Source organism: Balaenoptera borealis (assembly GCF_965194805.1).
Source record: "Balaenoptera borealis genome assembly, chromosome: 9".
Classification (NCBI taxonomy): Eukaryota; Metazoa; Chordata; class Mammalia; order Artiodactyla; family Balaenopteridae; genus Balaenoptera; species Balaenoptera borealis.
Genome location: NC_138873.1, coordinates 72,512,091 through 72,584,179, shown reverse-complemented (window position 1 = coordinate 72,584,179; position 72,089 = coordinate 72,512,091).

The following is a 72,089-nucleotide window of genomic DNA, read 5'->3' as shown; positions in this document are numbered from 1 at the left end:
GAAGAGGATCTGTACTTGAATAGACATATATAATGTACAAATGAACCAGATTGTGTACACCTAGGACAAACAATATTCTAAGCTTTACCCCAATTAAAACACTTTTAAAAACCAAGAAGAAATAATGACACATAAACTTATGGGGGTTTCTCCACGCACATTCCAATGTAATTTACAACCTAGGAACACGACTTCCAGAAAGGCTCTGCTGCCCTACTCCCCAGATTTGGGAATGGAGAAATGCTGCCTCCTTGAGGCCACTTCCCACAACAGCAGCTTTAAACCCATTGCTAAAGGTCACTAAATATTCACCAAACTTGCAGTTCGGGAAATGACACCTGCTCTCTAAAAAAACGCTGGGGTGGAAAATCGACCAAATAACTCAAAAGAGGGCAACCTTCAAAGAAGACAATTTCAAGAGTTATATCGTACTGCCAATTGTTTCCTTTTTTTAACGGAAAAGAAAACGGCGGAGAAAAATGATGAGTTTTACGAATTTTCAAAGACATGCAAACCCAAATTACAAAAACCTATCAGCTCACAGCAGCCAGAAGGGCCATTAGCATCAATGCTGTAAACAATAAATGCTGAAGCGATTGTGGAGAAATGTGTACCCTCGATTCTAAGGGGGACGTGGTAAGAGCCACTAATGAAAACACAAAGAAGGTGCTTTGAAAAGGGAAACACGGTGCTACCAGTCAATCAATCACACCCACTGCTGGGCCTATCACCTGAGAAAATGAGAATCAAAAAGTCACAGGCTGGCAATCCTGCACTCCAACAATATTTACCATAGCCAACACTTGGAAGCAATGAAAATGTCCATCAACCGAGGAATGCACAAAGAAGAAGTGGTCCACGTACACAGTGGAAAATTACTCCAATAAAAAATAAAAATTAAATTTAAAAATCCAACGAAAGTAAGGAGACATCAGCTTGTGTGGGTTTGTCCGGGCACACTCCACTCTAATTTATAACCGAGAAACACCACAGGCCGCCAGGGCTTTTCCCTAGTTCCCAGGGTGGGGAACATAGAAAGGCTGCCGCCCTCTGGCAGTTACCTGCAAAAGTAGTTTTAAAGCCTGTGCTAATGGTCATTTCATAGGAACAAGTACTGCAGAACTGTAAATGAAACCTGCCCTCAAAATGTCTTCAGGGAGGTAACGGCCAAAACATTTCAAAAGGTGACACGTATGTTAAGTGAACACTTTGAAGAACTAAGGGGTAATCACTGCTTGAAAAATAAAAAGGACATGCCTTAAAGCTCAATTTCAACGGATTATGAGGCACATGCGAATTCAACCACAAAGAGGTATCAGCTCACACTTGTCAGAATAACCATGAGCAAGAAAACTACAAACAATAACTGCTGAAGGTGTTGTGGAGAAATGCATACCCTCAACTTCAAGGGGGACGTAAGTTGGAAAGGGCCACGAATGAGAACAGAATGGAGGTGCCTTAAAAAGGTAAACATTGTGCTACCATATGATCCAGCAGGCCCACTCCTCCACCTATAATCTAAGAAGAGAGAATTGGAAAGACACAGGCAGGCAAATCTGCATTGCCCAGTATTACAATAGCCAAGATATGGAAGTAACCAAAAAGACCACCAACAGATGGGTGGGCAAAGAAGAACTCCTCCATGTACAGATGGAATATTCGCTAGTGAAAAAAATGAAACAATGCCATTTGCAGCACCATAGATGAGTCTAGACGTAATCACGCCACGTGTAGTAAGTGAGAAAGCAAAAGGCACATATCCTATCATATCACTTTCAGGAGTTACTTAAAAATTGATACCAATGAAGATATTTCCACAGAGAAAGGCAATCACAGATTCATTAAAAAACTTATGGTTCACCAAATAGAAAGGGATGAGGATTGGATACATTGCCATATTGGGGTTAACAGAGATATACAAACCATGTGAAATATATAACCCCCAAAGACGTACGGAAGACCAGGAGAAGACTACTCAACATTGTGTCATAACCTACATTGGCAAAGGATGCGAGGAAGAATAGATACATGTATATGTGTGAAAGAACCACATCTTGCACACCTAGAACAAACAAACCATTGTAATCAAATTTGCTGGGATAAAAAATAAAAAGTAAATTACAAATACGAACAAGAAGTAATGAGACATAAAGTTAAAGGGCTTTTTCCTGGCACATTCCATTCTAATATACAACCTCGAACACCACTTCCATTAAGGCTCTGTTTCCCTAGGAACCAAATTTGGTAAAGGAGAAATGCTGCCACCTAGTGGCCGTTTCCTGCAAGAGCAGCTTTAAAGTCACAGCTAATGGTCACTTAACATTCACAAGGACTCAGGGCTGTAAAGGACACTTGCCCTAAATATTTGTGCTGAAGTAGGGAATGGACAAAAAATTCAAAACAGGCAAATGTTTCAAGAAGAGATTAGGAAGAGTTAAGTTTTACTCACACTCTTTGTAAAAAAAAAGGAAAATGGATAAAAGCTCAACCTCAGGGAGTGTTAGACACATGCAATCTAATCTACAAAAAGTTTCAACTTACACCAGTCGGCTGACCATCAGCAAAAAGTCTACAAACAATAAATGCTGAAGGGGTTTTAGAGAACTGTGTACCCTCTGCCTGCTGGTGAGACGTAAAGGGGTAACAGCCAATAATGAGAACAGAAAGGAGCTGCGTTTAAAAGTAAAAATGGAGGTACTATTCAATCCAGCAGGCGCACCATTGGACCTCTCACCTGAGAAGACAATCGAGAAGACACAGGCCGCAAAAGCTGCAGTGCAGCCTTATTCACAATAGCCAAGACAGTGAAGCAATCAAAATGTCCAACAACAGGTAAATGGATAAAGAAGAAGTGGTCCGTGTACACAATGGAATATTAGCCATGGAAGACAATGAACCATTGCTCTTTGAGGCACCACAAATGAGTCTGGAGATAATCACGAAAGATGAGGTAAGTTGGAAAGCAAAAGACCTGTGTTCTATGATAGCACTTATAGGCGTTATCTAATAACTGACACAAATGAACATATTTCCACAGAGAAAGACACTCACGGATTTAGAAAACAAACTATGCTCATCTAAAACGACAGGTGGGGGGAATGGATAAATTAAGATTAGTGTTACTATACGTATACAAACACATATGATATACATATCTCCAAACGGCCAACCATATAGCAAGGGAACTCTGCGGAACCCTCTGTAACATTTTACATGGGAAGAGGATCTGTACTTGAATAGACATATATAATGTACAAATGAACCAGATTGTGTACACCTAGGACAAACAATATTCTAAGCTTTACCCCAATTAAAACACTTTTAAAAACCAAGAAGAAATAATGACAGATAAACTTATGGGGGTTTCTCCACGCACATTCCAATGTAATTTACAACCTAGGAACACGACTTCCAGAAAGGCTCTGCTGCCCTACTCCCCAGATTTGGGAATGGAGAAATGCTGCCTCCTTGAGGCCACTTCCCACAACAGCAGCTTTAAACCCATTGCTAAAGGTCACTAAATATTCACCAAACTTGCAGTTTCGGAAATGACACCTGCTCTCTAAAAAAACGCTGGGGTGGAAAATCGACCAAATAACTGAAAAGAGGGCAACCTTCCAAGAAGACAATTTCAAGAGTTATATCGTACTGCCAATTGTTTCCTTTTTTTAACGGAAAAGAAAACGGCGGAGAAAAATGATGAGTTTTACGAATTTTCAAAGACATGCAAACCCAAATTACAAAAACCTATCAGCTCACAGCAGCCAGAAGGGCCATTAGCATCAATGCTGTAAACAATAAATGCTGAAGCGATTGTGGAGAAATGCGTACCCTCGATTCTAAGGGGGACGTGGTAAGAGCCACTAATGAAAACACAAAGAAGGTGCTTTGAAAAGGGAAACACGGTGCTACCAGTCAATCAATCACACCCACTGCTGGGCCTATCACCTGAGAAAATGAGAATCAAAAAGTCACAGGCTGGCAATCCTGCACTCCAACAATATTTACCATAGCCAACACTTGGAAGCAATGAAAATGTCCATCAACCGAGGAATGCACAAAGAAGAAGTGGTCCACGTACACAGTGGAAAATTACTCCAATAAAAAATAAAAATTAAATTTAAAAATCCAACGAAAGTAAGGAGACATCAGCTTGTGTGGGTTTGTCCGGGCACACTCCACTCTAATTTATAACCGAGAAACACCACAGGCCGCCAGGGCTTTTCCCTAGTTCCCAGGGTGGGGAACATAGAAAGGCTGCCGCCCTCTGGCAGTTACCTGCAAAAGCAGTTTTAAAGCCTGTGCTAATGGTCATTTCATAGGAACAAGTACTGCAGAACTGTAAATGAAACCTGCCCTCAAAATGTCTTCAGGGAGGTAACGGCCAAAACATTTCAAAAGGTGACACGTACGTTAAGAGAACACTTTGAAGAACTAAGGGGTAATCACTGCTTGAAAAATAAAAAGGACATGCCTTAAAGCTCAATTTCAACGGATTATGAGGCACATGCGAATTCAACCACAAAGAGGTATCAGCTCACACTTGTCAGAATAACCATGAGCAAGAAAACTACAAACAATAAATGCTGAAGGTGTTGTGGAGAAATGCATACCCTCAACTTCAAGGGGGACGTAAGTTGGAAAGGGCCACGAATGAGAACAGAATGGAGGTGCCTTAAAAAGGTAAACATTGTGCTACCATATGATCCAGCAGGCCCACTCCTCCACCTATAATCTAAGAAGAGAGAATTGGAAAGACACAGGCAGGCAAATCTGCATTGCCCAGTATTACAATAGCCAAGATATGGAAGTAACCAAAAAGACCACCAACAGATGGGTGGGCAAAGAAGAACTCCTCCATGTACAGATGGAATATTCGCTAGTGAAAAAAATGAAACAATGCCATTTGCAGCACCATAGATGAGTCTAGACGTAATCACGCCACGTGTAGTAAGTGAGAAAGCAAAAGGCACATATCCTATCATATCACTTTCAGGAGTTACTTAAAAATTGATACCAATGAAGATATTTCCACAGAGAAAGGCAATCACAGATTCATTAAAAAACTTATGGTTCACCAAATAGAAAGGGATGAGGATTGGATACATTGCCATATTGGGGTTAACAGAGATATACAAACCATGTGAAATATATAACCCCCAAAGACGTACGGAAGACCAGGAGAAGACTACTCAACATTGTGTCATAACCTACATTGGCAAAGGATGCGAGGAAGAATAGATACATGTATATGTGTGAAAGAACCACATCTTGCACACCTAGAACAAACAAACCATTGTAATCAAATTTGCTGGGATAAAAAATAAAAAGTAAATTACAAATACGAACAAGAAGTAATGAGACATAAAGTTAAAGGGCTTTTTCCTGGCACATTCCATTCTAATATACAACCTCGAACACCACTTCCATTAAGGCTCTGTTTCCCTAGGAACCAAATTTGGTAAAGGAGAAATGCTGCCACCTAGTGGCCGTTTCCTGCAAGAGCAGCTTTAAAGTCACAGCTAATGGTCACTTAACATTCACAAGGACTCAGGGCTGTAAAGGACACTTGCCCTAAATATTTGTGCTGAAGTAGGGAATGGACAAAAAATTCAAAACAGGCAAATGTTTCAAGAAGAGATTAGGAAGAGTTAAGTTTTACTCACACTCTTTGTAAAAAAAAAGGAAAATGGATAAAAGCTCAACCTCAGGGAGTGTTAGACGCATGCAATCTAATCTACAAAAAGTTTCAACTTACACCAGTCGGCTGACCATCAGCAAAAAGTCTACAAACAATAAATGCTGAAGGGGTTTTAGAGAACTGTGTACCCTCTGCCTGCTGGTGAGACGTAAAGGGGTAACAGCCAATAATGAGAACAGAAAGGAGCTGCGTTTAAAAGTAAAAATGGAGGTACTATTCAATCCAGCAGGCGCACCATTGGACCTCTCACCTGAGAAGACAATCGAGAAGACACAGGCCGCAAAAGCTGCAGTGCAGCCTTATTCACAATAGCCAAGACAGTGAAGCAATCAAAATGTCCAACAACAGGTAAATGGATAAAGAAGAAGTGGTCCGTGTACACAATGGAATATTAGCCATGGAAGACAATGAACCATTGCTCTTTGAGGCACCACAAATGAGTCTGGAGATAATCACGAAAGATGAGGTAAGTTGGAAAGCAAAAGACCTGTGTTCTATGATAGCACTTATAGGCGTTATCTAATAACTGACACAAATGAACATATTTCCACAGAGAAAGACACTCACGGATTTAGAAAACAAACTATGCTCATCTAAAACGACAGGTGGGGGGAATGGATAAATTAAGATTAGTGTTACTATACGTATACAAACACATATGGTATACATATCTCAAAAAGACCAACCATATAGCAAGGGAAGTCTGCGGAACCCTCTGTAACATTTTACATGGGAAGAGGATCTGTACTTGAATAGACATATATAATGTACAAATGAACCAGATTGTGTACACCTAGGACAAACAATATTCTAAGCTTTACCCCAATTAAAACACTTTTAAAAACCAAGAAGAAATAATGACACATAAACTTATGGGGGTTTCTCCACGCACATTCCAATGTAATTTACAACCTAGGAACACGACTTCCAGAAAGGCTCTGCTGCCCTACTCCCCAGATTTGGGAATGGAGAAATGCTGCCTCCTTGAGGCCACTTCCCACAACAGCAGCTTTAAACCCATTGCTAAAGGTCACTAAATATTCACCAAACTTGCAGTTCGGGAAATGACACCTGCTCTCTAAAAAAACGCTGGGGTGGAAAATCGACCAAATAACTCAAAAGAGGGCAACCTTCCAAGAAGACAATTTCAAGAGTTATATCGTACTGCCAATTGTTTCCTTTTTTTAACGGAAAAGAAAACGGCGGAGAAAAATGATGAGTTTTACGAATTTTCAAAGACATGCAAACCCAAATTACAAAAACCTATCAGCTCACAGCAGCCAGAAGGGCCATTAGCATCAATGCTGTAAACAATAAATGCTGAAGCGATTGTGGAGAAATGCGTACCCTCGATTCTAAGGGGGACGTGGTAAGAGCCACTAATGAAAACACAAAGAAGGTGCTTTGAAAAGGGAAACACGGTGCTACCAGTCAATCAATCACACCCACTGCTGGGCCTATCACCTGAGAAAATGAGAATCAAAAAGTCACAGGCTGGCAATCCTGCACTCCAACAATATTTACCATAGCCAACACTTGGAAGCAATGAAAATGTCCATCAACCGAGGAATGCACAAAGAAGAAGTGGTCCACGTACACAGTGGAAAATTACTCCAATAAAAAATAAAAATTAAATTTAAAAATCCAACGAAAGTAAGGAGACATCAGCTTGTGTGGGTTTGTCCGGGCACACTCCACTCTAATTTATAACCGAGAAACACCACAGGCCGCCAGGGCTTTTCCCTAGTTCCCAGGGTGGGGAACATAGAAAGGCTGCCGCCCTCTGGCAGTTACCTGCAAAAGCAGTTTTAAAGCCTGTGCTAATGGTCATTTCATAGGAACAAGTACTGCAGAACTGTAAATGAAACCTGCCCTCAAAATGTCTTCAGGGAGGTAACGGCCAAAACATTTCAAAAGGTGACACGTACGTTAAGAGAACACTTTGAAGAACTAAGGGGTAATCACTGCTTGAAAAATAAAAAGGACATGCCTTAAAGCTCAATTTCAACGGATTATGAGGCACATGCGAATTCAACCACAAAGAGGTATCAGCTCACACTTGTCAGAATAACCATGAGCAAGAAAACTACAAACAATAAATGCTGAAGGTGTTGTGGAGAAATGCATACCCTCAACTTCAAGGGGGACGTAAGTTGGAAAGGGCCACGAATGAGAACAGAATGGAGGTGCCTTAAAAAGGTAAACATTGTGCTACCATATGATCCAGCAGGCCCACTCCTCCACCTATAATCTAAGAAGAGAGAATTGGAAAGACACAGGCAGGCAAATCTGCATTGCCCAGTATTACAATAGCCAAGATATGGAAGTAACCAAAAAGACCACCAACAGATGGGTGGGCAAAGAAGAACTCCTCCATGTACAGATGGAATATTCGCTAGTGAAAAAAATGAAACAATGCCATTTGCAGCACCATAGATGAGTCTAGACGTAATCACGCCACGTGTACTAAGTGAGAAAGCAAAAGGCACATATCCTATCATATCACTTTCAGGAGTTACTTAAAAATTGATACCAATGAAGATATTTCCACAGAGAAAGGCAATCACAGATTCATTAAAAAACTTATGGTTCACCAAATAGAAAGGGATGAGGATTGGATACATTGCCATATTGGGGTTAACAGAGATATACAAACCATGTGAAATATATAACCCCCAAAGACGTACGGAAGACCAGGAGAAGACTACTCAACATTGTGTCATAACCTACATTGGCAAAGGATGCGAGGAAGAATAGATACATGTATATGTGTGAAAGAACCACATCTTGCACACCTAGAACAAACAAACCATTGTAATCAAATTTGCTGGGATAAAAAATAAAAAGTAAATTACAAATACGAACAAGAAGTAATGAGACATAAAGTTAAAGGGCTTTTTCCTGGCACATTCCATTCTAATATACAACCTCGAACACCACTTCCATTAAGGCTCTGTTTCCCTAGGAACCAAATTTGGTAAAGGAGAAATGCTGCCACCTAGTGGCCGTTTCCTGCAAGAGCAGCTTTAAAGTCACAGCTAATGGTCACTTAACATTCACAAGGACTCAGGGCTGTAAAGGACACTTGCCCTAAATATTTGTGCTGAAGTAGGGAATGGACAAAAAATTCAAAACAGGCAAATGTTTCAAGAAGAGATTAGGAAGAGTTAAGTTTTACTCACACTCTTTGTAAAAAAAAAGGAAAATGGATAAAAGCTCAACCTCAGGGAGTGTTAGACGCATGCAATCTAATCTACAAAAAGTTTCAACTTACACCAGTCGGCTGACCATCAGCAAAAAGTCTACAAACAATAAATGCTGAAGGGGTTTTAGAGAACTGTGTACCCTCTGCCTGCTGGTGAGACGTAAAGGGGTAACAGCCAATAATGAGAACAGAAAGGAGCTGCGTTTAAAAGTAAAAATGGAGGTACTATTCAATCCAGCAGGCGCACCATTGGACCTCTCACCTGAGAAGACAATCGAGAAGACACAGGCCGCAAAAGCTGCAGTGCAGCCTTATTCACAATAGCCAAGACAGTGAAGCAATCAAAATGTCCAACAACAGGTAAATGGATAAAGAAGAAGTGGTCCGTGTACACAATGGAATATTAGCCATGGAAGACAATGAACCATTGCTCTTTGAGGCACCACAAATGAGTCTGGAGATAATCACGAAAGATGAGGTAAGTTGGAAAGCAAAAGACCTGTGTTCTATGATAGCACTTATAGGCGTTATCTAATAACTGACACAAATGAACATATTTCCACAGAGAAAGACACTCACGGATTTAGAAAACAAACTATGCTCATCTAAAACGACAGGTGGGGGGAATGGATAAATTAAGATTAGTGTTACTATACGTATACAAACACATATGGTATACATATCTCAAAAAGACCAACCATATAGCAAGGGAAGTCTGCGGAACTCTCTGTAACATTTTACATGGGAAGAGGATCTGTACTTGAATAGACATATATAATGTACAAATGAACCAGATTGTGTACACCTAGGACAAACAATATTCTAAGCTTTACCCCAATTAAAACACTTTTAAAAACCAAGAAGAAATAATGACACATAAACTTATGGGGGTTTCTCCACGCACATTCCAATGTAATTTACAACCTAGGAACACGACTTCCAGAAAGGCTCTGCTGCCCTACACCCCAGATTTGGGAATGGAGAAATGCTGCCTCCTTGAGGCCACTTCCCACAACAGCAGCTTTAAACCCATTGCTAAAGGTCACTAAATATTCACCAAACTTGCAGTTCGGGAAATGACACCTGCTCTCTAAAAAAACGCTGGGGTGGAAAATCGACCAAATAACTCAAAAGAGGGCAACCTTCCAAGAAGACAATTTCAAGAGTTATATCGTACTGCCAATTGTTTCCTTTTTTTAACGGAAAAGAAAACGGCGGAGAAAAATGATGAGTTTTACGAATTTTCAAAGACATGCAAACCCAAATTACAAAAACCTATCAGCTCACAGCAGCCAGAAGGGCCATTAGCATCAATGCTGTAAACAATAAATGCTGAAGCGATTGTGGAGAAATGCGTACCCTCGATTCTAAGGGGGACGTGGTAAGAGCCACTAATGAAAACACAAAGAAGGTGCTTTGAAAAGGGAAACACGGTGCTACCAGTCAATCAATCACACCCACTGCTGGGCCTATCACCTGAGAAAATGAGAATCAAAAAGTCACAGGCTGGCAATCCTGCACTCCAACAATATTTACCATAGCCAACACTTGGAAGCAATGAAAATGTCCATCAACCGAGGAATGCACAAAGAAGAAGTGGTCCACGTACACAGTGGAAAATTACTCCAATAAAAAATAAAAATTAAATTTAAAAATCCAACGAAAGTAAGGAGACATCAGCTTGTGTGGGTTTGTCCGGGCACACTCCACTCTAATTTATAACCGAGAAACACCACAGGCCGCCAGGGCTTTTCCCTAGTTCCCAGGGTGGGGAACATAGAAAGGCTGCCGCCCTCTGGCAGTTACCTGCAAAAGCAGTTTTAAAGCCTGTGCTAATGGTCATTTCATAGGAACAAGTACTGCAGAACTGTAAATGAAACCTGCCCTCAAAATGTCTTCAGGGAGGTAACGGCCAAAACATTTCAAAAGGTGACACGTACGTTAAGAGAACACTTTGAAGAACTAAGGGGTAATCACTGCTTGAAAAATAAAAAGGACATGCCTTAAAGCTCAATTTCAACGGATTATGAGGCACATGCGAATTCAACCACAAAGAGGTATCAGCTCACACTTGTCCGAATAACCATGAGCAAGAAAACTACAAACAATAAATGCTGAAGGTGTTGTGGAGAAATGCATACCCTCAACTTCAAGGGGGACGTAAGTTGGAAAGGGCCACGAATGAGAACAGAATGGAGGTGCCTTAAAAAGGTAAACATTGTGCTACCATATGATCCAGCAGGCCCACTCCTCCACCTATAATCTAAGAAGAGAGAATTGGAAAGACACAGGCAGGCAAATCTGCATTGCCCAGTATTACAATAGCCAAGATATGGAAGTAACCAAAAAGACCACCAACAGATGGGTGGGCAAAGAAGAACTCCTCCATGTACAGATGGAATATTCGCTAGTGAAAAAAATGAAACAATGCCATTTGCAGCACCATAGATGAGTCTAGACGTAATCACGCCACGTGTACTAAGTGAGAAAGCAAAAGGCACATATCCTATCATATCACTTTCAGGAGTTACTTAAAAATTGATACCAATGAAGATATTTCCACAGAGAAAGGCAATCACAGATTCATTAAAAAACTTATGGTTCACCAAATAGAAAGGGATGAGGATTGGATACATTGCCATATTGGGGTTAACAGAGATATACAAACCATGTGAAATATATAACCCCCAAAGACGTACGGAAGACCAGGAGAAGACTACTCAACATTGTGTCATAACCTACATTGGCAAAGGATGCGAGGAAGAATAGATACATGTATATGTGTGAAAGAACCACATCTTGCACACCTAGAACAAACAAACCATTGTAATCAAATTTGCTGGGATAAAAAATAAAAAGTAAATTACAAATACGAACAAGAAGTAATGAGACATAAAGTTAAAGGGCTTTTTCCTGGCACATTCCATTCTAATATACAACCTCGAACACCACTTCCATTAAGGCTCTGTTTCCCTAGGAACCAAATTTGGTAAAGGAGAAATGCTGCCACCTAGTGGCCGTTTCCTGCAAGAGCAGCTTTAAAGTCACAGCTAATGGTCACTTAACATTCACAAGGACTCAGGGCTGTAAAGGACACTTGCCCTAAATATTTGTGCTGAAGTAGGGAATGGACAAAAAATTCAAAACAGGCAAATGTTTCAAGAAGAGATTATGAAGAGTTAAGTTTTACTCACACTCTTTGTAAAAAAAAGGAAAATGGATAAAAGCTCAACCTCAGGGAGTGTTAGACGCATGCAATCTAATCTACAAAAAGTTTCAACTTACACCAGTCGGCTGACCATCAGCAAAAAGTCTACAAACAATAAATGCTGAAGGGGTTTTAGAGAACTGTGTACCCTCTGCCTGCTGGTGAGACGTAAAGGGGTAACAGCCAGTAATGAGAACAGAAAGGAGCTGCGTTTAAAAGTAAAAATGGAGGTACTATTCAATCCAGCAGGCGCACCATTGGACCTCTCACCTGAGAAGACAATCGAGAAGACACAGGCCGCAAAAGCTGCAGTGCAGCCTTATTCACAATAGCCAAGACAGTGAAGCAATCAAAATGTCCAACAACAGGTAAATGGATAAAGAAGAAGTGGTCCGTGTACACAATGGAATATTAGCCATGGAAGACAATGAACCATTGCTCTTTGAGGCACCACAAATGAGTCTGGAGATAATCACGAAAGATGAGGTAAGTTGGAAAGCAAAAGACCTGTGTTCTATGATAGCACTTATAGGCGTTATCTAATAACTGACACAAATGAACATATTTCCACGGAGAAAGAGACTCACAGATTTAGAAAACAAACTATGCTCATCTAAAACGACAGGTGGGGGGAATGGATAAATTAAGATTAGTGTTACTATACGTATACAAACACATATGATATACATATCTCAAAACGACCAACCATATAGCAAGGGAAGTCTGCGGAATCCTCTGTAACATTTTACATGGGAAGAGGATCTGTACTTGAATAGACATATATAATGTGCAAATGAACCAGATTGTGTACACCTAGGACAAACAATATTCTAAGCTTTACCCCAATTAAAACACTTTTAAAAACCAAGAAGAAATAATGACACATAAACTTATGGGGGTTTCTCCACGCACATTCCAATGTAATTTACAACCTAGGAACACGACTTCCAGAAAGGCTCTGCTGCCCTACACCCCAGATTTGGGAATGGAGAAATGCTGCCTCCTTGAGGCCACTTCCCACAACAGCAGCTTTAAACCCATTGCTAAAGGTCACTAAATATTCACCAAACTTGCAGTTTGGGAAATGACACCTGCTCTCTAAAAAAACGCTGGGGTGGAAAATCGACCAAATAACTCAAAAGAGGGCAACCTTCAAAGAAGACAATTTCAAGAGTTATATCGTACTGCCAATTGTTTCCTTTTTTTAACGGAAAAGAAAACGGCGGAGAAAAATGATGAGTTTTACGAATTTTCAAAGACATGCAAACCCAAATTACAAAAACCTATCAGCTCACAGCAGCCAGAAGGGCCATTAGCATCAATGCTGTAAACAATAAATGCTGAAGCGATTGTGGAGAAATGCGTACCCTCGATTCTAAGGGGGACGTGGTAAGAGCCACTAATGAAAACACAAAGAAGGTGCTTTGAAAAGGGAAACACGGTGCTACCAGTCAATCAATCACACCCACTGCTGGGCCTATCACCTGAGAAAATGAGAATCAAAAAGTCACAGGCTGGCAATCCTGCACTCCAACAATATTTACCATAGCCAACACTTGGAAGCAATGAAAATGTCCATCAACCGAGGAATGCACAAAGAAGAAGTGGTCCACGTACACAGTGGAAAATTACTCCAATAAAAAATAAAAATTAAATTTAAAAATCCAACGAAAGTAAGGAGACATCAGCTTGTGTGGGTTTGTCCGGGCACACTCCACTCTAATTTATAACCGAGAAACACCACAGGCCGCCAGGGCTTTTCCCTAGTTCCCAGGGTGGGGAACATAGAAAGGCTGCCGCCCTCTGGCAGTTACCTGCAAAAGCAGTTTTAAAGCCTGTGCTAATGGTCATTTCATAGGAACAAGTACTGCAGAACTGTAAATGAAACCTGCCCTCAAAATGTCTTCAGGGAGGTAACGGCCAAAACATTTCAAAAGGTGACACGTACGTTAAGAGAACACTTTGAAGAACTAAGGGGTAATCACTGCTTGAAAAATAAAAAGGACATGCCTTAAAGCTCAATTTCAACGGATTATGAGGCACATGCGAATTCAACCACAAAGAGGTATCAGCTCACACTTGTCAGAATAACCATGAGCAAGAAAACTACAAACAATAAATGCTGAAGGTGTTGTGGAGAAATGCATACCCTCAACTTCAAGGGGGACGTAAGTTGGAAAGGGCCACGAATGAGAACAGAATGGAGGTGCCTTAAAAAGGTAAACATTGTGCTACCATATGATCCAGCAGGCCCACTCCTCCACCTATAATCTAAGAAGAGAGAATTGGAAAGACACAGGCAGGCAAATCTGCATTGCCCAGTATTACAATAGCCAAGATATGGAAGTAACCAAAAAGACCACCAACAGATGGGTGGGCAAAGAAGAACTCCTCCATGTACAGATGGAATATTCGCTAGTGAAAAAAATGAAACAATGCCATTTGCAGCACCATAGATGAGTCTAGACGTAATCACGCCACGTGTACTAAGTGAGAAAGCAAAAGGCACATATCCTATCATATCACTTTCAGGAGTTACTTAAAAATTGATACCAATGAAGATATTTCCACAGAGAAAGGCAATCACAGATTCATTAAAAAACTTATGGTTCACCAAATAGAAAGGGATGAGGATTGGATACATTGCCATATTGGGGTTAACAGAGATATACAAACCATGTGAAATATATAACCCCCAAAGACGTACGGAAGACCAGGAGAAGACTACTCAACATTGTGTCATAACCTACATTGGCAAAGGATGCGAGGAAGAATAGATACATGTATATGTGTGAAAGAACCACATCTTGCACACCTAGAACAAACAAACCATTGTAATCAAATTTGCTGGGATAAAAAATAAAAAGTAAATTACAAATACGAACAAGAAGTAATGAGACATAAAGTTAAAGGGCTTTTTCCTGGCACATTCCATTCTAATATACAACCTCGAACACCACTTCCATTAAGGCTCTGTTTCCCTAGGAACCAAATTTGGTAAAGGAGAAATGCTGCCACCTAGTGGCCGTTTCCTGCAAGAGCAGCTTTAAAGTCACAGCTAATGGTCACTTAACATTCACAAGGACTCAGGGCTGTAAAGGACACTTGCCCTAAATATTTGTGCTGAAGTAGGGAATGGACAAAAAATTCAAAACAGGCAAATGTTTCAAGAAGAGATTATGAAGAGTTAAGTTTTACTCACACTCTTTGTAAAAAAAAGGAAAATGGATAAAAGCTCAACCTCAGGGAGTGTTAGACGCATGCAATCTAATCTACAAAAAGTTTCAACTTACACCAGTCGGCTGACCATCAGCAAAAAGTCTACAAACAATAAATGCTGAAGGGGTTTTAGAGAACTGTGTACCCTCTGCCTGCTGGTGAGACGTAAAGGGGTAACAGCCAGTAATGAGAACAGAAAGGAGCTGCGTTTAAAAGTAAAAATGGAGGTACTATTCAATCCAGCAGGCGCACCATTGGACCTCTCACCTGAGAAGACAATCGAGAAGACACAGGCCGCAAAAGCTGCAGTGCAGCCTTATTCACAATAGCCAAGACAGTGAAGCAATCAAAATGTCCAACAACAGGTAAATGGATAAAGAAGAAGTGGTCCGTGTACACAATGGAATATTAGCCATGGAAGACAATGAACCATTGCTCTTTGAGGCACCACAAATGAGTCTGGAGATAATCACGAAAGATGAGGTAAGTTGGAAAGCAAAAGACCTGTGTTCTATGATAGCACTTATAGGCGTTATCTAATAACTGACACAAATGAACATATTTCCACGGAGAAAGAGACTCACAGATTTAGAAAACAAACTATGCTCATCTAAAACGACAGGTGGGGGGAATGGATAAATTAAGATTAGTGTTACTATACGTATACAAACACATATGATATACATATCTCAAAACGACCAACCATATAGCAAGGGAAGTCTGCGGAATCCTCTGTAACATTTTACATGGGAAGAGGATCTGTACTTGAATAGACATATATAATGTGCAAATGAACCAGATTGTGTACACCTAGGACAAACAATATTCTAAGCTTTACCCCAATTAAAACACTTTTAAAAACCAAGAAGAAATAATGACACATAAACTTATGGGGGTTTCTCCACGCACATTCCAATGTAATTTACAACCTAGGAACACGACTTCCAGAAAGGCTCTGCTGCCCTACACCCCAGATTTGGGAATGGAGAAATGCTGCCTCCTTGAGGCCACTTCCCACAACAGCAGCTTTAAACCCATTGCTAAAGGTCACTAAATATTCACCAAACTTGCAGTTTGGGAAATGACACCTGCTCTCTAAAAAAACGCTGGGGTGGAAAATCGACCAAATAACTCAAAAGAGGGCAACCTTCAAAGAAGACAATTTCAAGAGTTATATCGTACTGCCAATTGTTTCCTTTTTTTAACGGAAAAGAAAACGGCGGAGAAAAATGATGAGTTTTACGAATTTTCAAAGACATGCAAACCCAAATTACAAAAACCTATCAGCTCACAGCAGCCAGAAGGGCCATTAGCATCAATGCTGTAAACAATAAATGCTGAAGCGATTGTGGAGAAATGCGTACCCTCGATTCTAAGGGGGACGTGGTAAGAGCCACTAATGAAAACACAAAGAAGGTGCTTTGAAAAGGGAAACACGGTGCTACCAGTCAATCAATCACACCCACTGCTGGGCCTATCACCTGAGAAAATGAGAATCAAAAAGTCACAGGCTGGCAATCCTGCACTCCAACAATATTTACCATAGCCAACACTTGGAAGCAATGAAAATGTCCATCAACCGAGGAATGCACAAAGAAGAAGTGGTCCACGTACACAGTGGAAAATTACTCCAATAAAAAATAAAAATTAAATTTAAAAATCCAACGAAAGTAAGGAGACATCAGCTTGTGTGGGTTTGTCCGGGCACACTCCACTCTAATTTATAACCGAGAAACACCACAGGCCGCCAGGGCTTTTCCCTAGTTCCCAGGGTGGGGAACATAGAAAGGCTGCCGCCCTCTGGCAGTTACCTGCAAAAGCAGTTTTAAAGCCTGTGCTAATGGTCATTTCATAGGAACAAGTACTGCAGAACTGTAAATGAAACCTGCCCTCAAAATGTCTTCAGGGAGGTAACGGCCAAAACATTTCAAAAGGTGACACGTACGTTAAGAGAACACTTTGAAGAACTAAGGGGTAATCACTGCTTGAAAAATAAAAAGGACATGCCTTAAAGCTCAATTTCAACGGATTATGAGGCACATGCGAATTCAACCACAAAGAGGTATCAGCTCACACTTGTCAGAATAACCATGAGCAAGAAAACTACAAACAATAAATGCTGAAGGTGTTGTGGAGAAATGCATACCCTCAACTTCAAGGGGGACGTAAGTTGGAAAGGGCCACGAATGAGAACAGAATGGAGGTGCCTTAAAAAGGTAAACATTGTGCTACCATATGATCCAGCAGGCCCACTCCTCCACCTATAATCTAAGAAGAGAGAATTGGAAAGACACAGGCAGGCAAATCTGCATTGCCCAGTATTACAATAGCCAAGATATGGAAGTAACCAAAAAGACCACCAACAGATGGGTGGGCAAAGAAGAACTCCTCCATGTACAGATGGAATATTCGCTAGTGAAAAAAATGAAACAATGCCATTTGCAGCACCATAGATGAGTCTAGACGTAATCACGCCACGTGTACTAAGTGAGAAAGCAAAAGGCACATATCCTATCATATCACTTTCAGGAGTTACTTAAAAATTGATACCAATGAAGATATTTCCACAGAGAAAGGCAATCACAGATTCATTAAAAAACTTATGGTTCACCAAATAGAAAGGGATGAGGATTGGATACATTGCCATATTGGGGTTAACAGAGATATACAAACCATGTGAAATATATAACCCCCAAAGACGTACGGAAGACCAGGAGAAGACTACTCAACATTGTGTCATAACCTACATTGGCAAAGGATGCGAGGAAGAATAGATACATGTATATGTGTGAAAGAACCACATCTTGCACACCTAGAACAAACAAACCATTGTAATCAAATTTGCTGGGATAAAAAATAAAAAGTAAATTACAAATACGAACAAGAAGTAATGAGACATAAAGTTAAAGGGCTTTTTCCTGGCACATTCCATTCTAATATACAACCTCGAACACCACTTCCATTAAGGCTCTGTTTCCCTAGGAACCAAATTTGGTAAAGGAGAAATGCTGCCACCTAGTGGCCGTTTCCTGCAAGAGCAGCTTTAAAGTCACAGCTAATGGTCACTTAACATTCACAAGGACTCAGGGCTGTAAAGGACACTTGCCCTAAATATTTGTGCTGAAGTAGGGAATGGACAAAAAATTCAAAACAGGCAAATGTTTCAAGAAGAGATTATGAAGAGTTAAGTTTTACTCACACTCTTTGTAAAAAAAAGGAAAATGGATAAAAGCTCAACCTCAGGGAGTGTTAGACGCATGCAATCTAATCTACAAAAAGTTTCAACTTACACCAGTCGGCTGACCATCAGCAAAAAGTCTACAAACAATAAATGCTGAAGGGGTTTTAGAGAACTGTGTACCCTCTGCCTGCTGGTGAGACGTAAAGGGGTAACAGCCAGTAATGAGAACAGAAAGGAGCTGCGTTTAAAAGTAAAAATGGAGGTACTATTCAATCCAGCAGGCGCACCATTGGACCTCTCACCTGAGAAGACAATCGAGAAGACACAGGCCGCAAAAGCTGCAGTGCAGCCTTATTCACAATAGCCAAGACAGTGAAGCAATCAAAATGTCCAACAACAGGTAAATGGATAAAGAAGAAGTGGTCCGTGTACACAATGGAATATTAGCCATGGAAGACAATGAACCATTGCTCTTTGAGGCACCACAAATGAGTCTGGAGATAATCACGAAAGATGAGGTAAGTTGGAAAGCAAAAGACCTGTGTTCTATGATAGCACTTATAGGCGTTATCTAATAACTGACACAAATGAACATATTTCCACGGAGAAAGACACTCACATATTTAGAAAACAAACTATGCTCATCTAAAACGACAGGTGGGGGGAATGGATAAATTAAGATTAGTGTTACTATACGTATACAAACACATATGATATACATATCTCAAAACGACCAACCATATAGCAAGGGAAGTCTGCGGAACCCTCTGTAACATTTTACATGGGAAGAGGATCTGTACTTGAATAGACATATATAATGTACAAATGAACCAGATTGTGTACACCTAGGACAAACAATATTCTAAGCTTTACCCCAATTAAAACACTTTTAAAAACCAAGAAGAAATAATGACACATAAACTTATGGGGGTTTCTCCACGCACATTCCAATGGAATTTACAACCTAGGAACACGACTTCCAGAAAGGCTCTGCTGCCCTACTCCCCAGATTTGGGAATGGAGAAATGCTGCCTCCTTGAGGCCACTTCCCACAACAGCAGCTTTAAACCCATTGCTAAAGGTCACTAAATATTCACCAAACTTGCAGTTCGGGAAATGACACCTGCTCTCTAAAAAAACGCTGGGGTGGAAAATCGACCAAATAACTCAAAAGAGGGCAACCTTCAAAGAAGACAATTTCAAGAGTTATATCGTACTGCCAATTGTTTCCTTTTTTTAACGGAAAAGAAAACGGCGGAGAAAAATGATGAGTTTTACGAATTTTCAAAGACATGCAAACCCAAATTACAAAAACCTATCAGCTCACAGCAGCCAGAAGGGCCATTAGCATCAATGCTGTAAACAATAAATGCTGAAGCGATTGTGGAGAAATGCGTACCCTCGATTCTAAGGGGGACGTGGTAAGAGCCACTAATGAAAACACAAAGAAGGTGCTTTGAAAAGGGAAACACGGTGCTACCAGTCAATCAATCACACCCACTGCTGGGCCTATCACCTGAGAAAATGAGAATCAAAAAGTCACAGGCTGGCAATCCTGCACTCCAACAATATTTACCATAGCCAACACTTGGAAGCAATGAAAATGTCCATCAACCGAGGAATGCACAAAGAAGAAGTGGTCCACGTACACAGTGGAAAATTACTCCAATAAAAAATAAAAATTAAATTTAAAAATCCAACGAAAGTAAGGAGACATCAGCTTGTGTGGGTTTGTCCGGGCACACTCCACTCTAATTTATAACCGAGAAACACCACAGGCCGCCAGGGCTTTTCCCTAGTTCCCAGGGTGGGGAACATAGAAAGGCTGCCGCCCTCTGGCAGTTACCTGCAAAAGCAGTTTTAAAGCCTGTGCTAATGGTCATTTCATAGGAACAAGTACTGCAGAACTGTAAATGAAACCTGCCCTCAAAATGTCTTCAGGGAGGTAACGGCCAAAACATTTCAAAAGGTGACACGTACGTTAAGAGAACACTTTGAAGAACTAAGGGGTAATCACTGCTTGAAAAATAAAAAGGACATGCCTTAAAGCTCAATTTCAACGGATTATGAGGCACATGCGAATTCAACCACAAAGAGGTATCAGCTCACACTTGTCAGAATAACCATGAGCAAGAAAACTACAAACAATAACTGCTGAAGGTGTTGTGGAGAAATGCATACCCTCAACTTCAAGGGGGACGTAAGTTGGAAAGGGCCACGAATGAGAACAGAATGGAGGTGCCTTAAAAAGGTAAACATTGTGCTACCATATGATCCAGCAGGCCCACTCCTCCACCTATAATCTAAGAAGAGAGAATTGGAAAGACACAGGCAGGCAAATCTGCATTGCCCAGTATTACAATAGCCAAGATATGGAAGTAACCAAAAAGACCACCAACAGATGGGTGGGCAAAGAAGAACTCCTCCATGTACAGATGGAATATTCGCTAGTGAAAAAAATGAAACAATGCCATTTGCAGCACCATAGATGAGTCTAGACGTAATCACGCCACGTGTACTAAGTGAGAAAGCAAAAGGCACATATCCTATCATATCACTTTCAGGAGTTACTTAAAAATTGATACCAATGAAGATATTTCCACAGAGAAAGGCAATCACAGATTCATTAAAAAACTTATGGTTCACCAAATAGAAAGGGATGAGGATTGGATACATTGCCATATTGGGGTTAACAGAGATATACAAACCATGTGAAATATATAACCCCCAAAGACGTACGGAAGACCAGGAGAAGACTACTCAACATTGTGTCATAACCTACATTGGCAAAGGATGCGAGGAAGAATAGATACATGTATATGTGTGAAAGAACCACATCTTGCACACCTAGAACAAACAAACCATTGTAATCAAATTTGCTGGGATAAAAAATAAAAAGTAAATTACAAATACGAACAAGAAGTAATGAGACATAAAGTTAAAGGGCTTTTTCCTGGCACATTCCATTCTAATATACAACCTCGAACACCACTTCCATTAAGGCTCTGTTTCCCTAGGAACCAAATTTGGTAAAGGAGAAATGCTGCCACCTAGTGGCCGTTTCCTGCAAGAGCAGCTTTAAAGTCACAGCTAATGGTCACTTAACATTCACAAGGACTCAGGGCTGTAAAGGACACTTGCCCTAAATATTTGTGCTGAAGTAGGGAATGGACAAAAAATTCAAAACAGGCAAATGTTTCAAGAAGAGATTAGGAAGAGTTAAGTTTTACTCACACTCTTTGTAAAAAAAAAGGAAAATGGATAAAAGCTCAACCTCAGGGAGTGTTAGACACATGCAATCTAATCTACAAAAAGTTTCAACTTACACCAGTCGGCTGACCATCAGCAAAAAGTCTACAAACAATAAATGCTGAAGGGGTTTTAGAGAACTGTGTACCCTCTGCCTGCTGGTGAGACGTAAAGGGGTAACAGCCAATAATGAGAACAGAAAGGAGCTGCGTTTAAAAGTAAAAATGGAGGTACTATTCAATCCAGCAGGCGCACCATTGGACCTCTCACCTGAGAAGACAATCGAGAAGACACAGGCCGCAAAAGCTGCAGTGCAGCCTTATTCACAATAGCCAAGACAGTGAAGCAATCAAAATGTCCAACAACAGGTAAATGGATAAAGAAGAAGTGGTCCGTGTACACAATGGAATATTAGCGATGGAAGACAATGAACCATTGCTCTTTGAGGCACCACAAATGAGTCTGGAGATAATCACGAAAGATGAGGTAAGTTGGAAAGCAAAAGACCTGTGTTCTATGATAGCACTTATAGGCGTTATCTAATAACTGACACAAATGAACATATTTCCACAGAGAAAGACACTCACGGATTTAGAAAACAAACTATGCTCATCTAAAACGACAGGTGGGGGGAATGGATAAATTAAGATTAGTGTTACTATACGTATACAAACACATATGGTATACATATCTGAAAAAGACCAACCATATAGCAAGGGAAGTCTGCGGAACCCTCTGTAACATTTTACATGGGAAGAGGATCTGTACTTGAATAGACATATATAATGTACAAATGAACCAGATTGTGTACACCTAGGACAAACAATATTCTATGCTTTACCCCAATTAAAACACTTTTAAAAACCAAGAAGAAATAATGACACATAAACTTATGGGGGTTTCTCCACGCACATTCCAATGGAATTTACAACCTAGGAACACGACTTCCAGAAAGGCTCTGCTGCCCTACTCCCCAGATTTGGGAATGGAGAAATGCTGCCTCCTTGAGGCCACTTCCCACAACAGCAGCTTTAAACCCATTGCTAAAGGTCACTAAATATTCACCAAACTTGCAGTTCGGGAAATGACACCTGCTCTCTAAAAAAACGCTGGGGTGGAAAATCGACCAAATAACTCAAAAGAGGGCAACCTTCCAAGAAGACAATTTCAAGAGTTATATCGTACTGCCAATTGTTTCCTTTTTTTAACGGAAAAGAAAACGGCGGAGAAAAATGATGAGTTTTACGAATTTTCAAAGACATGCAAACCCAAATTACAAAAACCTATCAGCTCACAGCAGCCAGAAGGGCCATTAGCATCAATGCTGTAAACAATAAATGCTGAAGCGATTGTGGAGAAATGCGTACCCTCGATTCTAAGGGGGACGTGGTAAGAGCCACTAATGAAAACACAAAGAAGGTGCTTTGAAAAGGGAAACACGGTGCTACCAGTCAATCAATCACACCCACTGCTGGGCCTATCACCTGAGAAAATGAGAATCAAAAAGTCACAGGCTGGCAATCCTGCACTCCAACAATATTTACCATAGCCAACACTTGGAAGCAATGAAAATGTCCATCAACCGAGGAATGCACAAAGAAGAAGTGGTCCACGTACACAGTGGAAAATTACTCCAATAAAAAATAAAAATTAAATTTAAAAATCCAACGAAAGTAAGGAGACATCAGCTTGTGTGGGTTTGTCCGGGCACACTCCACTCTAATTTATAACCGAGAAACACCACAGGCCGCCAGGGCTTTTCCCTAGTTCCCAGGGTGGGGAACATAGAAAGGCTGCCGCCCTCTGGCAGTTACCTGCAAAAGCAGTTTTAAAGCCTGTGCTAATGGTCATTTCATAGGAACAAGTACTGCAGAACTGTAAATGAAACCTGCCCTCAAAATGTCTTCAGGGAGGTAACGGCCAAAACATTTCAAAAGGTGACACGTACGTTAAGAGAACACTTTGAAGAACTAAGGGGTAATCACTGCTTGAAAAATAAAAAGGACATGCCTTAAAGCTCAATTTCAACGGATTATGAGGCACATGCGAATTCAACCACAAAGAGGTATCAGCTCACACTTGTCAGAATAACCATGAGCAAGAAAACTACAAACAATAAATGCTGAAGGTGTTGTGGAGAAATGCATACCCTCAACTTCAAGGGGGACGTAAGTTGGAAAGGGCCACGAATGAGAACAGAATGGAGGTGCCTTAAAAAGGTAAACATTGTGCTACCATATGATCCAGCAGGCCCACTCCTCCACCTATAATCTAAGAAGAGAGAATTGGAAAGACACAGGCAGGCAAATCTGCATTGCCCAGTATTACAATAGCCAAGATATGGAAGTAACCAAAAAGACCACCAACAGATGGGTGGGCAAAGAAGAACTCCTCCATGTACAGATGGAATATTCGCTAGTGAAAAAAATGAAACAATGCCATTTGCAGCACCATAGATGAGTCTAGACGTAATCACGCCACGTGTAGTAAGTGAGAAAGCAAAAGGCACATATCCTATCATATCACTTTCAGGAGTTACTTAAAAATTGATACCAATGAAGATATTTCCACAGAGAAAGGCAATCACAGATTCATTAAAAAACTTATGGTTCACCAAATAGAAAGGGATGAGGATTGGATACATTGCCATATTGGGGTTAACAGAGATATACAAACCATGTGAAATATATAACCCCCAAAGACGTACGGAAGACCAGGAGAAGACTACTCAACATTGTGTCATAACCTACATTGGCAAAGGATGCGAGGAAGAATAGATACATGTATATGTGTGAAAGAACCACATCTTGCACACCTAGAACAAACAAACCATTGTAATCAAATTTGCTGGGATAAAAAATAAAAAGTAAATTACAAATACGAACAAGAAGTAATGAGACATAAAGTTAAAGGGCTTTTTCCTGGCACATTCCATTCTAATATACAACCTCGAACACCACTTCCATTAAGGCTCTGTTTCCCTAGGAACCAAATTTGGTAAAGGAGAAATGCTGCCACCTAGTGGCCGTTTCCTGCAAGAGCAGCTTTAAAGTCACAGCTAATGGTCACTTAACATTCACAAGGACTCAGGGCTGTAAAGGACACTTGCCCTAAATATTTGTGCTGAAGTAGGGAATGGACAAAAAATTCAAAACAGGCAAATGTTTCAAGAAGAGATTAGGAAGAGTTAAGTTTTACTCACACTCTTTGTAAAAAAAAAGGAAAATGGATAAAAGCTCAACCTCAGGGAGTGTTAGACGCATGCAATCTAATCTACAAAAAGTTTCAACTTACACCAGTCGGCTGACCATCAGCAAAAAGTCTACAAACAATAAATGCTGAAGGGGTTTTAGAGAACTGTGTACCCTCTGCCTGCTGGTGAGACGTAAAGGGGTAACAGCCAATAATGAGAACAGAAAGGAGCTGCGTTTAAAAGTAAAAATGGAGGTACTATTCAATCCAGCAGGCGCACCATTGGACCTCTCACCTGAGAAGACAATCGAGAAGACACAGGCCGCAAAAGCTGCAGTGCAGCCTTATTCACAATAGCCAAGACAGTGAAGCAATCAAAATGTCCAACAACAGGTAAATGGATAAAGAAGAAGTGGTCCGTGTACACAATGGAATATTAGCCATGGAAGACAATGAACCATTGCTCTTTGAGGCACCACAAATGAGTCTGGAGATAATCACGAAAGATGAGGTAAGTTGGAAAGCAAAAGACCTGTGTTCTATGATAGCACTTATAGGCGTTATCTAATAACTGACACAAATGAACATATTTCCACAGAGAAAGACACTCACGGATTTAGAAAACAAACTATGCTCATCTAAAACGACAGGTGGGGGGAATGGATAAATTAAGATTAGTGTTACTATACGTATACAAACACATATGGTATACATATCTCAAAAAGACCAACCATATAGCAAGGGAAGTCTGCGGAACCCTCTGTAACATTTTACATGGGAAGAGGATCTGTACTTGAATAGACATATATAATGTACAAATGAACCAGATTGTGTACACCTAGGACAAACAATATTCTAAGCTTTACCCCAATTAAAACACTTTTAAAAACCAAGAAGAAATAATGACACATAAACTTATGGGGGTTTCTCCACGCACATTCCAATGTAATTTACAACCTAGGAACACGACTTCCAGAAAGGCTCTGCTGCCCTACTCCCCAGATTTGGGAATGGAGAAATGCTGCCTCCTTGAGGCCACTTCCCACAACAGCAGCTTTAAACCCATTGCTAAAGGTCACTAAATATTCACCAAACTTGCAGTTCGGGAAATGACACCTGCTCTCTAAAAAAACGCTGGGGTGGAAAATCGACCAAATAACTCAAAAGAGGGCAACCTTCAAAGAAGACAATTTCAAGAGTTATATCGTACTGCCAATTGTTTCCTTTTTTTAACGGAAAAGAAAACGGCGGAGAAAAATGATGAGTTTTACGAATTTTCAAAGACATGCAAACCCAAATTACAAAAACCTATCAGCTCACAGCAGCCAGAAGGGCCATTAGCATCAATGCTGTAAACAATAAATGCTGAAGCGATTGTGGAGAAATGCGTACCCTCGATTCTAAGGGGGACGTGGTAAGAGCCACTAATGAAAACACAAAGAAGGTGCTTTGAAAAGGGAAACACGGTGCTACCAGTCAATCAATCACACCCACTGCTGGGCCTATCACCTGAGAAAATGAGAATCAAAAAGTCACAGGCTGGCAATCCTGCACTCCAACAATATTTACCATAGCCAACACTTGGAAGCAATGAAAATGTCCATCAACCGAGGAATGCACAAAGAAGAAGTGGTCCACGTACACAGTGGAAAATTACTCCAATAAAAAATAAAAATTAAATTTAAAAATCCAACGAAAGTAAGGAGACATCAGCTTGTGTGGGTTTGTCCGGGCACACTCCACTCTAATTTATAACCGAGAAACACCACAGGCCGCCAGGGCTTTTCCCTAGTTCCCAGGGTGGGGAACATAGAAAGGCTGCCGCCCTCTGGCAGTTACCTGCAAAAGCAGTTTTAAAGCCTGTGCTAATGGTCATTTCATAGGAACAAGTACTGCAGAACTGTAAATGAAACCTGCCCTCAAAATGTCTTCAGGGAGGTAACGGCCAAAACATTTCAAAAGGTGACACGTACGTTAAGAGAACACTTTGAAGAACTAAGGGGTAATCACTGCTTGAAAAATAAAAAGGACATGCCTTAAAGCTCAATTTCAACGGATTATGAGGCACATGCGAATTCAACCACAAAGAGGTATCAGCTCACACTTGTCAGAATAACCATGAGCAAGAAAACTACAAACAATAAATGCTGAAGGTGTTGTGGAGAAATGCATACCCTCAACTTCAAGGGGGACGTAAGTTGGAAAGGGCCACGAATGAGAACAGAATGGAGGTGCCTTAAAAAGGTAAACATTGTGCTACCATATGATCCAGCAGGCCCACTCCTCCACCTATAATCTAAGAAGAGAGAATTGGAAAGACACAGGCAGGCAAATCTGCATTGCCCAGTATTACAATAGCCAAGATATGGAAGTAACCAAAAAGACCACCAACAGATGGGTGGGCAAAGAAGAACTCCTCCATGTACAGATGGAATATTCGCTAGTGAAAAAAATGAAACAATGCCATTTGCAGCACCATAGATGAGTCTAGACGTAATCACGCCACGTGTACTAAGTGAGAAAGCAAAAGGCACATATCCTATCATATCACTTTCAGGAGTTACTTAAAAATTGATACCAATGAAGATATTTCCACAGAGAAAGGCAATCACAGATTCATTAAAAAACTTATGGTTCACCAAATAGAAAGGGATGAGGATTGGATACATTGCCATATTGGGGTTAACAGAGATATACAAACCATGTGAAATATATAACCCCCAAAGACGTACGGAAGACCAGGAGAAGACTACTCAACATTGTGTCATAACCTACATTGGCAAAGGATGCGAGGAAGAATAGATACATGTATATGTGTGAAAGAACCACATCTTGCACACCTAGAACAAACAAACCATTGTAATCAAATTTGCTGGGATAAAAAATAAAAAGTAAATTACAAATACGAACAAGAAGTAATGAGACATAAAGTTAAAGGGCTTTTTCCTGGCACATTCCATTCTAATATACAACCTCGAACACCACTTCCATTAAGGCTCTGTTTCCCTAGGAACCAAATTTGGTAAAGGAGAAATGCTGCCACCTAGTGGCCGTTTCCTGCAAGAGCAGCTTTAAAGTCACAGCTAATGGTCACTTAACATTCACAAGGACTCAGGGCTGTAAAGGACACTTGCCCTAAATATTTGTGCTGAAGTAGGGAATGGACAAAAAATTCAAAACAGGCAAATGTTTCAAGAAGAGATTAGGAAGAGTTAAGTTTTACTCACACTCTTTGTAAAAAAAAAGGAAAATGGATAAAAGCTCAACCTCAGGGAGTGTTAGACGCATGCAATCTAATCTACAAAAAGTTTCAACTTACACCAGTCGGCTGACCATCAGCAAAAAGTCTACAAACAATAAATGCTGAAGGGGTTTTAGAGAACTGTGTACCCTCTGCCTGCTGGTGAGACGTAAAGGGGTAACAGCCAATAATGAGAACAGAAAGGAGCTGCGTTTAAAAGTAAAAATGGAGGTACTATTCAATCCAGCAGGCGCACCATTGGACCTCTCACCTGAGAAGACAATCGAGAAGACACAGGCCGCAAAAGCTGCAGTGCAGCCTTATTCACAATAGCCAAGACAGTGAAGCAATCAAAATGTCCAACAACAGGTAAATGGATAAAGAAGAAGTGGTCCGTGTACACAATGGAATATTAGCCATGGAAGACAATGAACCATTGCTCTTTGAGGCACCACAAATGAGTCTGGAGATAATCAAGAAAGATGAGGTAAGTTGGAAAGCAAAAGACCTGTGTTCTATGATAGCACTTATAGGCGTTATCTAATAACTGACACAAATGAACATATTTCCACAGAGAAAGACACTCACGGATTTAGAAAACAAACTATGCTCATCTAAAACGACAGGTGGGGGGAATGGATAAATTAAGATTAGTGTTACTATACGTATACAAACACATATGGTATACATATCTCAAAAAGACCAACCATATAGCAAGGGAAGTCTGCGGAACTCTCTGTAACATTTTACATGGGAAGAGGATCTGTACTTGAATAGACATATATAATGTACAAATGAACCAGATTGTGTACACCTAGGACAAACAATATTCTAAGCTTTACCCCAATTAAAACACTTTTAAAAACCAAGAAGAAATAATGACACATAAACTTATGGGGGTTTCTCCACGCACATTCCAATGTAATTTACAACCTAGGAACACGACTTCCAGAAAGGCTCTGCTGCCCTACACCCCAGATTTGGGAATGGAGAAATGCTGCCTCCTTGAGGCCACTTCCCACAACAGCAGCTTTAAACCCATTGCTAAAGGTCACTAAATATTCACCAAACTTGCAGTTCGGGAAATGACACCTGCTCTCTAAAAAAACGCTGGGGTGGAAAATCGACCAAATAACTCAAAAGAGGGCAACCTTCCAAGAAGACAATTTCAAGAGTTATATCGTACTGCCAATTGTTTCCTTTTTTTAACGGAAAAGAAAACGGCGGAGAAAAATGATGAGTTTTACGAATTTTCAAAGACATGCAAACCCAAATTACAAAAACCTATCAGCTCACAGCAGCCAGAAGGGCCATTAGCATCAATGCTGTAAACAATAAATGCTGAAGCGATTGTGGAGAAATGCGTACCCTCGATTCTAAGGGGGACGTGGTAAGAGCCACTAATGAAAACACAAAGAAGGTGCTTTGAAAAGGGAAACACGGTGCTACCAGTCAATCAATCACACCCACTGCTGGGCCTATCACCTGAGAAAATGAGAATCAAAAAGTCACAGGCTGGCAATCCTGCACTCCAACAATATTTACCATAGCCAACACTTGGAAGCAATGAAAATGTCCATCAACCGAGGAATGCACAAAGAAGAAGTGGTCCACGTACACAGTGGAAAATTACTCCAATAAAAAATAAAAATTAAATTTAAAAATCCAACGAAAGTAAGGAGACATCAGCTTGTGTGGGTTTGTCCGGGCACACTCCACTCTAATTTATAACCGAGAAACACCACAGGCCGCCAGGGCTTTTCCCTAGTTCCCAGGGTGGGGAACATAGAAAGGCTGCCGCCCTCTGGCAGTTACCTGCAAAAGCAGTTTTAAAGCCTGTGCTAATGGTCATTTCATAGGAACAAGTACTGCAGAACTGTAAATGAAACCTGCCCTCAAAATGTCTTCAGGGAGGTAACGGCCAAAACATTTCAAAAGGTGACACGTACGTTAAGAGAACACTTTGAAGAACTAAGGGGTAATCACTGCTTGAAAAATAAAAAGGACATGCCTTAAAGCTCAATTTCAACGGATTATGAGGCACATGCGAATTCAACCACAAAGAGGTATCAGCTCACACTTGTCAGAATAACCATGAGCAAGAAAACTACAAACAATAAATGCTGAAGGTGTTGTGGAGAAATGCATACCCTCAACTTCAAGGGGGACGTAAGTTGGAAAGGGCCACGAATGAGAACAGAATGGAGGTGCCTTAAAAAGGTAAACATTGTGCTACCATATGATCCAGCAGGCCCACTCCTCCACCTATAATCTAAGAAGAGAGAATTGGAAAGACACAGGCAGGCAAATCTGCATTGCCCAGTATTACAATAGCCAAGATATGGAAGTAACCAAAAAGACCACCAACAGATGGGTGGGCAAAGAAGAACTCCTCCATGTACAGATGGAATATTCGCTAGTGAAAAAAATGAAACAATGCCATTTGCAGCACCATAGATGAGTCTAGACGTAATCACGCCACGTGTACTAAGTGAGAAAGCAAAAGGCACATATCCTATCATATCACTTTCAGGAGTTACTTAAAAATTGATACCAATGAAGATATTTCCACAGAGAAAGGCAATCACAGATTCATTAAAAAACTTATGGTTCACCAAATAGAAAGGGATGAGGATTGGATACATTGCCATATTGGGGTTAACAGAGATATACAAACCATGTGAAATATATAACCCCCAAAGACGTACGGAAGACCAGGAGAAGACTACTCAACATTGTGTCATAACCTACATTGGCAAAGGATGCGAGGAAGAATAGATACATGTATATGTGTGAAAGAACCACATCTTGCACACCTAGAACAAACAAACCATTGTAATCAAATTTGCTGGGATAAAAAATAAAAAGTAAATTACAAATACGAACAAGAAGTAATGAGACATAAAGTTAAAGGGCTTTTTCCTGGCACATTCCATTCTAATATACAACCTCGAACACCACTTCCATTAAGGCTCTGTTTCCCTAGTAACCAAATTTGGTAAAGGAGAAATGCTGCCACCTAGTGGCCGTTTCCTGCAAGAGCAGCTTTAAAGTCACAGCTAATGGTCACTTAACATTCACAAGGACTCAGGGCTGTAAAGGACACTTGCCCTAAATATTTGTGCTGAAGTAGGGAATGGACAAAAAATTCAAAACAGGCAAATGTTTCAAGAAGAGATTATGAAGAGTTAAGTTTTACTCACACTCTTTGTAAAAAAAAGGAAAATGGATAAAAGCTCAACCTCAGGGAGTGTTAGACGCATGCAATCTAATCTACAAAAAGTTTCAACTTACACCAGTCGGCTGACCATCAGCAAAAAGTCTACAAACAATAAATGCTGAAGGGGTTTTAGAGAACTGTGTACCCTCTGCCTGCTGGTGAGACGTAAAGGGGTAACAGCCAGTAATGAGAACAGAAAGGAGCTGCGTTTAAAAGTAAAAATGGAGGTACTATTCAATCCAGCAGGCGCACCATTGGACCTCTCACCTGAGAAGACAATCGAGAAGACACAGGCCGCAAAAGCTGCAGTGCAGCCTTATTCACAATAGCCAAGACAGTGAAGCAATCAAAATGTCCAACAACAGGTAAATGGATAAAGAAGAAGTGGTCCGTGTACACAATGGAATATTAGCCATGGAAGACAATGAACCATTGCTCTTTGAGGCACCACAAATGAGTCTGGAGATAATCACGAAAGATGAGGTAAGTTGGAAAGCAAAAGACCTGTGTTCTATGATAGCACTTATAGGCGTTATCTAATAACTGACACAAATGAACATATTTCCACGGAGAAAGAGACTCACAGATTTAGAAAACAAACTATGCTCATCTAAAACGACAGGTGGGGGGAATGGATAAATTAAGATTAGTGTTACTATACGTATACAAACACATATGATATACATATCTCAAAACGACCAACCATATAGCAAGGGAAGTCTGCGGAATCCTCTGTAACATTTTACATGGGAAGAGGATCTGTACTTGAATAGACATATATAATGTGCAAATGAACCAGATTGTGTACACCTAGGACAAACAATATTCTAAGCTTTACCCCAATTAAAACACTTTTAAAAACCAAGAAGAAATAATGACACATAAACTTATGGGGGTTTCTCCACGCACATTCCAATGTAATTTACAACCTAGGAACACGACTTCCAGAAAGGCTCTGCTGCCCTACACCCCAGATTTGGGAATGGAGAAATGCTGCCTCCTTGAGGCCACTTCCCACAACAGCAGCTTTAAACCCATTGCTAAAGGTCACTAAATATTCACCAAACTTGCAGTTTGGGAAATGACACCTGCTCTCTAAAAAAACGCTGGGGTGGAAAATCGACCAAATAACTCAAAAGAGGGCAACCTTCAAAGAAGACAATTTCAAGAGTTATATCGTACTGCCAATTGTTTCCTTTTTTTAACGGAAAAGAAAACGGCGGAGAAAAATGATGAGTTTTACGAATTTTCAAAGACATGCAAACCCAAATTACAAAAACCTATCAGCTCACAGCAGCCAGAAGGGCCATTAGCATCAATGCTGTAAACAATAAATGCTGAAGCGATTGTGGAGAAATGCGTACCCTCGATTCTAAGGGGGACGTGGTAAGAGCCACTAATGAAAACACAAAGAAGGTGCTTTGAAAAGGGAAACACGGTGCTACCAGTCAATCAATCACACCCACTGCTGGGCCTATCACCTGAGAAAATGAGAATCAAAAAGTCACAGGCTGGCAATCCTGCACTCCAACAATATTTACCATAGCCAACACTTGGAAGCAATGAAAATGTCCATCAACCGAGGAATGCACAAAGAAGAAGTGGTCCACGTACACAGTGGAAAATTACTCCAATAAAAAATAAAAATTAAATTTAAAAATCCAACGAAAGTAAGGAGACATCAGCTTGTGTGGGTTTGTCCGGGCACACTCCACTCTAATTTATAACCGAGAAACACCACAGGCCGCCAGGGCTTTTCCCTAGTTCCCAGGGTGGGGAACATAGAAAGGCTGCCGCCCTCTGGCAGTTACCTGCAAAAGCAGTTTTAAAGCCTGTGCTAATGGTCATTTCATAGGAACAAGTACTGCAGAACTGTAAATGAAACCTGCCCTCAAAATGTCTTCAGGGAGGTAACGGCCAAAACATTTCAAAAGGTGACACGTACGTTAAGAGAACACTTTGAAGAACTAAGGGGTAATCACTGCTTGAAAAATAAAAAGGACATGCCTTAAAGCTCAATTTCAACGGATTATGAGGCACATGCGAATTCAACCACAAAGAGGTATCAGCTCACACTTGTCAGAATAACCATGAGCAAGAAAACTACAAACAATAAATGCTGAAGGTGTTGTGGAGAAATGCATACCCTCAACTTCAAGGGGGACGTAAGTTGGAAAGGGCCACGAATGAGAACAGAATGGAGGTGCCTTAAAAAGGTAAACATTGTGCTACCATATGATCCAGCAGGCCCACTCCTCCACCTATAATCTAAGAAGAGAGAATTGGAAAGACACAGGCAGGCAAATCTGCATTGCCCAGTATTACAATAGCCAAGATATGGAAGTAACCAAAAAGACCACCAACAGATGGGTGGGCAAAGAAGAACTCCTCCATGTACAGATGGAATATTCGCTAGTGAAAAAAATGAAACAATGCCATTTGCAGCACCATAGATGAGTCTAGACGTAATCACGCCACGTGTACTAAGTGAGAAAGCAAAAGGCACATATCCTATCATATCACTTTCAGGAGTTACTTAAAAATTGATACCAATGAAGATATTTCCACAGAGAAAGGCAATCACAGATTCATTAAAAAACTTATGGTTCACCAAATAGAAAGGGATGAGGATTGGATACATTGCCATATTGGGGTTAACAGAGATATACAAACCATGTGAAATATATAACCCCCAAAGACGTACGGAAGACCAGGAGAAGACTACTCAACATTGTGTCATAACCTACATTGGCAAAGGATGCGAGGAAGAATAGATACATGTATATGTGTGAAAGAACCACATCTTGCACACCTAGAACAAACAAACCATTGTAATCAAATTTGCTGGGATAAAAAATAAAAAGTAAATTACAAATACGAACAAGAAGTAATGAGACATAAAGTTAAAGGGCTTTTTCCTGGCACATTCCATTCTAATATACAACCTCGAACACCACTTCCATTAAGGCTCTGTTTCCCTAGTAACCAAATTTGGTAAAGGAGAAATGCTGCCACCTAGTGGCCGTTTCCTGCAAGAGCAGCTTTAAAGTCACAGCTAATGGTCACTTAACATTCACAAGGACTCAGGGCTGTAAAGGACACTTGCCCTAAATATTTGTGCTGAAGTAGGGAATGGACAAAAAATTCAAAACAGGCAAATGTTTCAAGAAGAGATTATGAAGAGTTAAGTTTTACTCACACTCTTTGTAAAAAAAAGGAAAATGGATAAAAGCTCAACCTCAGGGAGTGTTAGACGCATGCAATCTAATCTACAAAAAGTTTCAACTTACACCAGTCGGCTGACCATCAGCAAAAAGTCTACAAACAATAAATGCTGAAGGGGTTTTAGAGAACTGTGTACCCTCTGCCTGCTGGTGAGACGTAAAGGGGTAACAGCCAGTAATGAGAACAGAAAGGAGCTGCGTTTAAAAGTAAAAATGGAGGTACTATTCAATCCAGCAGGCGCACCATTGGACCTCTCACCTGAGAAGACAATCGAGAAGACACAGGCCGCAAAAGCTGCAGTGCAGCCTTATTCACAATAGCCAAGACAGTGAAGCAATCAAAATGTCCAACAACAGGTAAATGGATAAAGAAGAAGTGGTCCGTGTACACAATGGAATATTAGCCATGGAAGACAATGAACCATTGCTCTTTGAGGCACCACAAATGAGTCTGGAGATAATCATGAAAGATGAGGTAAGTTGGAAAGCAAAAGACCTGTGTTCTATGATAGCACTTATAGGCGTTATCTAATAACTGACACAAATGAACATATTTCCACGGAGAAAGACACTCACAGATTTAGAAAACAAACTATGCTCATCTAAAACGACAGGTGGGGGGAATGGATAAATTAAGATTAGTGTTACTATACGTATACAAACACATATGATATACATATCTCAAAACGACCAACCATATAGCAAGGGAAGTCTGCGGAACCCTCTGTAACATTTTACATGGGAAGAGGATCTGTACTTGAATAGACATATATAATGTACAAATGAACCAGATTGTGTACACCTAGGACAAACAATATTCTAAGCTTTACCCCAATTAAAACACTTTTAAAAACCAAGAAGAAATAATGACACATAAACTTATGGGGGTTTCTCCACGCACATTCCAATGGAATTTACAACCTAGGAACACGACTTCCAGAAAGGCTCTGCTGCCCTACTCCCCAGATTTGGGAATGGAGAAATGCTGCCTCCTTGAGGCCACTTCCCACAACAGCAGCTTTAAACCCATTGCTAAAGGTCACTAAATATTCACCAAACTTGCAGTTCGGGAAATGACACCTGCTCTCTAAAAAAACGCTGGGGTGGAAAATCGACCAAATAACTCAAAAGAGGGCAACCTTCAAAGAAGACAATTTCAAGAGTTATATCGTACTGCCAATTGTTTCCTTTTTTTAACGGAAAAGAAAACGGCAGAGAAAAATGATGAGTTTTACGAATTTTCAAAGACATGCAAACCCAAATTACAAAAACCTATCAGCTCACAGCAGCCAGAAGGGCCATTAGCATCAATGCTGTAAACAATAAATGCTGAAGCGATTGTGGAGAAATGCGTACCCTCGATTCTAAGGGGGACGTGGTAAGAGCCACTAATGAAAACACAAAGAAGGTGCTTTGAAAAGGGAAACACGGTGCTACCAGTCAATCAATCACACCCACTGCTGGGCCTATCACCTGAGAAAATGAGAATCTAAAAGTCACAGGCTGGCAATCCTGCACTCCAACAATATTTACCATAGCCAACACTTGGAAGCAATGAAAATGTCCATCAACCGAGGAATGCACAAAGAAGAAGTGGTCCACGTACACAGTGGAAAATTACTCCAATAAAAAATAAAAATTAAATTTAAAAATCCAACGAAAGTAAGGAGACATCAGCTTGTGTGGGTTTGTCCGGGCACACTCCACTCTAATTTATAACCGAGAAACACCACAGGCCGCCAGGGCTTTTCCCTAGTTCCCAGGGTGGGGAACATAGAAAGGCTGCCGCCCTCTGGCAGTTACCTGCAAAAGCAGTTTTAAAGCCTGTGCTAATGGTCATTTCATAGGAACAAGTACTGCAGAACTGTAAATGAAACCTGCCCTCAAAATGTCTTCAGGGAGGTAACGGCCAAAACATTTCAAAAGGTGACACGTACGTTAAGAGAACACTTTGAAGAACTAAGGGGTAATCACTGCTTGAAAAATAAAAAGGACATGCCTTAAAGCTCAATTTCAACGGATTATGAGGCACATGCGAATTCAACCACAAAGAGGTATCAGCTCACACTTGTCAGAATAACCATGAGCAAGAAAACTACAAACAATAACTGCTGAAGGTGTTGTGGAGAAATGCATACCCTCAACTTCAAGGGGGACGTAAGTTGGAAAGGGCCACGAATGAGAACAGAATGCAGGTGCCTTAAAAAGGTAAACATTGTGCTACCATATGATCCAGCAGGCCCACTCCTCCACCTATAATCTAAGAAGAGAGAATTGGAAAGACACAGGCAGGCAAATCTGCATTGCCCAGTATTACAATAGCCAAGATATGGAAGTAACCAAAAAGACCACCAACAGATGGGTGGGCAAAGAAGAACTCCTCCATGTACAGATGGAATATTCGCTAGTGAAAAAAATGAAACAATGCCATTTGCAGCACCATAGATGAGTCTAGACGTAATCACGCCACGTGTACTAAGTGAGAAAGCAAAAGGCACATATCCTATCATATCACTTTCAGGAGTTACTTAAAAATTGATACCAATGAAGATATTTCCACAGAGAAAGGCAATCACAGATTCATTAAAAACCTTATGGTTCACCAAATAGAAAGGGATGAGGATTGGATACATTGCCATATTGGGGTTAACAGAGATATACAAACCATGTGAAATATATAACCCCCAAAGACGTACGGAAGACCAGGAGAAGACTACTCAACATTGTGTCATAACCTACATTGGCAAAGGATGCGAGGAAGAATAGATACATGTATATGTGTGAAAGAACCACATCTTGCACACCTAGAACAAACAAATCATTGTAATCAAATTTGCTGGGATAAAAAATAAAAAGTAAATTACAAATACGAACAAGAAGTAATGAGACATAAAGTTAAAGGGCTTTTTCCTGGCACATTCCATTCTAATATACAACCTCGAACACCACTTCCATTAAGGCTCTGTTTCCCTAGTAACCAAATTTGGTAAAGGAGAAATGCTGCCACCTAGTGGCCGTTTCCTGCAAGAGCAGCTTTAAAGTCACAGCTAATGGTCACTTAACATTCACAAGGACTCAGGGCTGTAAAGGACACTTGCCCTAAATATTTGTGCTGAAGTAGGGAATGGACAAAAAATTCAAAACAGGCAAATGTTTCAAGAAGAGATTATGAAGAGTTAGGTTTTACTCACACTCTTTTTAAAAAAAAGGAAAATGAATAAAAGCTCAACCTCAGGGAGTGTTAGACGCATGCAATCTAATCTACAAAAAGTTTCAACTTACACCAGTCGGCTGACCATCAGCAAAAAGTCTACAAACAATAAATGCTGAAGGGGTTTTAGAGAACTGTGTACCCTCTGCCTGCTGGTGAGACGTAAAGGGGTAACAGCCAATAATGAGAACAGAAAGGAGCTGCGTTTAAAAGTAAAAATGGAGGTACTATTCAATCCAGCAGGCGCACCATTGGACCTCTCACCTGAGAAGACAATCGAGAAGACACAGGCCGCAAAAGCTGCAGTGCAGCCTTATTCACAATAGCCAAGACAGTGAAGCAATCAAAATATCCAACAACAGGTAAATGGATAAAGAAGAAGTGGTCCGTGTACACAATGGAATATTAGCCATGGAAGACAATGAACCATTGCTCTTTGAGGCACCACAAATGAGTCTGGAGATAATCACGAAAGATGAGGTAAGTTGGAAAGCAAAAGACCTGTGTTCTATGATAGCACTTATAGGCGTTATCTAATAACTGACACAAATGAACATATTTCCACGGAGAAAGACACTCACAGATTTAGAAAACAAACTATGCTCATCTAAAACGACAGGTGGGGGGAATGGATAAATTAAGATTAGTGTTACTATACGTATACAAACACATATGATATACATATCTCAAAACGACCAACCATATAGCAAGGGAAGTCTGCGGAACCCTCTGTAACATTTTACATGGGAAGAGGATCTGTACTTGAATAGACATATATAATGTACAAATGAACCAGATTGTGTACACCTAGGACAAACAATATTCTAAGCTTTACCCCAATTAAAACACTTTTAAAAACCAAGAAGAAATAATAACACATAAACTTATGGGGGTTTCTCCACGCACATTCCAATGTAATTTACAACCTAGGAACACGACTTCCAGAAAGGCTCTGCTGCCCTACTCCCCAGATTTGGGAATGGAGAAATGCTGCCTCCTTGAGGCCACTTCCCACAACAGCAGCTTTAAACCCATTGCTAAAGGTCACTAAATATTCACCAAACTTGCAGTTCGGGAAATGACACCTGCTCTCTAAAAAAACGCTGGGGTGGAAAATCGACCAAATAACTCAAAAGAGGGCAACCTTCAAAGAAGACAATTTCAAGAGTTATATCGTACTGCCAATTGTTTCCTTTTTTTAACGGAAAAGAAAACGGCAGAGAAAAATGATGAGTTTTACGAATTTTCAAAGACATGCAAACCCAAATTACAAAAACCTATCAGCTCACAGCAGCCAGAAGGGCCATTAGCATCAATGCTGTAAACAATAAATGCTGAAGCGATTGTGGAGAAATGCGTACCCTCGATTCTAAGGGGGACGTGGTAAGAGCCACTAATGAAAACACAAAGAAGGTGCTTTGAAAAGGGAAACACGGTGCTACCAGTCAATCAATCACACCCACTGCTGGGCCTATCACCTGAGAAAATGAGAATCAAAAAGTCACAGGCTGGCAATCCTGCACTCCAACAATATTTACCATAGCCAACACTTGGAAGCAATGAAAATGTCCATCAACCGAGGAATGCACAAAGAAGAAGTGGTCCACGTACACAGTGGAAAATTACTCCAATAAAAAATAAAAATTAAATTTAAAAATCCAACGAAAGTAAGGAGACATCAGCTTGTGTGGGTTTGTCCGGGCACACTCCACTCTAATTTATAACCGAGAAACACCACAGGCCGCCAGGGCTTTTCCCTAGTTCCCAGGGTGGGGAACATAGAAAGGCTGCCGCCCTCTGGCAGTTACCTGCAAAAGCAGTTTTAAAGCCTGTGCTAATGGTCATTTCATAGGAACAAGTACTGCAGAACTGTAAATGAAACCTGCCCTCAAAATGTCTTCAGGGAAGTAACGGCCAAAACATTTCAAAAGGTGACACGTATGTTAAGAGAACACTTTGAAGAACTAAGGGGTAATCACTGCTTGAAAAATAAAAAGGACATGCCTTAAAGCTCAATTTCAACGGATTATGAGGCACATGCGAATTCAACCACAAAGAGGTATCAGCTCACACTTGTCAGAATAACCATGAGCAAGAAAACTACAAACAATAACTGCTGAAGGTGTTGTGGAGAAATGCATACCCTCAACTTCAAGGGGGACGTAAGTTGGAAAGGGCCACGAATGAGAACAGAATGGAGGTGCCTTAAAAAGGTAAACATTGTGCTACCATATGATCCAGCAGGCCCACTCCTCCACCTATAATCTAAGAAGAGAGAATTGGAAAGACACAGGCAGGCAAATCTGCATTGCCCAGTATTACAATAGCCAAGATATGGAAGTAACCAAAAAGACCACCAACAGATGGGTGGGCAAAGAAGAACTCCTCCATGTACAGATGGAATATTCGCTAGTGAAAAAAATGAAACAATGCCATTTGCAGCACCATAGATGAGTCTAGACGTAATCACGCCACGTGTAGTAAGTGAGAAAGCAAAAGGCACATATCCTATCATATCACTTTCAGGAGTTACTTAAAAATTGATACCAATGAAGATATTTCCACAGAGAAAGGCAATCACAGATTCATTAAAAAACTTATGGTTCACCAAATAGAAAGGGATGAGGATTGGATACATTGCCATATTGGGGTTAACAGAGATATACAAACCATGTGAAATATATAACCCCCAAAGACGTACGGAAGACCAGGAGAAGACTACTCAACATTGTGTCATAACCTACATTGGCAAAGGATGCGAGGAAGAATAGATACATGTATATGTGTGAAAGAACCACATCTTGCACACCTAGAACAAACAAACCATTGTAATCAAATTTGCTGGGATAAAAAATAAAAAGTAAATTACAAATACGAACAAGAAGTAATGAGACATAAAGTTAAAGGGCTTTTTCCTGGCACATTCCATTCTAATATACAACCTCGAACACCACTTCCATTAAGGCTCTGTTTCCCTAGGAACCAAATTTGGTAAAGGAGAAATGCTGCCACCTAGTGGCCGTTTCCTGCAAGAGCAGCTTTAAAGTCACAGCTAATGGTCACTTAACATTCACAAGGACTCAGGGCTGTAAAGGACACTTGCCCTAAATATTTGTGCTGAAGTAGGGAATGGACAAAAAATTCAAAACAGGCAAATGTTTCAAGAAGAGATTAGGAAGAGTTAAGTTTTACTCACACTCTTTGTAAAAAAAAAGGAAAATGGATAAAAGCTCAACCTCAGGGAGTGTTAGACGCATGCAATCTAATCTACAAAAAGTTTCAACTTACACCAGTCGGCTGACCATCAGCAAAAAGTCTACAAACAATAAATGCTGAAGGGGTTTTAGAGAACTGTGTACCCTCTGCCTGCTGGTGAGACGTAAAGGGGTAACAGCCAATAATGAGAACAGAAAGGAGCTGCGTTTAAAAGTAAAAATGGAGGTACTATTCAATCCAGCAGGCGCACCATTGGACCTCTCACCTGAGAAGACAATCGAGAAGACACAGGCCGCAAAAGCTGCAGTGCAGCCTTATTCACAATAGCCAAGACAGTGAAGCAATCAAAATATCCAACAACAGGTAAATGGATAAAGAAGAAGTGGTCCGTGTACACAATGGAATATTAGCCATGGAAGACAATGAACCATTGCTCTTTGAGGCACCACAAATGAGTCTGGAGATAATCACGAAAGATGAGGTAAGTTGGAAAGCAAAAGACCTGTGTTCTATGATAGCACTTATAGGCGTTATCTAATAACTGACACAAATGAACATATTTCCACAGAGAAAGACACTCACGGATTTAGAAAACAAACTATGCTCATCTAAAACGACAGGTGGGGGGAATGGATAAATTAAGATTAGTGTTACTATACGTATACAAACACATATGGTATACATATCTGAAAAAGACCAACCATATAGCAAGGGAAGTCTGCGGAACCCTCTGTAACATTTTACATGGGAAGAGGATCTGTACTTGAATAGACATATATAATGTACAAATGAACCAGATTGTGTACACCTAGGACAAACAATATTCTATGCTTTACCCCAATTAAAACACTTTTAAAAACCAAGAAGAAATAATGACACATAAACTTATGGGGGTTTCTCCACGCACATTCCAATGTAATTTACAACCTAGGAACACGACTTCCAGAAAGGCTCTGCTGCCCTACTCCCCAGATTTGGGAATGGAGAAATGCTGCCTCCTTGAGGCCACTTCCCACAACAGCAGCTTTAAACCCATTGCTAAAGGTCACTAAATATTCACCAAACTTGCAGTTCGGGAAATGACACCTGCTCTCTAAAAAAACGCTGGGGTGGAAAATCGACCAAATAACTCAAAAGAGGGCAACCTTCCAAGAAGACAATTTCAACAGTTATATCGTACTGCCAATTGTTTCCTTTTTTTAACGGAAAAGAAAACGGCGGAGAAAAATGATGAGTTTTACGAATTTTCAAAGACATGCAAACCCAAATTACAAAAACCTATCAGCTCACAGCAGCCAGAAGGGCCATTAGCATCAATGCTGTAAACAATAAATGCTGAAGCGATTGTGGAGAAATGCGTACCCTCGATTCTAAGGGGGACGTGGTAAGAGCCACTAATGAAAACACAAAGAAGGTGCTTTGAAAAGGGAAACACGGTGCTACCAGTCAATCAATCACACCCACTGCTGGGCCTATCACCTGAGAAAATGAGAATCAAAAAGTCACAGGCTGGCAATCCTGCACTCCAACAATATTTACCATAGCCAACACTTGGAAGCAATGAAAATGTCCATCAACCGAGGAATGCACAAAGAAGAAGTGGTCCACGTACACAGTGGAAAATTACTCCAATAAAAAATAAAAATTAAATTTAAAAATCCAACGAAAGTAAGGAGACATCAGCTTGTGTGGGTTTGTCCGGGCACACTCCACTCTAATTTATAACCGAGAAACACCACAGGCCGCCAGGGCTTTTCCCTAGTTCCCAGGGTGGGGAACATAGAAAGGCTGCCGCCCTCTGGCAGTTACCTGCAAAAGCAGTTTTAAAGCCTGTGCTAATGGTCATTTCATAGGAACAAGTACTGCAGAACTGTAAATGAAACCTGCCCTCAAAATGTCTTCAGGGAGGTAACGGCCAAAACATTTCAAAAGGTGACACGTACGTTAAGAGAACACTTTGAAGAACTAAGGGGTAATCACTGCTTGAAAAATAAAAAGGACATGCCTTAAAGCTCAATTTCAACGGATTATGAGGCACATGCGAATTCAACCACAAAGAGGTATCAGCTCACACTTGTCAGAATAACCATGAGCAAGAAAACTACAAACAATAAATGCTGAAGGTGTTGTGGAGAAATGCATACCCTCAACTTCAAGGGGGACGTAAGTTGGAAAGGGCCACGAATGAGAACAGAATGGAGGTGCCTTAAAAAGGTAAACATTGTGCTACCATATGATCCAGCAGGCCCACTCCTCCACCTATAATCTAAGAAGAGAGAATTGGAAAGACACAGGCAGGCAAATCTGCATTGCCCAGTATTACAATAGCCAAGATATGGAAGTAACCAAAAAGACCACCAACAGATGGGTGGGCAAAGAAGAACTCCTCCATGTACAGATGGAATATTCGCTAGTGAAAAAAATGAAACAATGCCATTTGCAGCACCATAGATGAGTCTAGACGTAATCACGCCACGTGTAGTAAGTGAGAAAGCAAAAGGCACATATCCTATCATATCACTTTCAGGAGTTACTTAAAAATTGATACCAATGAAGATATTTCCACAGAGAAAGGCAATCACAGATTCATTAAAAAACTTATGGTTCACCAAATAGAAAGGGATGAGGATTGGATACATTGCCATATTGGGGTTAACAGAGATATACAAACCATGTGAAATATATAACCCCCAAAGACGTACGGAAGACCAGGAGAAGACTACTCAACATTGTGTCATAACCTACATTGGCAAAGGATGCGAGGAAGAATAGATACATGTATATGTGTGAAAGAACCACATCTTGCACACTTAGAACAAACAAACCATTGTAATCAAATTTGCTGGGATAAAAAATAAAAAGTAAATTACAAATACGAACAAGAAGTAATGAGACATAAAGTTAAAGGGCTTTTTCCTGGCACATTCCATTCTAATATAAAACCTCGAACACCACTTCCATTAAGGCTCTGTTTCCCTAGGAACCAAATTTGGTAAAGGAGAAATGCTGCCACCTAGTGGCCGTTTCCTGCAAGAGCAGCTTTAAAGTCACAGCTAATGGTCACTTAACATTCACAAGGACTCAGGGCTGTAAAGGACACTTGCCCTAAATATTTGTGCTGAAGTAGGGAATGGACAAAAAATTCAAAACAGGCAAATGTTTCAAGAAGAGATTATGAAGAGTTAAGTTTTACTCACACTCTTTGTAAAAAAAAAGGAAAATGGATAAAAGCTCAACCTCAGGGAGTGTTAGACGCATGCAATCTAATCTACAAAAAGTTTCAACTTACACCAGTCGGCTGACCATCAGCAAAAAGTCTACAAACAATAAATGCTGAAGGGGTTTTAGAGAACTGTGTACCCTCTGCCTGCTGGTGAGACGTAAAGGGGTAACAGCCAATAATGAGAACAGAAAGGAGCTGCGTTTAAAAGTAAAAATGGAGGTACTATTCAATCCAGCAGGCGCACCATTGGACCTCTCACCTGAGAAGACAATCGAGAAGACACAGGCCGCAAAAGCTGCAGTGCAGCCTTATTCACAATAGCCAAGACAGTGAAGCAATCAAAATGTCCAACAACAGGTAAATGGATAAAGAAGAAGTGGTCCGTGTACACAATGGAATATTAGCCATGGAAGACAATGAACCATTGCTCTTTGAGGCACCACAAATGAGTCTGGAGATAATCACGAAAGATGAGGTAAGTTGGAAAGCAAAAGACGTGTGTTCTATGATAGCACTTATAGGCGTTATCTAATAACTGACACAAATGAACATATTTCCACAGAGAAAGACACTCACGGATTTAGAAAACAAACTATGCTCATCTAAAACGACAGGTGGGGGGAATGGATAAATTAAGATTAGTGTTACTATACGTATACAAACACATATGATATACATATCTCAAAAAGACCAACCATATAGCAAGGGAAGTCTGCGGAACCCTCTGTAACATTTTACATGGGAAGAGGATCTGTACTTGAATAGACATATATAATGTACAAATGAACCAGATTGTGTACACCTAGGACAAACAATATTCTAAGCTTTACCCCAATTAAAACACTTTTAAAAACCAAGAAGAAATAATGACACATAAACTTATGGGGGTTTCTCCACGCACATTCCAATGTAATTTACAACCTAGGAACACGACTTCCAGAAAGGCTCTGCTGCCCTACTCCCCAGATTTGGGAATGGAGAAATGCTGCCTCCTTGAGGCCACTTCCCACAACAGCAGCTTTAAACCCATTGCTAAAGGTCACTAAATATTCACCAAACTTGCAGTTCGGGAAATGACACCTGCTCTCTAAAAAAACGCTGGGGTGGAAAATCGACCAAATAACTCAAAAGAGGGCAACCTTCAAAGAAGACAATTTCAAGAGTTATATCGTACTGCCAATTGTTTCCTTTTTTTAACGGAAAAGAAAACGGCGGAGAAAAATGATGAGTTTTACGAATTTTCAAAGACATGCAAACCCAAATTACAAAAACCTATCAGCTCACAGCAGCCAGAAGGGCCATTAGCATCAATGCTGTAAACAATAAATGCTGAAGCGATTGTGGAGAAATGCGTACCCTCGATTCTAAGGGGGACGTGGTAAGAGCCACTAATGAAAACACAAAGAAGGTGCTTTGAAAAGGGAAACACGGTGCTACCAGTCAATCAATCACACCCACTGCTGGGCCTATCACCTGAGAAAATGAGAATCAAAAAGTCACAGGCTGGCAATCCTGCACTCCAACAATATTTACCATAGCCAACACTTGGAAGCAATGAAAATGTCCATCAACCGAGGAATGCACAAAGAAGAAGTGGTCCACGTACACAGTGGAAAATTACTCCAATAAAAAATAAAAATTAAATTTAAAAATCCAACGAAAGTAAGGAGACATCAGCTTGTGTGGGTTTGTCCGGGCACACTCCACTCTAATTTATAACCGAGAAACACCACAGGCCGCCAGGGCTTTTCCCTAGTTCCCAGGGTGGGGAACATAGAAAGGCTGCCGCCCTCTGGCAGTTACCTGCAAAAGCAGTTTTAAAGCCTGTGCTAATGGTCATTTCATAGGAACAAGTACTGCAGAACTGTAAATGAAACCTGCCCTCAAAATGTCTTCAGGGAGGTAACGGCCAAAACATTTCAAAAGGTGACACGTACGTTAAGAGAACACTTTGAAGAACTAAGGGGTAATCACTGCTTGAAAAATAAAAAGGACATGCCTTAAAGCTCAATTTCAACGGATTATGAGGCACATGCGAATTCAACCACAAAGAGGTATCAGCTCACACTTGTCAGAATAACCATGAGCAAGAAAACTACAAACAATAAATGCTGAAGGTGTTGTGGAGAAATGCATACCCTCAACTTCAAGGGGGACGTAAGTTGGAAAGGGCCACGAATGAGAACAGAATGGAGGTGCCTTAAAAAGGTAAACATTGTGCTACCATATGATCCAGCAGGCCCACTCCTCCACCTATAATCTAAGAAGAGAGAATTGGAAAGACACAGGCAGGCAAATCTGCATTGCCCAGTATTACAATAGCCAAGATATGGAAGTAACCAAAAAGACCACCAACAGATGGGTGGGCAAAGAAGAACTCCTCCATGTACAGATGGAATATTCGCTAGTGAAAAAAATGAAACAATGCCATTTGCAGCACCATAGATGAGTCTAGACGTAATCACGCCACGTGTAGTAAGTGAGAAAGCAAAAGGCACATATCCTATCATATCACTTTCAGGAGTTACTTAAAAATTGATACCAATGAAGATATTTCCACAGAGAAAGGCAATCACAGATTCATTAAAAAACTTATGGTTCACCAAATAGAAAGGGATGAGGATTGGATACATTGCCATATTGGGGTTAACAGAGATATACAAACCATGTGAAATATATAACCCCCAAAGACGTACGGAAGACCAGGAGAAGACTACTCAACATTGTGTCATAACCTACATTGGCAAAGGATGCGAGGAAGAATAGATACATGTATATGTGTGAAAGAACCACATCTTGCACACCTAGAACAAACAAACCATTGTAATCAAATTTGCTGGGATAAAAAATAAAAAGTAAATTACAAATACGAACAAGAAGTAATGAGACATAAAGTTAAAGGGCTTTTTCCTGGCACATTCCATTCTAATATACAACCTCGAACACCACTTCCATTAAGGCTCTGTTTCCCTAGGAACCAAATTTGGTAAAGGAGAAATGCTGCCACCTAGTGGCCGTTTCCTGCAAGAGCAGCTTTAAAGTCACAGCTAATGGTCACTTAACATTCACAAGGACTCAGGGCTGTAAAGGACACTTGCCCTAAATATTTGTGCTGAAGTAGGGAATGGACAAAAAATTCAAAACAGGCAAATGTTTCAAGAAGAGATTAGGAAGAGTTAAGTTTTACTCACACTCTTTGTAAAAAAAAGGAAAATGGATAAAAGCTCAACCTCAGGGAGTGTTAGACGCATGCAATCTAATCTACAAAAAGTTTCAACTTACACCAGTCGGCTGACCATCAGCAAAAAGTCTACAAACAATAAATGCTGAAGGGGTTTTAGAGAACTGTGTACCCTCTGCCTGCTGGTGAGACGTAAAGGGGTAACAGCCAGTAATGAGAACAGAAAGGAGCTGCATTTAAAAGTAAAAATGGAGGTACTATTCAATCCAGCAGGCGCACCATTGGACCTCTCACCTGAGAAGACAATCGAGAAGACACAGGCCGCAAAAGCTGCAGTGCAGCCTTATTCACAATAGCCAAGACAGTGAAGCAATCAAAATGTCCAACAACAGGTAAATGGATAAAGAAGAAGTGGTCCGTGTACACAATGGAATATTAGCCATGGAAGACAATGAACCATTGCTCTTTGAGGCACCACAAATGAGTCTGGAGATAATCACGAAAGATGAGGTAAGTTGGAAAGCAAAAGACCTGTGTTCTGTGATAGCACTTATAGGCGTTATCTAATAACTGACACAAATGAACATATTTCCACAGAGAAAGACACTCACAGATTTAGAAAACAAACTATGCTCATCTAAAACGACAGGTGGGGGGAATGGATAAATTAAGATTAGTGTTACTATACGTATACAAACACATATGATATACATATCTCAAAACGACCAACCATATAGCAAGGGAAGTCTGCGGAATCCTCTGTAACATTTCACATGGGAAGAGGATCTGTACTTGAATAGACATATATAATGTGCAAATGAACCAGATTGTGTACACCTAGGACAAACAATATTCTAAGCTTTACCCCAATTAAAACACTTTTAAAAACCAAGAAGAAATAATGACACATAAACTTATGGGGGTTTCTCCACGCACATTCCAATGTAATTTACAACCTAGGAACACGACTTCCAGAAAGGCTCTGCTGCCCTACACCCCAGATTTGGGAATGGAGAAATGCTGCCTCCTTGAGGCCACTTCCCACAACAGCAGCTTTAAACCCATTGCTAAAGGTCACTAAATATTCACCAAACTTGCAGTTTCGGAAATGACACCTGCTCTCTAAAAAAACGCTGGGGTGGAAAATCGACCAAATAACTCAAAAGAGGGCAACCTTCAAAGAAGACAATTTCAAGAGTTATATCGTACTGCCAATTGTTTCCTTTTTTTAACGGAAAAGAAAACGGCGGAGAAAAATGATGAGTTTTACGAATTTTCAAAGACATGCAAACCCAAATTACAAAAACCTATCAGCTCACAGCAGCCAGAAGGGCCATTAGCATCAATGCTGTAAACAATAAATGCTGAAGCGATTGTGGAGAAATGCGTACCCTCGATTCTAAGGGGGACGTGGTAAGAGCCACTAATGAAAACACAAAGAAGGTGCTTTGAAAAGGGAAACACGGTGCTACCAGTCAATCAATCACACCCACTGCTGGGCCTATCACCTGAGAAAATGAGAATCAAAAAGTCACAGGCTGGCAATCCTGCACTCCAACAATATTTACCATAGCCAACACTTGGAAGCAATGAAAATGTCCATCAACCGAGGAATGCACAAAGAAGAAGTGGTCCACGTACACAGTGGAAAATTACTCCAATAAAAAATAAAAATTAAATTTAAAAATCCAACGAAAGTAAGGAGACATCAGCTTGTGTGGGTTTGTCCGGGCACACTCCACTCTAATTTATAACCGAGAAACACCACAGGCCGCCAGGGCTTTTCCCTAGTTCCCAGGGTGGGGAACATAGAAAGGCTGCCGCCCTCTGGCAGTTACCTGCAAAAGCAGTTTTAAAGCCTGTGCTAATGGTCATTTCATAGGAACAAGTACTGCAGAACTGTAAATGAAACCTGCCCTCAAAATGTCTTCAGGGAGGTAACGGCCAAAACATTTCAAAAGGTGACACGTACGTTAAGAGAACACTTTGAAGAACTAAGGGGTAATCACTGCTTGAAAAATAAAAAGGACATGCCTTAAAGCTCAATTTCAACGGATTATGAGGCACATGCGAATTCAACCACAAAGAGGTATCAGCTCACACTTGTCAGAATAACCATGAGCAAGAAAACTACAAACAATAAATGCTGAAGGTGTTGTGGAGAAATGCATACCCTCAACTTCAAGGGGGACGTAAGTTGGAAAGGGCCACGAATGAGAACAGAATGGAGGTGCCTTAAAAAGGTAAACATTGTGCTACCATATGATCCAGCAGGCCCACTCCTCCACCTATAATCTAAGAAGAGAGAATTGGAAAGACACAGGCAGGCAAATCTGCATTGCCCAGTATTACAATAGCCAAGATATGGAAGTAACCAAAAAGACCACCAACAGATGGGTGGGCAAAGAAGAACTCCTCCATGTACAGATGGAATATTCGCTAGTGAAAAAAATGAAACAATGCCATTTGCAGCACCATAGATGAGTCTAGACGTAATCACGCCACGTGTAGTAAGTGAGAAAGCAAAAGGCACATATCCTATCATATCACTTTCAGGAGTTACTTAAAAATTGATACCAATGAAGATATTTCCACAGAGAAAGGCAATCACAGATTCATTAAAAAACTTATGGTTCACCAAATAGAAAGGGATGAGGATTGGATACATTGCCATATTGGGGTTAACAGAGATATACAAACCATGTGAAATATATAACCCCCAAAGACGTACGGAAGACCAGGAGAAGACTACTCAACATTGTGTCATAACCTACATTGGCAAAGGATGCGAGGAAGAATAGATACATGTATATGTGTGAAAGAACCACATCTTGCACACCTAGAACAAACAAACCATTGTAATCAAATTTGCTGGGATAAAAAATAAAAAGTAAATTACAAATACGAACAAGAAGTAATGAGACATAAAGTTAAAGGGCTTTTTCCTGGCACATTCCATTCTAATATACAACCTCGAACACCACTTCCATTAAGGCTCTGTTTCCCTAGGAACCAAATTTGGTAAAGGAGAAATGCTGCCACCTAGTGGCCGTTTCCTGCAAGAGCAGCTTTAAAGTCACAGCTAATGGTCACTTAACATTCACAAGGACTCAGGGCTGTAAAGGACACTTGCCCTAAATATTTGTGCTGAAGTAGGGAATGGACAAAAAATTCAAAACAGGCAAATGTTTCAAGAAGAGATTAGGAAGAGTTAAGTTTTACTCACACTCTTTGTAAAAAAAAGGAAAATGGATAAAAGCTCAACCTCAGGGAGTGTTAGACGCATGCAATCTAATCTACAAAAAGTTTCAACTTACACCAGTCGGCTGACCATCAGCAAAAAGTCTACAAACAATAAATGCTGAAGGGGTTTTAGAGAACTGTGTACCCTCTGCCTGCTGGTGAGACGTAAAGGGGTAACAGCCAATAATGAGAACAGAAAGGAGCTGCGTTTAAAAGTAAAAATGGAGGTACTATTCAATCCAGCAGGCGCACCATTGGACCTCTCACCTGAGAAGACAATCGAGAAGACACAGGCCGCAAAAGCTGCAGTGCAGCCTTATTCACAATAGCCAAGACAGTGAAGCAATCAAAATGTCCAACAACAGGTAAATGGATAAAGAAGAAGTGGTCCGTGTACACAATGGAATATTAGCCATGGAAGACAATGAACCATTGCTCTTTGAGGCACCACAAATGAGTCTGGAGATAATCACGAAAGATGAGGTAAGTTGGAAAGCAAAAGACCTGTGTTCTATGATAGCACTTATAGGCGTTATCTAATAACTGACACAAATGAACATATTTCCACAGAGAAAGACACTCACGGATTTAGAAAACAAACTATGCTCATCTAAAACGACAGGTGGGGGGAATGGATAAATTAAGATTAGTGTTACTATACGTATACAAACACATATGATATACATATCTCCAAACGGCCAACCATATAGCAAGGGAACTCTGCGGAACCCTCTGTAACATTTTACATGGGAAGAGGATCTGTACTTGAATAGACATATATAATGTACAAATGAACCAGATTGTGTACACCTAGGACAAACAATATTCTATGCTTTACCCCAATTAAAACACTTTTAAAAACCAAGAAGAAATAATGACAGATAAACTTATGGGGGTTTCTCCACGCACATTCCAATGTAATTTACAACCTAGGAACACGACTTCCAGAAAGGCTCTGCTGCCCTACTCCCCAGATTTGGGAATGGAGAAATGCTGCCTCCTTGAGGCCACTTCCCACAACAGCAGCTTTAAACCCATTGCTAAAGGTCACTAAATATTCACCAAACTTGCAGTTCGGGAAATGACACCTGCTCTCTAAAAAAACGCTGGGGTGGAAAATCGACCAAATAACTCAAAAGAGGGCAACCTTCAAAGAAGACAATTTCAAGAGTTATATCGTACTGCCAATTGTTTCCTTTTTTTAACGGAAAAGAAAACGGCGGAGAAAAATGATGAGTTTTACGAATTTTCAAAGACATGCAAACCCAAATTACAAAAACCTATCAGCTCACAGCAGCCAGAAGGGCCATTAGCATCAATGCTGTAAACAATAAATGCTGAAGCGATTGTGGAGAAATGCGTACCCTCGATTCTAAGGGGGACGTGGTAAGAGCCACTAATGAAAACACAAAGAAGGTGCTTTGAAAAGGGAAACACGGTGCTACCAGTCAATCAATCACACCCACTGCTGGGCCTATCACCTGAGAAAATGAGAATCAAAAAGTCACAGGCTGGCAATCCTGCACTCCAACAATATTTACCATAGCCAACACTTGGAAGCAATGAAAATGTCCATCAACCGAGGAATGCACAAAGAAGAAGTGGTCCACGTACACAGTGGAAAATTACTCCAATAAAAAATAAAAATTAAATTTAAAAATCCAACGAAAGTAAGGAGACATCAGCTTGTGTGGGTTTGTCCGGGCACACTCCACTCTAATTTATAACCGAGAAACACCACAGGCCGCCAGGGCTTTTCCCTAGTTCCCAGGGTGGGGAACATAGAAAGGCTGCCGCCCTCTGGCAGTTACCTGCAAAAGCAGTTTTAAAGCCTGTGCTAATGGTCATTTCATAGGAACAAGTACTGCAGAACTGTAAATGAAACCTGCCCTCAAAATGTCTTCAGGGAGGTAACGGCCAAAACATTTCAAAAGGTGACACGTACGTTAAGAGAACACTTTGAAGAACTAAGGGGTAATCACTGCTTGAAAAATAAAAAGGACATGCCTTAAAGCTCAATTTCAACGGATTATGAGGCACATGCGAATTCAACCACAAAGAGGTATCAGCTCACACTTGTCAGAATAACCATGAGCAAGAAAACTACAAACAATAAATGCTGAAGGTGTTGTGGAGAAATGCATACCCTCAACTTCAAGGGGGACGTAAGTTGGAAAGGGCCACGAATGAGAACAGAATGGAGGTGCCTTAAAAAGGTAAACATTGTGCTACCATATGATCCAGCAGGCCCACTCCTCCACCTATAATCTAAGAAGAGAGAATTGGAAAGACACAGGCAGGCAAATCTGCATTGCCCAGTATTACAATAGCCAAGATATGGAAGTAACCAAAAAGACCACCAACAGATGGGTGGGCAAAGAAGAACTCCTCCATGTACAGATGGAATATTCGCTAGTGAAAAAAATGAAACAATGCCATTTGCAGCACCATAGATGAGTCTAGACGTAATCACGCCACGTGTAGTAAGTGAGAAAGCAAAAGGCACATATCCTATCATATCACTTTCAGGAGTTACTTAAAAATTGATACCAATGAAGATATTTCCACAGAGAAAGGCAATCACAGATTCATTAAAAAACTTATGGTTCACCAAATAGAAAGGGATGAGGATTGGATACATTGCCATATTGGGGTTAACAGAGATATACAAACCATGTGAAATATATAACCCCCAAAGACGTACGGAAGACCAGGAGAAGACTACTCAACATTGTGTCATAACCTACATTGGCAAAGGATGCGAGGAAGAATAGATACATGTATATGTGTGAAAGAACCACATCTTGCACACCTAGAACAAACAAACCATTGTAATCAAATTTGCTGGGATAAAAAATAAAAAGTAAATTACAAATACGAACAAGAAGTAATGAGACATAAAGTTAAAGGGCTTTTTCCTGGCACATTCCATTCTAATATACAACCTCGAACACCACTTCCATTAAGGCTCTGTTTCCCTAGGAACCAAATTTGGTAAAGGAGAAATGCTGCCACCTAGTGGCCGTTTCCTGCAAGAGCAGCTTTAAAGTCACAGCTAATGGTCACTTAACATTCACAAGGACTCAGGGCTGTAAAGGACACTTGCCCTAAATATTTGTGCTGAAGTAGGGAATGGACAAAAAATTCAAAACAGGCAAATGTTTCAAGAAGAGATTAGGAAGAGTTAAGTTTTACTCACACTCTTTGTAAAAAAAAGGAAAATGGATAAAAGCTCAACCTCAGGGAGTGTTAGACGCATGCAATCTAATCTACAAAAAGTTTCAACTTACACCAGTCGGCTGACCATCAGCAAAAAGTCTACAAACAATAAATGCTGAAGGGGTTTTAGAGAACTGTGTACCCTCTGCCTGCTGGTGAGACGTAAAGGGGTAACAGCCAATAATGAGAACAGAAAGGAGCTGCGTTTAAAAGTAAAAATGGAGGTACTATTCAATCCAGCAGGCGCACCATTGGACCTCTCACCTGAGAAGACAATCGAGAAGACACAGGCCGCAAAAGCTGCAGTGCAGCCTTATTCACAATAGCCAAGACAGTGAAGCAATCAAAATGTCCAACAACAGGTAAATGGATAAAGAAGAAGTGGTCCGTGTACACAATGGAATATTAGCCATGGAAGACAATGAACCATTGCTCTTTGAGGCACCACAAATGAGTCTGGAGATAATCACGAAAGATGAGGTAAGTTGGAAAGCAAAAGACCTGTGTTCTATGATAGCACTTATAGGCGTTATCTAATAACTGACACAAATGAACATATTTCCACAGAGAAAGACACTCACGGATTTAGAAAACAAACTATGCTCATCTAAAACGACAGGTGGGGGGAATGGATAAATTAAGATTAGTGTTACTATACGTATACAAACACATATGATATACATATCTCCAAACGGCCAACCATATAGCAAGGGAACTCTGCGGAACCCTCTGTAACATTTTACATGGGAAGAGGATCTGTACTTGAATAGACATATATAATGTACAAATGAACCAGATTGTGTACACCTAGGACAAACAATATTCTATGCTTTACCCCAATTAAAACACTTTTAAAAACCAAGAAGAAATAATGACAGATAAACTTATGGGGGTTTCTCCACGCACATTCCAATGTAATTTACAACCTAGGAACACGACTTCCAGAAAGGCTCTGCTGCCCTACTCCCCAGATTTGGGAATGGAGAAATGCTGCCTCCTTGAGGCCACTTCCCACAACAGCAGCTTTAAACCCATTGCTAAAGGTCACTAAATATTCACCAAACTTGCAGTTCGGGAAATGACACCTGCTCTCTAAAAAAACGCTGGGGTGGAAAATCGACCAAATAACTCAAAAGAGGGCAACCTTCAAAGAAGACAATTTCAAGAGTTATATCGTACTGCCAATTGTTTCCTTTTTTTAACGGAAAAGAAAACGGCGGAGAAAAATGATGAGTTTTACGAATTTTCAAAGACATGCAAACCCAAATTACAAAAACCTATCAGCTCACAGCAGCCAGAAGGGCCATTAGCATCAATGCTGTAAACAATAAATGCTGAAGCGATTGTGGAGAAATGCGTACCCTCGATTCTAAGGGGGACGTGGTAAGAGCCACTAATGAAAACACAAAGAAGGTGCTTTGAAAAGGGAAACACGGTGCTACCAGTCAATCAATCACACCCACTGCTGGGCCTATCACCTGAGAAAATGAGAATCAAAAAGTCACAGGCTGGCAATCCTGCACTCCAACAATATTTACCATAGCCAACACTTGGAAGCAATGAAAATGTCCATCAACCGAGGAATGCACAAAGAAGAAGTGGTCCACGTACACAGTGGAAAATTACTCCAATAAAAAATAAAAATTAAATTTAAAAATCCAACGAAAGTAAGGAGACATCAGCTTGTGTGGGTTTGTCCGGGCACACTCCACTCTAATTTATAACCGAGAAACACCACAGGCCGCCAGGGCTTTTCCCTAGTTCCCAGGGTGGGGAACATAGAAAGGCTGCCGCCCTCTGGCAGTTACCTGCAAAAGCAGTTTTAAAGCCTGTGCTAATGGTCATTTCATAGGAACAAGTACTGCAGAACTGTAAATGAAACCTGCCCTCAAAATGTCTTCAGGGAGGTAACGGCCAAAACATTTCAAAAGGTGACACGTACGTTAAGAGAACACTTTGAAGAACTAAGGGGTAATCACTGCTTGAAAAATAAAAAGGACATGCCTTAAAGCTCAATTTCAACGGATTATGAGGCACATGCGAATTCAACCACAAAGAGGTATCAGCTCACACTTGTCAGAATAACCATGAGCAAGAAAACTACAAACAATAAATGCTGAAGGTGTTGTGGAGAAATGCATACCCTCAACTTCAAGGGGGACGTAAGTTGGAAAGGGCCACGAATGAGAACAGAATGGAGGTGCCTTAAAAAGGTAAACATTGTGCTACCATATGATCCAGCAGGCCCACTCCTCCACCTATAATCTAAGAAGAGAGAATTGGAAAGACACAGGCAGGCAAATCTGCATTGCCCAGTATTACAATAGCCAAGATATGGAAGTAACCAAAAAGACCACCAACAGATGGGTGGGCAAAGAAGAACTCCTCCATGTACAGATGGAATATTCGCTAGTGAAAAAAATGAAACAATGCCATTTGCAGCACCATAGATGAGTCTAGACGTAATCACGCCACGTGTAGTAAGTGAGAAAGCAAAAGGCACATATCCTATCATATCACTTTCAGGAGTTACTTAAAAATTGATACCAATGAAGATATTTCCACAGAGAAAGGCAATCACAGATTCATTAAAAAACTTATGGTTCACCAAATAGAAAGGGATGAGGATTGGATACATTGCCATATTGGGGTTAACAGAGATATACAAACCATGTGAAATATATAACCCCCAAAGACGTACGGAAGACCAGGAGAAGACTACTCAACATTGTGTCATAACCTACATTGGCAAAGGATGCGAGGAAGAATAGATACATGTATATGTGTGAAAGAACCACATCTTGCACACCTAGAACAAACAAACCATTGTAATCAAATTTGCTGGGATAAAAAATAAAAAGTAAATTACAAATACGAACAAGAAGTAATGAGACATAAAGTTAAAGGGCTTTTTCCTGGCACATTCCATTCTAATATACAACCTCGAACACCACTTCCATTAAGGCTCTGTTTCCCTAGGAACCAAATTTGGTAAAGGAGAAATGCTGCCACCTAGTGGCCGTTTCCTGCAAGAGCAGCTTTAAAGTCACAGCTAATGGTCACTTAACATTCACAAGGACTCAGGGCTGTAAAGGACACTTGCCCTAAATATTTGTGCTGAAGTAGGGAATGGACAAAAAATTCAAAACAGGCAAATGTTTCAAGAAGAGATTAGGAAGAGTTAAGTTTTACTCACACTCTTTGTAAAAAAAAGGAAAATGGATAAAAGCTCAACCTCAGGGAGTGTTAGACGCATGCAATCTAATCTACAAAAAGTTTCAACTTACACCAGTCGGCTGACCATCAGCAAAAAGTCTACAAACAATAAATGCTGAAGGGGTTTTAGAGAACTGTGTACCCTCTGCCTGCTGGTGAGACGTAAAGGGGTAACAGCCAGTAATGAGAACAGAAAGGAGCTGCATTTAAAAGTAAAAATGGAGGTACTATTCAATCCAGCAGGCGCACCATTGGACCTCTCACCTGAGAAGACAATCGAGAAGACACAGGCCGCAAAAGCTGCAGTGCAGCCTTATTCACAATAGCCAAGACAGTGAAGCAATCAAAATGTCCAACAACAGGTAAATGGATAAAGAAGAAGTGGTCCGTGTACACAATGGAATATTAGCCATGGAAGACAATGAACCATTGCTCTTTGAGGCACCACAAATGAGTCTGGAGATAATCACGAAAGATGAGGTAAGTTGGAAAGCAAAAGACCTGTGTTCTGTGATAGCACTTATAGGCGTTATCTAATAACTGACACAAATGAACATATTTCCACAGAGAAAGACACTCACAGATTTAGAAAACAAACTATGCTCATCTAAAACGACAGGTGGGGGGAATGGATAAATTAAGATTAGTGTTACTATACGTATACAAACACATATGATATACATATCTCAAAACGACCAACCATATAGCAAGGGAAGTCTGCGGAATCCTCTGTAACATTTCACATGGGAAGAGGATCTGTACTTGAATAGACATATATAATGTGCAAATGAACCAGATTGTGTACACCTAGGACAAACAATATTCTAAGCTTTACCCCAATTAAAACACTTTTAAAAACCAAGAAGAAATAATGACACATAAACTTATGGGGGTTTCTCCACGCACATTCCAATGTAATTTACAACCTAGGAACACGACTTCCAGAAAGGCTCTGCTGCCCTACACCCCAGATTTGGGAATGGAGAAATGCTGCCTCCTTGAGGCCACTTCCCACAACAGCAGCTTTAAACCCATTGCTAAAGGTCACTAAATATTCACCAAACTTGCAGTTTCGGAAATGACACCTGCTCTCTAAAAAAACGCTGGGGTGGAAAATCGACCAAATAACTCAAAAGAGGGCAACCTTCAAAGAAGACAATTTCAAGAGTTATATCGTACTGCCAATTGTTTCCTTTTTTTAACGGAAAAGAAAACGGCGGAGAAAAATGATGAGTTTTACGAATTTTCAAAGACATGCAAACCCAAATTACAAAAACCTATCAGCTCACAGCAGCCAGAAGGGCCATTAGCATCAATGCTGTAAACAATAAATGCTGAAGCGATTGTGGAGAAATGCGTACCCTCGATTCTAAGGGGGACGTGGTAAGAGCCACTAATGAAAACACAAAGAAGGTGCTTTGAAAAGGGAAACACGGTGCTACCAGTCAATCAATCACACCCACTGCTGGGCCTATCACCTGAGAAAATGAGAATCAAAAAGTCACAGGCTGGCAATCCTGCACTCCAACAATATTTACCATAGCCAACACTTGGAAGCAATGAAAATGTCCATCAACCGAGGAATGCACAAAGAAGAAGTGGTCCACGTACACAGTGGAAAATTACTCCAATAAAAAATAAAAATTAAATTTAAAAATCCAACGAAAGTAAGGAGACATCAGCTTGTGTGGGTTTGTCCGGGCACACTCCACTCTAATTTATAACCGAGAAACACCACAGGCCGCCAGGGCTTTTCCCTAGTTCCCAGGGTGGGGAACATAGAAAGGCTGCCGCCCTCTGGCAGTTACCTGCAAAAGCAGTTTTAAAGCCTGTGCTAATGGTCATTTCATAGGAACAAGTACTGCAGAACTGTAAATGAAACCTGCCCTCAAAATGTCTTCAGGGAGGTAACGGCCAAAACATTTCAAAAGGTGACACGTACGTTAAGAGAACACTTTGAAGAACTAAGGGGTAATCACTGCTTGAAAAATAAAAAGGACATGCCTTAAAGCTCAATTTCAACGGATTATGAGGCACATGCGAATTCAACCACAAAGAGGTATCAGCTCACACTTGTCAGAATAACCATGAGCAAGAAAACTACAAACAATAAATGCTGAAGGTGTTGTGGAGAAATGCATACCCTCAACTTCAAGGGGGACGTAAGTTGGAAAGGGCCACGAATGAGAACAGAATGGAGGTGCCTTAAAAAGGTAAACATTGTGCTACCATATGATCCAGCAGGCCCACTCCTCCACCTATAATCTAAGAAGAGAGAATTGGAAAGACACAGGCAGGCAAATCTGCATTGCCCAGTATTACAATAGCCAAGATATGGAAGTAACCAAAAAGACCACCAACAGATGGGTGGGCAAAGAAGAACTCCTCCATGTACAGATGGAATATTCGCTAGTGAAAAAAATGAAACAATGCCATTTGCAGCACCATAGATGAGTCTAGACGTAATCACGCCACGTGTAGTAAGTGAGAAAGCAAAAGGCACATATCCTATCATATCACTTTCAGGAGTTACTTAAAAATTGATACCAATGAAGATATTTCCACAGAGAAAGGCAATCACAGATTCATTAAAAAACTTATGGTTCACCAAATAGAAAGGGATGAGGATTGGATACATTGCCATATTGGGGTTAACAGAGATATACAAACCATGTGAAATATATAACCCCCAAAGACGTACGGAAGACCAGGAGAAGACTACTCAACATTGTGTCATAACCTACATTGGCAAAGGATGCGAGGAAGAAGAGATACATGTATATGTGTGAAAGAACCACATCTTGCACACCTAGAACAAACAAACCATTGTAATCAAATTTGCTGGGATAAAAAATAAAAAGTAAATTACAAATACGAACAAGAAGTAATGAGACATAAAGTTAAAGGGCTTTTTCCTGGCACATTCCATTCTAATATACAACCTCGAACACCACTTCCATTAAGGCTCTGTTTCCCTAGGAACCAAATTTGGTAAAGGAGAAATGCTGCCACCTAGTGGCCGTTTCCTGCAAGAGCAGCTTTAAAGTCACAGCTAATGGTCACTTAACATTCACAAGGACTCAGGGCTGTAAAGGACACTTGCCCTAAATATTTGTGCTGAAGTAGGGAATGGACAAAAAATTCAAAACAGGCAAATGTTTCAAGAAGAGATTAGGAAGAGTTAAGTTTTACTCACACTCTTTGTAAAAAAAAGGAAAATGGATAAAAGCTCAACCTCAGGGAGTGTTAGACGCATGCAATCTAATCTACAAAAAGTTTCAACTTACACCAGTCGGCTGACCATCAGCAAAAAGTCTACAAACAATAAATGCTGAAGGGGTTTTAGAGAACTGTGTACCCTCTGCCTGCTGGTGAGACGTAAAGGGGTAACAGCCAATAATGAGAACAGAAAGGAGCTGCGTTTAAAAGTAAAAATGGAGGTACTATTCAATCCAGCAGGCGCACCATTGGACCTCTCACCTGAGAAGACAATCGAGAAGACACAGGCCGCAAAAGCTGCAGTGCAGCCTTATTCACAATAGCCAAGACAGTGAAGCAATCAAAATGTCCAACAACAGGTAAATGGATAAAGAAGAAGTGGTCCGTGTACACAATGGAATATTAGCCATGGAAGACAATGAACCATTGCTCTTTGAGGCACCACAAATGAGTCTGGAGATAATCACGAAAGATGAGGTAAGTTGGAAAGCAAAAGACCTGTGTTCTATGATAGCACTTATAGGCGTTATCTAATAACTGACACAAATGAACATATTTCCACAGAGAAAGACACTCACGGATTTAGAAAACAAACTATGCTCATCTAAAACGACAGGTGGGGGGAATGGATAAATTAAGATTAGTGTTACTATACGTATACAAACACATATGATATACATATCTCCAAACGGCCAACCATATAGCAAGGGAACTCTGCGGAACCCTCTGTAACATTTTACATGGGAAGAGGATCTGTACTTGAATAGACATATATAATGTACAAATGAACCAGATTGTGTACACCTAGGACAAACAATATTCTAAGCTTTACCCCAATTAAAACACTTTTAAAAACCAAGAAGAAATAATGACACATAAACTTATGGGGGTTTCTCCACGCACATTCCAATGTAATTTACAACCTAGGAACACGACTTCCAGAAAGGCTCTGCTGCCCTACACCCCAGATTTGGGAATGGAGAAATGCTGCCTCCTTGAGGCCACTTCCCACAACAGCAGCTTTAAACCCATTGCTAAAGGTCACTAAATATTCACCAAACTTGCAGTTTCGGAAATGACACCTGCTCTCTAAAAAAACGCTGGGGTGGAAAATCGACCAAATAACTCAAAAGAGGGCAACCTTCCAAGAAGACAATTTCAAGAGTTATATCGTACTGCCAATTGTTTCCTTTTTTTAACGGAAAAGAAAACGGCGGAGAAAAATGATGAGTTTTACGAATTTTCAAAGACATGCAAACCCAAATTACAAAAACCTATCAGCTCACAGCAGCCAGAAGGGCCATTAGCATCAATGCTGTAAACAATAAATGCTGAAGCGATTGTGGAGAAATGCGTACCCTCGATTCTAAGGGGGACGTGGTAAGAGCCACTAATGAAAACACAAAGAAGGTGCTTTGAAAAGGGAAACACGGTGCTACCAGTCAATCAATCACACCCACTGCTGGGCCTATCACCTGAGAAAATGAGAATCAAAAAGTCACAGGCTGGCAATCCTGCACTCCAACAATATTTACCATAGCCAACACTTGGAAGCAATGAAAATGTCCATCAACCGAGGAATGCACAAAGAAGAAGTGGTCCACGTACACAGTGGAAAATTACTCCAATAAAAAATAAAAATTAAATTTAAAAATCCAACGAAAGTAAGGAGACATCAGCTTGTGTGGGTTTGTCCGGGCACACTCCACTCTAATTTATAACCGAGAAACACCACAGGCCGCCAGGGCTTTTCCCTAGTTCCCAGGGTGGGGAACATAGAAAGGCTGCCGCCCTCTGGCAGTTACCTGCAAAAGCAGTTTTAAAGCCTGTGCTAATGGTCATTTCATAGGAACAAGTACTGCAGAACTGTAAATGAAACCTGCCCTCAAAATGTCTTCAGGGAGGTAACGGCCAAAACATTTCAAAAGGTGACACGTACGTTAAGAGAACACTTTGAAGAACTAAGGGGTAATCACTGCTTGAAAAATAAAAAGGACATGCCTTAAAGCTCAATTTCAACGGATTATGAGGCACATGCGAATTCAACCACAAAGAGGTATCAGCTCACACTTGTCAGAATAACCATGAGCAAGAAAACTACAAACAATAAATGCTGAAGGTGTTGTGGAGAAATACATACCCTCAACTTCAAGGGGGACGTAAGTTGGAAAGGGCCACGAATGAGAACAGAATGGAGGTGCCTTAAAAAGGTAAACATTGAGCTACCATATGATCCAGCAGGCCCACTCCTCCACCTATAATCTAAGAAGAGAGAATTGGAAAGACACAGGCAGGCAAATCTGCATTGCCCAGTATTACAATAGCCAAGATATGGAAGTAACCAAAAAGACCACCAACAGATGGGTGGGCAAAGAAGAACTCCTCCATGTACAGATGGAATATTCGCTAGTGAAAAAAATGAAACAATGCCATTTGCAGCACCATAGATGAGTCTAGACGTAATCACGCCACGTGTAGTAAGTGAGAAAGCAAAAGGCACATATCCTATCATATCACTTTCAGGAGTTACTTAAAAATTGATACCAATGAAGATATTTCCACAGAGAAAGGCAATCACAGATTCATTAAAAAACTTATGGTTCACCAAATAGAAAGGGATGAGGATTGGATACATTGCCATATTGGGGTTAACAGAGATATACAAACCATGTGAAATATATAACCCCCAAAGACGTACGGAAGACCAGGAGAAGACTACTCAACATTGTGTCATAACCTACATTGGCAAAGGATGCGAGGAAGAAGAGATACATGTATATGTGTGAAAGAACCACATCTTGCACACCTAGAACAAACAAACCATTGTAATCAAATTTGCTGGGATAAAAAATAAAAAGTAAATTACAAATACGAACAAGAAGTAATGAGACATAAAGTTAAAGGGCTTTTTCCTGGCACATTCCATTCTAATATACAACCTCGAACACCACTTCCATTAAGGCTCTGTTTCCCTAGGAACCAAATTTGGTAAAGGAGAAATGCTGCCACCTAGTGGCCGTTTCCTGCAAGAGCAGCTTTAAAGTCACAGCTAATGGTCACTTAACATTCACAAGGACTCAGGGCTGTAAAGGACACTTGCCCTAAATATTTGTGCTGAAGTAGGGAATGGACAAAAAATTCAAAACAGGCAAATGTTTCAAGAAGAGATTAGGAAGAGTTAAGTTTTACTCACACTCTTTGTAAAAAAAAGGAAAATGGATAAAAGCTCAACCTCAGGGAGTGTTAGACGCATGCAATCTAATCTACAAAAAGTTTCAACTTACACCAGTCGGCTGACCATCAGCAAAAAGTCTACAAACAATAAATGCTGAAGGGGTTTTAGAGAACTGTGTACCCTCTGCCTGCTGGTGAGACGTAAAGGGGTAACAGCCAATAATGAGAACAGAAAGGAGCTGCGTTTAAAAGTAAAAATGGAGGTACTATTCAATCCAGCAGGCGCACCATTGGACCTCTCACCTGAGAAGACAATCGAGAAGACACAGGCCGCAAAAGCTGCAGTGCAGCCTTATTCACAATAGCCAAGACAGTGAAGCAATCAAAATGTCCAACAACAGGTAAATGGATAAAGAAGAAGTGGTCCGTGTACACAATGGAATATTAGCCATGGAAGACAATGAACCATTGCTCTTTGAGGCACCACAAATGAGTCTGGAGATAATCACGAAAGATGAGGTAAGTTGGAAAGCAAAAGACCTGTGTTCTATGATAGCACTTATAGGCGTTATCTAATAACTGACACAAATGAACATATTTCCACAGAGAAAGACACTCACGGATTTAGAAAACAAACTATGCTCATCTAAAACGACAGGTTGGGGGAATGGATAAATTAAGATTAGTGTTACTATACGTATACAAACACATATGATATACATATCTCAAAAAGACCAACCATATAGCAAGGGAAGTCTGCGGAACCCTCAGTAACATTTTACATGGGAAGAGGATCTGTACTTGAATAGACATATATAATGTACAAATGAACCAGATTGTGTACACCTAGGACAAACAATATTCTATGCTTTACCCCAATTAAAACACTTTTAAAAACCAAGAGGAAATAATGACACATAAACTTATGGGGGTTTCTCCACGCACATTCCAATGTAATTTACAACCTAGGAACACGACTTCCAGAAAGGCTCTGCTGCCCTACTCCCCAGATTTGGGAATGGAGAAATGCTGCCTCCTTGAGGCCACTTCCCACAACAGCAGCTTTAAACCCATTGCTAAAGGTCACTAAATATTCACCAAACTTGCAGTTCGGGAAATGACACCTGCTCTCTAAAAAAACGCTGGGGTGGAAAATCGACCAAATAACTCAAAAGAGGGCAACCTTCCAAGAAGACAATTTCAAGAGTTATATCGTACTGCCAATTGTTTCCTTTTTTTAACGGAAAAGAAAACGGCGGAGAAAAATGATGAGTTTTACGAATTTTCAAAGACATGCAAACCCAAATTACAAAAACCTATCAGCTCACAGCAGCCAGAAGGGCCATTAGCATCAATGCTGTAAACAATAAATGCTGAAGCGATTGTGGAGAAATGCGTACCCTCGATTCTAAGGGGGACGTGGTAAGAGCCACTAATGAAAACACAAAGAAGGTGCTTTGAAAAGGGAAACACGGTGCTACCAGTCAATCAATCACACCCACTGCTGGGCCTATCACCTGAGAAAATGAGAATCAAAAAGTCACAGGCTGGCAATCCTGCACTCCAACAATATTTACCATAGCCAACACTTGGAAGCAATGAAAATGTCCATCAACCGAGGAATGCACAAAGAAGAAGTGGTCCACGTACACAGTGGAAAATTACTCCAATAAAAAATAAAAATTAAATTTAAAAATCCAACGAAAGTAAGGAGACATCAGCTTGTGTGGGTTTGTCCGGGCACACTCCACTCTAATTTATAACCGAGAAACACCACAGGCCGCCAGGGCTTTTCCCTAGTTCCCAGGGTGGGGAACATAGAAAGGCTGCCGCCCTCTGGCAGTTACCTGCAAAAGCAGTTTTAAAGCCTGTGCTAATGGTCATTTCATAGGAACAAGTACTGCAGAACTGTAAATGAAACCTGCCCTCAAAATGTCTTCAGGGAGGTAACGGCCAAAACATTTCAAAAGGTGACACGTACGTTAAGAGAACACTTTGAAGAACTAAGGGGTAATCACTGCTTGAAAAATAAAAAGGACATGCCTTAAAGCTCAATTTCAACGGATTATGAGGCACATGCGAATTCAACCACAAAGAGGTATCAGCTCACACTTGTCAGAATAACCATGAGCAAGAAAACTACAAACAATAAATGCTGAAGGTGTTGTGGAGAAATGCATACCCTCAACTTCAAGGGGGACGTAAGTTGGAAAGGGCCACGAATGAGAACAGAATGGAGGTGCCTTAAAAAGGTAAACATTGAGCTACCATATGATCCAGCAGGCCCACTCCTCCACCTATAATCTAAGAAGAGAGAATTGGAAAGACACAGGCAGGCAAATCTGCATTGCCCAGTATTACAATAGCCAAGATATGGAAGTAACCAAAAAGACCACCAACAGATGGGTGGGCAAAGAAGAACTCCTCCATGTACAGATGGAATATTCGCTAGTGAAAAAAATGAAACAATGCCATTTGCAGCACCATAGATGAGTCTAGACGTAATCACGCCACGTGTAGTAAGTGAGAAAGCAAAAGGCACATATCCTATCATATCACTTTCAGGAGTTACTTAAAAATTGATACCAATGAAGATATTTCCACAGAGAAAGGCAATCACAGATTCATTAAAAAACTTATGGTTCACCAAATAGAAAGGGATGAGGATTGGATACATTGCCATATTGGGGTTAACAGAGATATACAAACCATGTGAAATATATAACCCCCAAAGACGTACGGAAGACCAGGAGAAGACTACTCAACATTGTGTCATAACCTACATTGGCAAAGGATGCGAGGAAGAATAGATACATGTATATGTGTGAAAGAACCACATCTTGCACACCTAGAACAAACAAACCATTGTAATCAAATTTGCTGGGATAAAAAATAAAAAGTAAATTACAAATACGAACAAGAAGTAATGAGACATAAAGTTAAAGGGCTTTTTCCTGGCACATTCCATTCTAATATACAACCTCGAACACCACTTCCATTAAGGCTCTGTTTCCCTAGGAACCAAATTTGGTAAAGGAGAAATGCTGCCACCTAGTGGCCGTTTCCTGCAAGAGCAGCTTTAAAGTCACAGCTAATGGTCACTTAACATTCACAAGGACTCAGGGCTGTAAAGGACACTTGCCCTAAATATTTGTGCTGAAGTAGGGAATGGACAAAAAATTCAAAACAGGCAAATGTTTCAAGAAGAGATTAGGAAGAGTTAAGTTTTACTCACACTCTTTGTAAAAAAAAAGGAAAATGGATAAAAGCTCAACCTCAGGGAGTGTTAGACGCATGCAATCTAATCTACAAAAAGTTTCAACTTACACCAGTCGGCTGACCATCAGCAAAAAGTCTACAAACAATAAATGCTGAAGGGGTTTTAGAGAACTGTGTACCCTCTGCCTGCTGGTGAGACGTAAAGGGGTAACAGCCAATAATGAGAACAGAAAGGAGCTGCGTTTAAAAGTAAAAATGGAGGTACTATTCAATCCAGCAGGCGCACCATTGGACCTCTCACCTGAGAAGACAATCGAGAAGACACAGGCCGCAAAAGCTGCAGTGCAGCCTTATTCACAATAGCCAAGACAGTGAAGCAATCAAAATGTCCAACAACAGGTAAATGGATAAAGAAGAAGTGGTCCGTGTACACAATGGAATATTAGCCATGGAAGACAATGAACCATTGCTCTTTGAGGCACCACAAATGAGTCTGGAGATAATCACGAAAGATGAGGTAAGTTGGAAAGCAAAAGACCTGTGTTCTATGATAGCACTTATAGGCGTTATCTAATAACTGACACAAATGAACATATTTCCACAGAGAAAGACACTCACGGATTTAGAAAACAAACTATGCTCATCTAAAACGACAGGTTGGGGGAATGGATAAATTAAGATTAGTGTTACTATACGTATACAAACACATATGATATACATATCTCAAAAAGACCAACCATATAGCAAGGGAAGTCTGCGGAACCCTCAGTAACATTTTACATGGGAAGAGGATCTGTACTTGAATAGACATATATAATGTACAAATGAACCAGATTGTGTACACCTAGGACAAACAATATTCTATGCTTTACCCCAATTAAAACACTTTTAAAAACCAAGAGGAAATAATGACACATAAACTTATGGGGGTTTCTCCACGCACATTCCAATGTAATTTACAACCTAGGAACACGACTTCCAGAAAGGCTCTGCTGCCCTACTCCCCAGATTTGGGAATGGAGAAATGCTGCCTCCTTGAGGCCACTTCCCACAACAGCAGCTTTAAACCCATTGCTAAAGGTCACTAAATATTCACCAAACTTGCAGTTCGGGAAATGACACCTGCTCTCTAAAAAAACGCTGGGGTGGAAAATCGACCAAATAACTCAAAAGAGGGCAACCTTCCAAGAAGACAATTTCAAGAGTTATATCGTACTGCCAATTGTTTCCTTTTTTTAACGGAAAAGAAAACGGCGGAGAAAAATGATGAGTTTTACGAATTTTCAAAGACATGCAAACCCAAATTACAAAAACCTATCAGCTCACAGCAGCCAGAAGGGCCATTAGCATCAATGCTGTAAACAATAAATGCTGAAGCGATTGTGGAGAAATGCGTACCCTCGATTCTAAGGGGGACGTGGTAAGAGCCACTAATGAAAACACAAAGAAGGTGCTTTGAAAAGGGAAACACGGTGCTACCAGTCAATCAATCACACCCACTGCTGGGCCTATCACCTGAGAAAATGAGAATCAAAAAGTCACAGGCTGGCAATCCTGCACTCCAACAATATTTACCATAGCCAACACTTGGAAGCAATGAAAATGTCCATCAACCGAGGAATGCACAAAGAAGAAGTGGTCCACGTACACAGTGGAAAATTACTCCAATAAAAAATAAAAATTAAATTTAAAAATCCAACGAAAGTAAGGAGACATCAGCTTGTGTGGGTTTGTCCGGGCACACTCCACTCTAATTTATAACCGAGAAACACCACAGGCCGCCAGGGCTTTTCCCTAGTTCCCAGGGTGGGGAACATAGAAAGGCTGCCGCCCTCTGGCAGTTACCTGCAAAAGCAGTTTTAAAGCCTGTGCTAATGGTCATTTCATAGGAACAAGTACTGCAGAACTGTAAATGAAACCTGCCCTCAAAATGTCTTCAGGGAGGTAACGGCCAAAACATTTCAAAAGGTGACACGTACGTTAAGAGAACACTTTGAAGAACTAAGGGGTAATCACTGCTTGAAAAATAAAAAGGACATGCCTTAAAGCTCAATTTCAACGGATTATGAGGCACATGCGAATTCAACCACAAAGAGGTATCAGCTCACACTTGTCAGAATAACCATGAGCAAGAAAACTACAAACAATAAATGCTGAAGGTGTTGTGGAGAAATGCATACCCTCAACTTCAAGGGGGACGTAAGTTGGAAAGGGCCACGAATGAGAACAGAATGGAGGTGCCTTAAAAAGGTAAACATTGTGCTACCATATGATCCAGCAGGCCCACTCCTCCACCTATAATCTAAGAAGAGAGAATTGGAAAGACACAGGCAGGCAAATCTGCATTGCCCAGTATTACAATAGCCAAGATATGGAAGTAACCAAAAAGACCACCAACAGATGGGTGGGCAAAGAAGAACTCCTCCATGTACAGATGGAATATTCGCTAGTGAAAAAAATGAAACAATGCCATTTGCAGCACCATAGATGAGTCTAGACGTAATCACGCCACGTGTAGTAAGTGAGAAAGCAAAAGGCACATATCCTATCATATCACTTTCAGGAGTTACTTAAAAATTGATACCAATGAAGATATTTCCACAGAGAAAGGCAATCACAGATTCATTAAAAAACTTATGGTTCACCAAATAGAAAGGGATGAGGATTGGATACATTGCCATATTGGGGTTAACAGAGATATACAAACCATGTGAAATATATAACCCCCAAAGACGTACGGAAGACCAGGAGAAGACTACTCAACATTGTGTCATAACCTACATTGGCAAAGGATGCGAGGAAGAATAGATACATGTATATGTGTGAAAGAACCACATCTTGCACACCTAGAACAAACAAACCATTGTAATCAAATTTGCTGGGATAAAAAATAAAAAGTAAATTACAAATACGAACAAGAAGTAATGAGACATAAAGTTAAAGGGCTTTTTCCTGGCACATTCCATTCTAATATACAACCTCGAACACCACTTCCATTAAGGCTCTGTTTCCCTAGGAACCAAATTTGGTAAAGGAGAAATGCTGCCACCTAGTGGCCGTTTCCTGCAAGAGCAGCTTTAAAGTCACAGCTAATGGTCACTTAACATTCACAAGGACTCAGGGCTGTAAAGGACACTTGCCCTAAATATTTGTGCTGAAGTAGGGAATGGACAAAAAATTCAAAACAGGCAAATGTTTCAAGAAGAGATTAGGAAGAGTTAAGTTTTACTCACACTCTTTGTAAAAAAAAAGGAAAATGGATAAAAGCTCAACCTCAGGGAGTGTTAGACGCATGCAATCTAATCTACAAAAAGTTTCAACTTACACCAGTCGGCTGACCATCAGCAAAAAGTCTACAAACAATAAATGCTGAAGGGGTTTTAGAGAACTGTGTACCCTCTGCCTGCTGGTGAGACGTAAAGGGGTAACAGCCAATAATGAGAACAGAAAGGAGCTGCGTTTAAAAGTAAAAATGGAGGTACTATTCAATCCAGCAGGCGCACCATTGGACCTCTCACCTGAGAAGACAATCGAGAAGACACAGGCCGCAAAAGCTGCAGTGCAGCCTTATTCACAATAGCCAAGACAGTGAAGCAATCAAAATGTCCAACAACAGGTAAATGGATAAAGAAGAAGTGGTCCGTGTACACAATGGAATATTAGCCATGGAAGACAATGAACCATTGCTCTTTGAGGCACCACAAATGAGTCTGGAGATAATCACGAAAGATGAGGTAAGTTGGAAAGCAAAAGACCTGTGTTCTATGATAGCACTTATAGGCGTTATCTAATAACTGACACAAATGAACATATTTCCACAGAGAAAGACACTCACGGATTTAGAAAACAAACTATGCTCATCTAAAACGACAGGTGGGGGGAATGGATAAATTAAGATTAGTGTTACTATACGTATACAAACACATATGATATACATATCTCCAAACGGCCAACCATATAGCAAGGGAACTCTGCGGAACCCTCTGTAACATTTTACATGGGAAGAGGATCTGTACTTGAATAGACATATATAATGTACAAATGAACCAGATTGTGTACACCTAGGACAAACAATATTCTATGCTTTACCCCAATTAAAACACTTTTAAAAACCAAGAAGAAATAATGACAGATAAACTTATGGGGGTTTCTCCACGCACATTCCAATGTAATTTACAACCTAGGAACACGACTTCCAGAAAGGCTCTGCTGCCCTACTCCCCAGATTTGGGAATGGAGAAATGCTGCCTCCTTGAGGCCACTTCCCACAACAGCAGCTTTAAACCCATTGCTAAAGGTCACTAAATATTCACCAAACTTGCAGTTCGGGAAATGACACCTGCTCTCTAAAAAAACGCTGGGGTGGAAAATCGACCAAATAACTGAAAAGAGGGCAACCTTCCAAGAAGACAATTTCAAGAGTTATATCGTACTGCCAATTGTTTCCTTTTTTTAACGGAAAAGAAAACGGCGGAGAAAAATGATGAGTTTTACGAATTTTCAAAGACATGCAAACCCAAATTACAAAAACCTATCAGCTCACAGCAGCCAGAAGGGCCATTAGCATCAATGCTGTAAACAATAAATGCTGAAGCGATTGTGGAGAAATGCGTACCCTCGATTCTAAGGGGGACGTGGTAAGAGCCACTAATGAAAACACAAAGAAGGTGCTTTGAAAAGGGAAACACGGTGCTACCAGTCAATCAATCACACCCACTGCTGGGCCTATCACCTGAGAAAATGAGAATCAAAAAGTCACAGGCTGGCAATCCTGCACTCCAACAATATTTACCATAGCCAACACTTGGAAGCAATGAAAATGTCCATCAACCGAGGAATGCACAAAGAAGAAGTGGTCCACGTACACAGTGGAAAATTACTCCAATAAAAAATAAAAATTAAATTTAAAAATCCAACGAAAGTAAGGAGACATCAGCTTGTGTGGGTTTGTCCGGGCACACTCCACTCTAATTTATAACCGAGAAACACCACAGGCCGCCAGGGCTTTTCCCTAGTTCCCAGGGTGGGGAACATAGAAAGGCTGCCGCCCTCTGGCAGTTACCTGCAAAAGCAGTTTTAAAGCCTGTGCTAATGGTCATTTCATAGGAACAAGTACTGCAGAACTGTAAATGAAACCTGCCCTCAAAATGTCTTCAGGGAGGTAACGGCCAAAACATTTCAAAAGGTGACACGTACGTTAAGAGAACACTTTGAAGAACTAAGGGGTAATCACTGCTTGAAAAATAAAAAGGACATGCCTTAAAGCTCAATTTCAACGGATTATGAGGCACATGCGAATTCAACCACAAAGAGGTATCAGCTCACACT